Source organism: Ananas comosus, linkage group 21 (assembly GCF_001540865.1).
Source record: "Ananas comosus cultivar F153 linkage group 21, ASM154086v1, whole genome shotgun sequence".
Lineage (NCBI taxonomy): Eukaryota > Viridiplantae > Streptophyta > Magnoliopsida > Poales > Bromeliaceae > Ananas > Ananas comosus.
Genome location: NC_033641.1, coordinates 1,513,507 through 1,574,454, shown reverse-complemented (window position 1 = coordinate 1,574,454; position 60,948 = coordinate 1,513,507). Strand labels below are relative to the sequence as shown.

General features: G+C 36.1%; 5 protein-coding genes across 5 annotated transcripts; 2 read left to right on the top strand and 3 right to left on the bottom strand.

The window, feature by feature from the left end:
- Positions 2,605-7,113, bottom strand: LOC109726690 (70 kDa peptidyl-prolyl isomerase-like). The gene is given in 14 exon segments (XM_020256453.1): positions 2,605-3,107; positions 3,198-3,318; positions 3,410-3,537; positions 3,623-3,769; positions 3,868-3,990; positions 4,077-4,252; positions 4,343-4,432; positions 4,524-4,718; positions 4,809-4,889; positions 4,966-5,040; positions 5,135-5,395; positions 6,276-6,310; positions 6,312-6,351; positions 6,804-7,113. Coding segments are annotated over 14 exon segments (1,716 nt in total). The 5' UTR covers positions 6,994-7,113; the 3' UTR covers positions 2,605-3,053.
- On the bottom strand, positions 16,887-17,843 carry LOC109726676 (putative germin-like protein 2-1). The gene is made up of 2 exons (XM_020256430.1): positions 17,732-17,843; positions 16,887-17,422 (listed from the first exon to the last, which is right to left on the bottom strand). Exons 1-2 carry the CDS (start codon positions 17,841-17,843, stop codon positions 16,887-16,889), a joined length of 648 nt encoding a protein of 215 aa, XP_020112019.1.
- LOC109726671 (putative germin-like protein 2-1) lies at positions 27,108-27,995 on the top strand. The gene is made up of 2 exons (XM_020256424.1): positions 27,108-27,258; positions 27,353-27,995. The coding sequence occupies exons 1-2, from the start codon at positions 27,138-27,140 to the stop codon at positions 27,886-27,888; spliced, it is 657 nt and encodes a 218-aa protein (XP_020112013.1). The 5' UTR covers positions 27,108-27,137; the 3' UTR covers positions 27,889-27,995.
- On the top strand, positions 31,790-32,794 carry LOC109726668 (putative germin-like protein 2-1). Its single transcript, XM_020256421.1, has 2 exons — positions 31,790-31,901; positions 32,252-32,794. Exons 1-2 carry the CDS (start codon positions 31,790-31,792, stop codon positions 32,785-32,787), a joined length of 648 nt encoding a protein of 215 aa, XP_020112010.1. The 3' UTR covers positions 32,788-32,794.
- Positions 33,525-50,397, bottom strand: LOC109726406 (probable ubiquitin-like-specific protease 2B). The gene is made up of 16 exons (XM_020255977.1): positions 50,090-50,397; positions 48,088-48,359; positions 47,870-47,966; positions 47,717-47,796; positions 47,180-47,377; positions 47,019-47,094; positions 46,442-46,550; positions 41,902-41,970; positions 40,359-40,490; positions 38,795-38,995; positions 38,669-38,724; positions 38,495-38,588; positions 36,433-36,523; positions 36,024-36,143; positions 34,784-35,146; positions 33,525-34,351 (listed from the first exon to the last, which is right to left on the bottom strand). The coding sequence occupies exons 1-16, from the start codon at positions 50,244-50,246 to the stop codon at positions 33,755-33,757; spliced, it is 2,712 nt and encodes a 903-aa protein (XP_020111566.1). The 5' UTR covers positions 50,247-50,397; the 3' UTR covers positions 33,525-33,754.

Genomic DNA, 60,948 nt, shown 5'->3' with positions numbered 1-60,948 from the left:
TTCCTGCTAACCCCATTCGTTCTGAAATCTGAAACTCAGAACAGGCTCTGACAGAAAAAAAAAAAAGTATGGAGCACCTGTCCTCTGAGGATTGTAGCAGAAAGATATCATTAAGGTCAGGGGTTTTAATGATTGGGAAGTGCTTTGGTTTTTTTTTGTGACAAAAAAAACTTCAGTATAATTTTACAATATATCGACAAATTTATATAATACTATATTATTGGCTTAAATAGGATAATATCCTATTCTATCACATGGAGGTCAGATTAGACCCAGTAATGTTCGAAATAGCGAGAGTCCAGATTGGGTCGAGTCATGTTCAAAATAGCGTGAGATTGGTTGGATCGAATCACGATTGTAACCCATAGGTGCAGTATCTGTACACTTTAAGTGAATTAATTGTGTACTTCTAATAGCTCGGACTATTGGGATTAATGGTTAGCATCAATGATCCGACATATACGATCTGTTTGATTTAAAGGAGTCTATACATGTCTAATACTGTTGGAAAAAAGGAGTTTGGGTGAAGATGTATAAAGACATGCCTTATTCGTTTCCAATAAGACTATAAAATTTATATTTTAATCGACTTATTGTGATATGCGTAATATAATATTGCTTATCAAAGCAGATAATATAGTCTTAAATTGATTGCATGAATTATTCGATACTCTTCATATTACGTCCTCTTTTTTGTTTCAATTGGTCCATTTTGTACATAAAGAATCAATTCATTTTAATCGACTATTATAACTAAATTTTTATTAAATTTTTTAAATATCATCAAAAACACGACCGTCCGATACCGATAAAAGAAAAAAACCACGTACCCTCCTACTTTAAAAGTTAATTTTTATTTTTTTACTAAAGTAGTTGATTGTTAAACTCGCTCGTGCATTTCGATGAAAAAGGATATTAAAAAAAAAAAAGAAAAAAAAAAAGAGCTTCTAAACTTTTATCTTATCATGCAACGTTATTGTATTCCTACACATTTATAACATCCATATACAATGTATTGGATTTTATTTTCAATATCTCTTCGATTCCCAAGAAAAGTGGTGCTTGTTTCTTTTCACTGGGTAGGTCGAGTGGGATTTTAAAATTAAAAAAAGAGCAAAAATGTACGAAAGCCCCCTCAACTATCATTGGCTTTGAACTTGGCTCTTCAAATTTTGAACTTTTTATATAAAAACTTTAAATAACTTAGCCACCGTTTGGTTCGGAATTAAAAGAGAGAATAACCCCTTAACCACGAAGTTATTTCCAAACACCCAATTTGGAGGGTGGGGTTAGCTAATCTCACCCTAAATGGGTTCGCAGGATGAGTATGTCATATTACTGATGTCAGGTTATCTTGCATTTATATAAAATTACAAGTTTATCCTTTCGAACCCCCAAACCATTTCAATATGTTATTTTTAACATTTTAATTTAAAATTTTAAATTGTCAATTTTAAAATTTTAATTTTCAATATACAAAATTTAAATTTTAAATTTTAAATTAAAATATTAAATTTTATGTTTATATTTATATTTATATTAAAAAATATTTACATTTTAAATTAAAATATTAAAATATTAAAAAATAAAATTTAAATTCAAAATTTAAATTATTTAAAATAAATTTTAATAAAAAATTATTATTCGTAAGCAATAAAAAAATTTGCAAATATAACTAAGGATAATTTTAAAATAGATTACACTTTATATAACAATGTTATATACACTGCAATCCAGTATGATATTACTGTATTCAACCAAACGCGCTAATACAGTATTAATAATAATCTTATTAAAAAAAATTAAGATATTTAAATGTGCCGAAATAATTTGTAATGTTACGTAACGCAAACTAAACGGACCCTTAGTAGAAAGTTGCATTATTTTGTAAGATATTGCACTAATTATTCATGAACAAACGCTTTTGACAAGATTGTTGTGCGATCAAGAGATCACTACCGTATTCTTTTCCTGTCACATTGATTTGCTTGCGGGAATGCATTTGGTCTGTCATAGTATAATTTCGAATTATGTCCCTTCCAAATCTCCAAAAATAAACTTTGTTTTTCCACCATTTGATTGATTTATGATATTATGATTCATTACGGAATTTACTTACAAGTTAATTAGTGCTAAATTTGTCGAACTTCACATGCAATAATGCAAGAGCTACTTTAATTACACAGCATATTATACAAACTACACTAATTAGTGCTAAACTTTTGTAACTTCACATGTAAAAACTGCACTATATATTGATGGTATCACATTGTTAAATTGTAGTCCCACCCTTTATTTCAATTTTGTAGAAGAGTGTCGAAACTTATGGGCCTCATATTAGAACTTCTAAACAACTTCTGAGTTTGAGTCAGAAAACTTCGAAAGCTATTATTATTCACATACATTTTAACTTTTCTACTCTTATAAATCTATCTACAACTCTTCTATCTCTACTAAACCCAAAGCATTCAAGGACTACAAAAAAAAAGAAAACAAATAAATCTGCAAATATCATCTATTTGACCGAACAAACCAAGCTTCAAATATTTTAATTTTTATGGGCGGAACTTTAAATTTTGTTTTAAGTTTTCAAATGAAAGAGTATGAAAATCAAATAGGCGACAACTCAGATAAGCTCTATACAAACCTGGAGTGCAAAACACCTATTTGAATAGACTTAGTAGTAATAACTTCTTTTCGTATCTAAACGACTTATTTCACTTTCTTCAGCTAAAGAGCATGATTCTAGTTATCGATTTATGCAGTTCGTCGGCACATCGGAATAAAATTGAACATACAATAATATCAAACAGGGTTATGGCAAATTTTTACTGCAGTAGAGGAGAAATAGTCCCTAATAATATCAAGCACTAGTTACTACAAACAGCATTTTTTTTTTTTTTTTTTTTTTTTTTTTTTTTTTTTTTTTTTTTTGTGGGGGGTGCTCAGTTGTATTGCAGGTATATAAGCTATAGTCAGATATGCACTCTATAAGCACTCTATAACAGAATACGGTACTAGCAACATCAAATTTACTGGTGCTTACGACACGCTTACGCTGTGCTGTCTATGACCATAGGCTCTGCGACCTGCTTCCCGCTGTTCTTCTGCGACACATTAAAAGATATTCATGCTGATTAGAGAGAGAGAGAGAGATGAAAAAAAAGAAAACAGAAAAAAAAAAAAATGAGCCTTACATTGGCTTCCATGTGCTCTAATTTGCCCCATTTAGCAAAGATGTTGCCATAGAACTTGGCATCTCTCTTGTTGTACTCCTTGACCTTCTCCTTCAGAATCTTGTATTCTATCTTCACATCCCTGATCAACAAAAAGCACGACAGTCTAGTTAAAAACCAACAAATCTTAAAGCACAAGACATATATAACTTTACGACGGATCGAAGGCATACTTGTTATCCGGATCAATTTCTAGAGCCCTTTTGATGTCCATCTCCGCCAAATCCAGGTCGGCAAGTTGTATGTACGCTTGCGCCCTTCTGTATAGTGCCTTCACATTCGTACTCTCGATTTCCAATACCTGGAAAATTTAAATGTTTCACATAGTTATTCATCTCCCTGTCCTTCGAGAAAAAATTAAGTTAAATATAAATTCGGCACAATACCTTGGTACAAAGTTTCTCTGCTTCTTTGTACTGTTTGAGCTTCAGTTTGCAAGCGGCATTGTTGAGATTGCAGGTGACCTTTAATACCTTGGATTGCTTCTTCTCTTCTTCACTGAAGGAACTATCATACTCGACATATTTCGCAGCCTACTCGTGAAAAAACAGGCAATTTCAAAATCAGATTCCCATCACGATATTTTACAAATTCACAGATGTATTATACAAGATATTAAGGTCTTATTTACCTTCTCGTATCTCTTGGAGGCCTTGGCGTATTTACCCGCTTTGAACAATGCATTTCCTTCTTCTTTCTTTTTCCCAGCCGCTTCAATCTTCTCAGCGTTATTCATATCCCAGGATTCCTTCTCCTAAAGTTAGGAAATATTTGAGTTATCCATAAAAGCCAGGGCTAAAAACAACAACAGATGGATCGAATTGAATAACTTATACTGACCTTCTCAAAGGATACAAGCTCCACCTCGTAATAGACGGTAGAATTTGGCGGTACCACTGCGAGTTCTTGCTGCGATTCAGCTGATCCGAATGCATGCTCCGGTGGAATTGTCACCAAGGCAACTTCTCCTTTCTTCATCGTGACCACAGCTTGGTCCAATCCTTCAACAACTTGCTCTGTTCACCACAGAAAAGCCCTTCAATAAGAACCACATTGCAGAGAAAGCCAAGAAAAAGCAAATCTTCTTAATTTTATAAAATTGTTACCTTCGTCTGTCTTAAACTCGCATGGCTCCTCCCCGTCATGGCCCTTCTTAACAAAGACTGTTCCATCCTCGAGCTTTCCAATGAGTTTAACTGCATAAAATAGTATTATCAACAACTTCAGAAGAAGCTAAAATATGAAAATGTATAAAAGTTTAAGAAAAATAAAAAGATAGCTATCTACCCTGAACAACTGCGCCATCATTCGGATGCTCATAGCCTTCTCCTTCTTTAAGAATCTTCTTAAGAACTTTCTTATCATCACCGATCTGTGTAACGGACTTCCAGGAGACCAATTCAAGCTCAATATTGAGGGTGGCATTGGGAGGAACTGCGCCCTCGTCACCAGAAGCTGGCCTACCATTCTCACCGAAGGCGTCTGTTGACCAAAAGAAAGGGAATCAGCTCAGCCATTTCCATTTCAACTGCATGTACGCAAATCAATTCGGGCCAATTACGACAAACTCACATTGTGGTTTCACGGTGAGGAGAACCTTTTCGCCCTTCTTCATTGTTTTCACAGCCTTCGATAATGCGGGACAGAAGAAACCTAAGCAGAATAGACACCACATTAGTAGGCTAAATCTTTTAAATCCAAAATTAGGCGATAGACGAAGGATACCTACCATCTTTTACGGTGAACTCCACCCCATCAGATTTCGATATAACAGCTCCGTCCTCAAGTCGGGCCTCATATTTAACTGCATAGAAGAAAAAGGAAAGGTTATAATGGGTACTTCTATGATCAATGAGAAGTAAAGTTAAAAAAAAAAAAAGAAAGAAAGGATGTAATACCAAGAACTTCATCTAGGTCTTTAGGATTCTCCCACTTCTCTCCTTCAGTCAAAATCTTCTTAATGATGCCACCATCTTTGCATATATCTTTCACACTTACCCAGGAGAGTAACTCAACATCGAACTGCAGTGTGGCGTTGGGAGGAATTGTAGGAGGAGAGCCGGACTCCCCATAAGCTAACTCCGGAGGGATGGTGAAGATGGCGTTTTCGCCTTTCTTCATAGTCTTAATACCTTGGTCCCAACCCTTAATTACTTGGCCTGAAAATAGAAAGGAACATTTAGTTGAATGCAATGCTAATACAACCAGAAATAAGATGTAAGAAGATCTCAATTAGCTTGCGCTGAGTAACACCGGATTTCCCTGTACAACCTAGATTAATACCTTAATCCAAACAAAATGTATAAAAAAAAGAAGAAAAAAAGAAAATAATACACAAGTATATCTTATTATTGTATATACTTGATTTGTACCTGGCATCATATGCACATCAACGCATTACTTGAGGCAACTAGAAAGAATCCATTAGAAAAAACAAGTTTGGAGCAAGCATCGTGCGGAGTTTTATGAGACATGAATGCAAGTTTGCGTATCGATCTTGAATCTTTTCATGGACTCAAAAGTAGGTTCAAACATATAAATGTCTATATTAAAAAATAGTGAAATAAATAGCCTTTTTTGGCATAACAGTAATCTCTTTAATATGTTTTCACAATACACAAAATCAATTCTCCTATACATGGTTAAACTATGCACCAAATAGAGCATAAACCCATAATACCAAAAAAATAGTTTTCACATCATAATCATACAGATACACATCTCAGTTCGAACTCGTTGAGCTCAACTAATGCATATCGAACTTGTTTAACATGCCCCCATTGGATAAACAAATCAGGTTAGATAAACAGATTCAAAACAAAGAAAAAGAAAAAAGAAGTTAATAGGATGCAGTCCACTGCCAGCAAGTCACAGTTTGCTCGATTCAATGAATTAAAAACCATGGCACCAAAGACAAATCACTATAAATGTGTTGTTTATTGATGGTGAACAAATTGAAACAGCTTGATTTATGAATGTATCATAAGTTACATTACGGATTTTGATCCAGATCAATAGTTGCGCACTATCAAAGCTCACCTTGGCCAAGCTTAAACTTGAAGGGCGATCCACGAGTCGAACTTGGTCCCATCAAGCAGCGTCCCAGTGTAATGCACTGCAAAAGCAATCAACACTCAAAATTAAGCCAAAACCGCACTTATTGATCACAATAAGACACGCCCACATCTCCAAATTCTCTGAAAGATATTGAGACTATTTCTGATCTCCTCCTACCGAATCAATCATATCAGTAACATGATTTCAAATCTACTCCATTTGCAAAATACGCGATGAATATCCTCACTATTCTCATCATTTACACAGCTAACCTGATTCAGTAATCCCCACTATGAGATCGATCTTCTAATAACGTAATAACAGAGCTAGTCTGAGTTTTGATTCTCCAGTATTATTCGCATCATCTACCGAAGCGCTCGACACAATCTCATCAATACAAGACGCTACAAATTACACACAAATCCCAAATTCCTACACACTGTAGATCACACAATTCCATCCAAACCCTAGATCAGAAGCTACGAAACGGATCGAAACAACGACGCGTACCTTCGACTTCGTCGCCGACGTCGGGGGTGTCCCACCCCGTTCCCTCCTTGACGATCTTCTTCTTCAACCCCTGCTTCCCGATCTCCTTCTCCTCCCCGACCTTCATGACCGGGCTCACCTCGTCGCCGAAGTCCATGGCGTCCTCGTTCATCTCCTCCCCGGCCGCAGGGAACTCGAAGTCCTCGTCCATGGCTCCTCGAACACGAAGAAGACGAAGAACGCGTAGAAGCTTTGAGAGCGCAGAGAGAGAGAGAGAGAAAGGCAATGTGGGTTGTGGCGATTCCAATGGCGAGGGGAGGGAGAGGAGAGGGGGTTTATATAGTGTGGAGAGGTGGTGGGGTTCTAGAGAGTTCTCGGGGAGAGGAGAGAGAGTGAGAGAGGAAACGGAAATTTGGAAGCGTACAGATGCTTCCAGAGAGAGTATTAGTTAGAGCAGTGCAATTTTCATTTGGGTTAATTTCTTACACCTCTCTATAAATATAGAAAATTATAGGTGTATTTTTATAAAGCTTAACTTTTATATCTTGTCTCTGTAAAATTTCTAATATTTTCAAATAGGGATAATTGCCTATATACTCCTCATGTGTCTGAAAATATCCGATATAACCCTACTTTTTTTTACTTTCTAAAATGCCCTGTTCTACGGTTATTGCAAAATACCCCTGTAGTTATCTCATGTTAAGTTAACCTTAGTTAAACGTGAGTTAAATATCTATCACAGTTAAAAAAAATTAAAATGCCAATTTTGCCCTTAACTTAAGGGCAAATAAGAAAGGTTGGTTACGGTAGAGGAGTATATTGGAAAAGAAAAAAAGTTGAAATACTTTTTGTGCCCCTGACTTTAAGGGCAAATAAGAAAGACAATGATGGTAGAATGGTATATTTGAAAAGGGCAAAATAGTAATTTTACAGAGATAACAGTGTTACTTAACAGATTTTAACTCTAAGGGTATATTAGAAATAGGTTGGAACGTAGGAGGGGTATTTTCAATATTAGCCTTCTAAGAGGGATAAATCGAAAAGTCGGAAACTTTTCAAGGGTATATAAGAAATTGCCTGTGAGATCCCTGGTGTTTGACTGTGGAGGCTTGTCGATAGCTCTGGAGAGTGTCGGAACAAGTCCGAGTCGCGTTGGCGTCAAATAGACGTAAAACGGACTCCGTGCGACGCGAGGGCAGCTTATCGCGAAGAATTCTGCAAAACAGCAGCATTCTCTGCTTACTGTACCGATACAAGCAGAGTAGCTGTACCGGTACAACCAGCACGCAATGGCTCAACTGCTCTCGGGTTGGCTCTTGTACCGGTACAGGAGCCCGTGTACCGGTACAAGGGGGTAGGTGACAGGGTAATTAGGTAATTTTTCCACCTCGTTTGTATCTCCTACCAACTTTCTCTCTACAAAGGCTGCTGTGAGCTGAGAGAGAGAGAGTTTACTTGTGCTTCTCCTTTCCCTCTCACTCTCCCATCCGGTTGAAGGCAAGGAAGGAACTTAGTTGGAGTTTCGTCACCTACGTCGCGCTGCGGGATCGTTCGAGCACGTATTTGACGCCGGGGCATTGCGAGGAGACCGGGCGAGCGTGCGACTTCGCTGTTCGTGACGTCGCGCCGGTGCTAGTCGCTGTTGAGGTGAGTGTTCTGTTGGAATGGCTTCGAATACTTCGGGTATCATCAAAATTAAGCTTAATTGCTGTTTTGCTGTTTTTTTTCGCCGTCGACAGTTGGCGTTTCAGCTCGTACTTCGCATAGGAGCATCGGATTTCGACGAGGCTTGGTTCGTTGGATTCGGGACTGCGAGAGGAATCCATGAAGCCCTTACTTGTGAATTTTGGTGAAGGTTAGCTTGGTTGAATCCCTGTTGTACCTCACTGCTGCAATTTCTGGACTGAATTGGTGAGTTTTGTTACTTAGAGCTTGAGCTTAGGCGATTTCTGTACTCGGCGGGTTCCGGGTAATCCAGCAGGTTGCTCTACGCCAGTGGGAGTCCTTCGCTGCCAGAGATTAGCGTTTGAGGTGGGTTACATCGGTTTCTACTCCTAAGTTCATATTCGTCGGCATGTATAATTATCGACCTTTGGATACTTTATTCTAGCTCGAATTCATAGATTTAATGGTAGATTGCATATCTAAATTTGGAGCATGTGATAATAAATTGAACAGGTTATACATGTTGGACTTGGAAATTGAATTGGAAAAAAATCTGCGATTTGGACCCGTCACTTGATTAAACTGCCTGATTTAGCTCCAGGAGCCGTTAGTAAATTGTACTGTCGCGGTATCTTCGAGACGAGTACTCCGGGTAGTTTAGAGTATATCTACACTCGTGCTGTTTCGCCGAGGGGATTTTACAGGGTCGTTCAGACTGTTCCGGACTGTAGGGTGCCGTTGAGGTTGACGGTGGACCCGTATCGCTTTTTTGGCGTCTGATTGTGCCGAGGGCACGTTACTTGTTGGTTGTTAGACCAGTTTGAGTCGATTTCTTAACTTTGGCTTTTCACAGCCTGTTTGAGCTCGACAGAAATACGCTGCATACTCGGTTGGGTAGCGCCCACAAGTGCCACTCCGGAGTCAGGTTTTGTGCTTTCGCGTTGGTGTCGCTCATGCAAGTTGGACTTGCTCTCCACGGACCAGTTAGTGTGGATAGAGCCTGATAGTTGCAACGGGGCAGGGACGGGTGTATTCACAGTCACGGGGGACGGGTATGCTTACATTCCCGATTGGATTGGGTCAGATTTGACATTTCCTACAGTTGGTTAGCGTAGAGCATGATAGTGTAGTGATTGATAGCGGCAGAGTGTACTTCCTGTTTTTCCTACTATCCTTACTCCCTTCTGTAAACTTAGTGGATGACCGATGTTGTTTTGGGCGGTACCCACTGAGAACTACTTGTTTTTACAGTAGTTCTCACGCCCAGTTGTTACCTATGTTTTTGGAGAGCCACATGTTCCGGCTGCTGCACCATCCGCGGACCAGGATCAAGGCAAGGGCGTCGCGAGTTAGAGCCCTACCCGACGTGCTGAGCTAGAGGTGCCCCTACTGCAGGTAGATATTTTGTTTCGAGTTTATGTATATAGTTGACTTAACTCGCCAATGCGAGTAGCTCTGTATTTTGGTTTTGGACTATATATATGAAACTCAGTTTGTTTAGCTTCAGTTTTCTCTAGCAGCTCTCTACTACTGTTCGTAGTAGTGTTTGATTTACAGGTACAGCTGTCGCTTCGTATACAGAGAAAATTTCTTTGTATACGGCGGATTTGTCGGCGTGCCCGGGGAACGAGACAACCGGAGCGTGACATTGCCCCTTTCAAATATGTCTCTACCGTTAGAATCCGTTAAAAAACTTTAATTAATCATAGATTAAATGCTTAATTTTAGTTAATTTATAAGATAACTTGATATTTTTGCCCCTCTTATATTATATTGTTGTGGCTTTTGTAGGGACATATTTGTGATGGTAAAATTGACATTTCGCTTAAGATATAAATAATTTTATAACTGTAACAAACCAGATGAACAAATTTAAAAATATTAGAACTTTTGCAAAAACACAATACGAAGTTAAATTTTATAAGGACATATTTATAGGACATATTTATAGTTTACTATATTTGTAGAGACATAAATGCATTTAACCCTTTTCATTTTGACCCCTTAACTATACTTCTGATGAAATATGCCCCCCAACTACTCTGTTTTGGGTAAATTGTAACTTAACTAACTCCCCCTTCCCTCAACTATAAAGCAACTTAGTGCGTATTTGGTTCGCTCAATTTTCACCCAAAAATCAGAATCAGAATGTACGATTCTATTTCCAATATTTGCTATGCAGGAGTATCATTCCAATTCCGAATTCCGGGTGGAATGTGAATTCCCCAATCAACTTTTTTTTCCATTTCGACTTAAAGGAGGTCAGTTTAGAAATTGAATTTGAACGGAATAGATGTTTGCCCAGATTAAATTTAATTCTTTTAACATTATTTTTTAATTAAAATATAAATTTAAATTAAATTTTTAATTTGAACTTAAATTAAAAATTAAAATTCAATAAAATATTTTGAATCTAATTTAAAAATTTTAAATTTAAATTTAAATTTAATTTAAAATTTAAAATTTTATTTAAATTTTAAATTAAATTTAAATTAAATTTTATGGATTCAAATTGAAATTTAAATGTAATTTTAAGTTTGAATTTAAATAAATCAAATTTTAGTTTTATATTTTTGAATTATCCACTCAATTTCAAATTTAATTTTTTTAAAAGAATATATTTAAAATTTTGACATCCTTTCAAAATTTTGATGTAAATTTTTAATATTTAATTTTCAGTTTGAATTTAAATTATATAATTTTATGTTTTGAGCTGCAAAATTTTAAATTATTTTTATATTTAAATTTAAATTTTATTTTAATTATTATTTTTGATAACTAAAATTTTTTTTATATCTCGACCAAACAATAAAAACAGGAACCAACTATTCCCAATCCCATTGCTATTCTAAACCAAACATATTAGAGGATTTTACAATCCCATTTCCGATTCCGGTCTATTCCGATTTCGATTCTCATTTCAATTCCTATTTTGAACCAAACGTGCCGTAAGGCTCAAAATAGCCCCCTAAACTATTTTCTTTTTGGATAAACTGAACTGCTTGTCCCTAAAGTTTCATCTAAGCTTTGTATGGTCCTTAAACTTTTATAATTACCGAACGGGTTGAACTAGCAGATTCAACCGGTGCGACTTGCGACTAGGGCGGGCAAATGAGCGAGCCGGCTCGCGTTCGACTGGATATTTGGCTCGCTCGAGCTCGACTCGAAATTAAATGAGCCAAGCTTGAACAAAAAAAAAAAAACTCGAAATTCATTTCAAGCCAAACTTGAGTATTACTCGGCTCGTTCGAATTAGACTTGAAAAGCTCGAAAAGCTCAAATATATATATATATATATAGAGTAGGGCTACTATACTCTTATGAGTAGTGGACCCTTACTACTCATAAGTTGTTTTCGATGATGGAGCTTCCGAATCGACGATCCACTCGTTAAATTGATCTAGAGCATTTTAAACTTCTAGAAATTAAATTTCATAATTTTATCGACATCATTTACCTTATGATCAAAAGCTCACAAAATTGACAATTTTAACGGCCGGTATGGATACTGCTAGTTTAACGTGGAAAAGAATCGGAATAGGTTGAATTTTTGATAGAAATTCTATACACTACCTATGATAAGATCAATAACTCCGATCTTAAATTGAGGGATCCATCATCCATTTTAGGACGTCGTTCGATTTTGACCGTTCATTTTATGCCCGCTTGATGGACTTTATTATGATTTCGAAAAATTACGAAATTTATTTCTAGAAGTTTCAAATACTCTAGATCATATTTAACGGAGTGGATCGTCGATTCGGAAGCTCTATCATCGAAATAACTTATGAGTAGTAAGGGTCCACTACTCATAAGAGATAGTAGCCCTACTCTATATATATATACTATATATATATATTATATATATATAATATATAATATATATATGGTGCTATTATGCTATCGAAAGTATAGAGGATATGGTGCTTTCGATTTTTGATTCTTAGATCAACCCTTTAAATCATTTCTTTAAATTTAATACTATTATTTCTGTGTAGGAACCACTCAATCCTAGAGATATTATTTAATCCTAGAGGGACCGCAATCATCCCAACCATACAATTCTTAATCAAATGGTCAAAAATTCGAAAACATCAAATCCTTTATATTTTCGATAGTATAGTAGTCTACACTATATATATATATATATAAAGTTTTGCTAGAATACTATCAGTAGTAAACGAGCCGTTTTACTACCATTTGCTTCGATGATAGAGCTTCCAAATTGACGATCGGCTCCGTTAACGTGATCTATACCATTTGAAGTGTTTAGAAATCAAATTTCAAATCTTTTCGACATCATTTGCCTAATGATCAAAGGTTTCAAATTTTGTAATTTAATGGTCGATAAGAGGCCGTTTTCTCGTTTAACGGCGTAAAGATATCAAATCAATTTGAATTTTTTGTTAGAAAATTCTTTAAACTATAAAACAAGATCTATACTCTTGAATCTTGATTACAAGACTTCTATCATCATTTTTTAAAGAATATTTATTTTTCAGCCAATTCATTTTTCTGTTCACTTGATGGATAAAAGAACAATAATTGAAAGTGTGTTGAAATTTGATTTCTATGTAGTTTAAATGGTTTAGATCATATTTAACGGAGCTGATCGTCAATTTGGAGCTCTATCATCGAAAACAAATCAGTAGTAAAACGGCTCGTTTACTATCGATAGTATTCAGCTCAACCTCTCTCTCTCTCTCTTTCTATATATATAATATATATATATATATATAATAAATAATAATAAATTTAATATATATTTAATTATATATAGACTGAGTGAATAATCTAAGTTTAGTTAAAAATTGGGCCAATGTTGTTGGCCCATAAAAACAAACCCAATAGACAAATAAAGAGCAAAATTTTACTAAATTTATACATTTTTCTTTTTTTTTCTTCACATAACTCTAATTTTTAAATATGTTTCTCTCTTTCTCTTTTTCTGTCTTCTCACCCTAAGCGGCCAAAGTCTCAAGTTACCACAGTAACAGCATATGCTGCGTGCCTACCTTGCTATTAATTGTATGCTTGAGAAAATATACAGATATTTTTAAAGTAAAAAATTATTATTCATATAAAATTTAATTTTTGTTATATATGATCGATATTAATCCAATATTTATCTATATAATTTATTTATTTTTGACTGCATAAATGAAAATGAATAATATGGAGATTGAAGGCAGAAGAAAAGACATGTGAGCTGAAAAGATTAGATATTCAATTCATAAATTATTTTTTTATATTATAATACTATATTTTATATAATTATTTTGTACTTTGAACTATTAGACATTTTTGTATCAAATTATAGATAATGTTCTATACAAATTAAACTATTGATCGTATGATGTTGGGAATTTCAAGCGGCTCGTTTAGGGCTCGAGCTCGCTCGACTCGAAATTAGGCTCGCTCGAGCTTGGCTTGAATTAATTTCAATCCAAGCTTGAGCTTAAATTTAAGCTCGAAATTAATTTCAAGCCGAATTTGAGCCGAGGTAAGCTCGCTCGAGCTCGGCTCGTTTCCACCCCTAATTGCGACCCAGTATATAAAATAGCTCAATTCAATTCTTTGAATTGGATAAGTCAAACCATTTTGAACTGTTCAAACTGGTGGTTCAACTATTGATTTGGTGAACCGATTCGATTTTAATTAAACCGGCCGAGTTTTTTTGATCAAGTTATGTTAAAATTCAATGCCTTAAATTTAAATTAGATGTTTTTATTTCTATTAGAGTTATAAAACAAAAATATGAAAAGCTTATATCTACTTAATTTGATCTAGAAGTTAGTATTTTATAATTAAATATTATTCTATAATAATAGTATATGAATATTTTTTATATAATAAAATTAGAAATAATAATTAATATTTAGGAGGTCATGCTGACTTCACTGGTTCAATCAATGGTTAATATTTTCGGATCGCTGTTTGACGAAAAAAAAAAAAAAAAAATCATTAGGCCCAAGAGTCACAATCCAAGAATTAGCCTTTAACCCAACCAAATTTGTAATTGGGCTACGCCAACTAATCCAAAATTTACATTTTAATGACTTAATTGAAAAGTGGTTTATGATCACATCGAAGTTAAGCTTGCGACATATTTTCAAAAAAAAAAAAAAAAAAAGATTTGCAATTTTCTAAAACAAGAAATACTGGAAGTGCTTCAGAATGTTATCCGTATTTACACATATAAAGTGAGGGCATTTAGTACTGCCAACATTGTTAACAAATCATCGATTGATTCAATCGTAGCAGTAACAATTTTACGCCCCAAAAGCATTTTTTCAAAATTTTGATGTATTGAGCTTTTTAAATGAACCTTTTCTTAAAATTCAAAAGCTAGTGGTTTATAATCACACCGAAGATAATCCTGCGAAAATTTTTTCAGAAAAAGATGGAAACAATATTTGCAATTTTCTTAAATGAGTAAAACTAGTGATGCTTCAGAATGTTACCCTTATAAGTTGCTGATTTGTTAATATTTGATAAAGTGGAGGGCATTAATTAGCTCATGCACACAATCATGCGTCCCATTTTAGTATTGACAACGTTGTTAACACACACTACAACAAAAATGGTATATAACGACACTTTTAAATATCGGTACAGGTCAAAAAAAGTGCTACTGGCTAAATTACCGATACATTTAAAAAGTGTTGCTATATGTGGGGTCGCTAGGTATATAGTAACAGTTAAAGAGTGTCGCTATAACCTAAAAAGAGTGCTGCTAATTTAGCAACACTTATTTAAGTATCTAACAACCGCCGGAACTCGACCTTGTTGGCTGCGATGGCGGAGGAGGACGAGAGAGAAGAGCCCTTCGTCTAGAATTTCAGTGGAATGAGTGAGAGGAGAAGGGGAGATGGCAATCGATTTTTCTTTATTTTTTCTTTTCTGTTTGTAATCGGGCCAAATGGGCTGGGTTGGGTGGGTTGAGTAGAGTAACCTTTTATTTTTTGTTGGATTCGGCTTTATATTTAGACATTAGTAGATGTTTTTTTAAATTTTGGCATAAATGAGACACTTAGACAAAAGTGTCCCAAATTTGTGTCGCTATAACCTGATTTTGTTGCAGTGACATCAGCAATTCAATCATAATGGCAAAATTTTGGAGGCCAAAATATTTTCTAACATTTAGATATATTGAGCTTTTCAAATGGCCCTTTTCTTAAAATCCAAAAACTAGCGGTTTATAATCACTCCAAAGTTAAGCTTGCGAAAAAATTTTCAAAAAAATGAAAAAAAAAAAAGATTTGCAATTTTTCAAAATGAGTAATAGTAGAGGTGCTTCAGAATGTTACCATTATAAGTTGATTATGTGTTAACACCTATAAACCCTATATATGCGCAATTTAGTACTGCCAATGTTGTGTTTAAACACTTCAGAAAATTCAATCATAACGGCAAAACATTGGAGCGCAAAATATTTTCTAAAATTTCGATGTATTGAGCTTTTTAAATGGACCTTTTCTTAAAATTCAAAAGCCAGTGGTTGCTTTAGAAAAATTTTCAATTAAAGAAAAAAGATTTGTAATTTTTCAAAATGAGTGATACGGTAGTTGCTTTAGAATGTTACAGTCTTTTTTTTTAGAAAAAAGTAGCATGCTACCCAGTTCATTTATAAAGAAAATGAACTGGACTATAAGAGTGAGGCAACCAGACCTCGAAGAGGAGAAAATAACTAAAGTAAAATAATTTTTTTTTAAGAAAAGGTCAAGATGGCCGGTTAGCCTAGCTACCATAGACTTCTCAAATTAGGTATATCTAGCAACAGCCGTCTCAAGTCAAATCTCCGATTTTGGAATATCATTCCAACCATGGAGTCCACCATGTGGCCCCAATAGTCGTTAACTTGTTCGTTTGTTACTCCTTTTTTAGTGCTAAACACTTCCTAGAGACTAGTGATTGACGAGCGCTGATAAAGCTTGCGTTTATTTGGCGTCAGATATTCTATCCACTATCTCGAGTTCGTCGCAACACAACACACATTTCTATTTTCGCTACCAACCCCTTTACTGTAAGCTGTCTATCGTAAGCACCTTCTTCCTCAAAACTAGCAGAGCGTGTTAACTTTTAGTACGATGTGCAGCGTCCAAATACTTGTAGTTAATTTTCAAATCCTTAATGCCACCATCATGTAGAAAGTTGTACATGGATTTTACTGTGAATGTTTGAGAATTGAAGTCCATGTACATTTGAAAGAAAAAGTAATTGAAAATAATTAAGCATACTTCCAAAGTGAAAAATACATATGCTTTTCAACTTAAATGTTCTTTACTCAAAGCAAACAACCACACATACATTTTGATTTTAATGAAACTAAATAACAAACACATATATATCTCACTAAGAAGATATGTAGTAACCAAATGAAATGATCATAAGTAATCTCCACTCCACTACTCATTCTCAAGCCTTCGGCGCAGATATTTAGAACTGAGCTTGAATCCAATCTATAGTCTTTTTATCCGCCTGAAAGGCCTTAGCAAGAATATCATCAGAAATCGGCAGTTTTGACCCAAACACTGCATTTCCTATAGTAATCACTCCAGGGTTTTGGCTGCTCAGCGTTGCAATGGCCATGGCATTGCCGGTACCATTGTTGAATTGGAAGTGAATCAGACCTTTAGGGAACACAAAGACATCCCCCTTGTTAAGAACCTTAGAGTAGAGTCTGTTCTCAGGGTTTGATGTCACGAAACCAACGTAGAGTGAGCCCTCCAACACCGTTAATATCTCGGTTGCTCGGGGATGGGTGTGAGGAGGGTTGACACCATAGGGTGCAAAGTCTATGCGAGCCAGGGAAATGCCATTTGTGTTTAGCCCAGAAATTTGATTTACATTAACCGGTGTCACACTAGACCCAAATTTGTTCGAAGTGTTGCCCGACTTATCAAGGCCGGAGAAGAAGAAATCATCGGGTGTGGCAAGCTTTGCGTCCTTGCAAACAAATCCATTCACAAGAACTGCAAAGTACGCATAAAATTCAAACGCAGTATCTAAGCAAAATAGTCCCTCTCAGTTGGAAAACAAAAAAAAAAAAGCAATATGGGATAAACTTTAAATGAGTTTGTATATATAGTTCATAAATTATTAGCTAGAGGAGATAGACGGACAAACTGACAGATAGATAGATAGACAGATAGCCAGAGAGACAAATAGACAGACATAGAGCTTAGTGACAATCTGTTGTATATATTATACTAATAAGAGGGAGTACGAGCTTATTACTGAAAAAAAATGTTTATTCAAAAAGAGGGAGCAATATTGAGTACCTTGCAACGACTTATCCGCGACGCAGAAGTCTTGTAAAGCACTAGGATCAGAGGCAAATGCCTGAGAGATTGCTGAAGCAAGGATAGCAAAGAGAATAACATGAGTAGCCATGCCCTACTAGCTATATATATATATATCTTTCTCTAGCTTAGCACAAGAGAAAGTTCATGTGGGAGAAATTTGAGGAGCTTAAATTAAGTACTTATGGGTTGATGAGTTTCTATAGCCAAGCACTAGGTTAGTATGAGAAAAAATGAACTTGATAGGCTATGTATATATGATTTGATGGAAAGATGGAGTAGGGAGTACTAGTATATATAGTGCATGCATGTGCATTGAAGTGGTCAAGCTCTTCCTAATAAAGAAAATGCCCACAAGGCTTAGAGGGAACTAGTTAATGAGCCTTTAGTTAGTGTGAGCATAATATATAATATATAATATTATTAATGTTTGATGTGGCCATGATGCTTAGGGGTTGTTTGGATACATATATTCAGTTGTAATTGTACTACAGTTGTAAATACATGCATATCCAAATGCAGTGTTTTGTTTAATGCACTTGAGTCCAATTAGAACTGCATGAGAAGATTCTGGAATCCCAATTGCAATAGTTGGAGAGAATAATTTTAAATAAAATATAAGCTTATCTTTCTAATCATCACATTTCAAATATATATATATATATATATGCATTGGATCGAGGTAAGTCTACCACTGCATATAAATGTAAAGACATAAAAATTTAAAAATATATTTATATTTCTAAACTGCATGGAATGAAACAAATTATTTATACTAACAAGAATATTTCTTAGTAAATTCAACCAAATAAAATTAATGCATGTAGTTGTAACCGCCGAATTTTCAATTGTGTGCCTCTCTAATTATACTATATTTCTAATTATATCTGATCAAACGGTTCCTAAGTACTAGAAAAAATAATGTATATTTTGTCAGGGAACTAAAGCTCCTGATGTAGCATATGGAAGAAGCGTGTTGAAAGTTGAACGGTTCAAGATATTAATTCTTTAATATTCGTGCATTTATCGTATATATATATATTTGCATTAATCATGGGTGTCTGCAACCATGCACACCGTGCATGCATTAGAATAAGATGACAACAATATCTATCCAAAAGCATATATAAGGAAACAATCAAGGCTCTTGACCCCCATATAAATTAATGAAATGATTATAAAATAGGTAAACTGTTACATATATATATATATATAGAGAGAGAGAGAGAGAGAGAGAGAGAGAGAGAGAGTTGAGCTAGAATACTATCGGAAGCACGGAGCCTTCCGTGCTTCCAGCTTTTCGATGTTGCGACTTTCGAATCGTCGATCGGGCTCCGTTAAACTTGATCTAGAGTATTTGAGTACCTAGAAATAAATTTATTTATTTTTCGATATCATTTGCCTAGTGATCGAATGGGTCAAAATCAACAAATTTCAATGGCCGTAGTGAGCCGTTTGCAAGTTTTACGGGTGTAAAAATATTCAAATCACTGTGAAATTTTGATAGAAAATTCTTTATACTATATAAAACAAGATCAATATCTTTTATTAAAATTTTAATGTTATATTATTACATTTTGTAAGATTTTTATTTTCAGCCGTTGATTTTGAGCGCCTTCGTTCGCTAGGCAAATGATATCGTAAAATCATAAAATTTATTTTCTAGGTACTTCAAATACTCTAGATCAAGTTTAACGGAGTTGATCGACATTCGAAAGTCGGAACATCGAAAACGAGCTGGAACACGAAGGCCTCCGTATTCGATTAGCATAGTAGCCTCTCTCTCTCTCTCTCTCTCTATATATATATATATATATATATATATATATATATATATCGAATTCTGGAACCACGAGGTTTTCGAATCTTATTTTATTTTTGATTATTATTAGTATTAGTGGATTTGTATTTCTATTTATGTAAGGATTTAGGCACTATTATAAATATACTCTTTATTCTGTAAATTTGATGCGGTAGATGATCGAGAGGGAGAATAGGGTAAATTTTGGAATTAGGGTTTTGACAGTAGGGCTTATTCTTTAATCTTTAATACTAAGAATGATGTAAACATTCAATCCCCTTCTTCCATATGTTCCTTTCATGTGATTAATTTCCTTTTTATTATATTCTATTTATTTATGTGTATATATTATTATACTTGACCATTTCATAGATTTGCTTGGTTAATTTTAAACATATATATAACATTTCTTCTATATTCTTTGAATTAGTTTGCAGGCCATCACATTTCTCATTAACCTCCAAACATATAGTGGACTTAATTTCTCCTTCTATTTAAAGGCAAGGTAAAAATGTATGGAACCCCCTAAGCTATAGCCAATTTTGAAATTGGGGTCTAGTGTGACACTGGTTAATGTAAATCAAATTTCTAGGCTACACAAATGGTGTATCAACCCTCCTTACACCGACCCCGAGCAATCGAGGTATTAACAGTGTTGGAGGGCTCACTCTATGTTGGTTTCGTGAAATCAAACCCTGAGAACAAACTCTATTCTCACTACAACAAAATTAGATTGGGGCAAGTGCTTATATACTCTTGAAAAGTTTCCGACTTTTCGATTTACCCCTCTTAGAAGGCTAATATTGAAAATACCCTTTCTACGTTCCAACCTATTTCTAATATACCCCTAGAGTTAAAATCTGATAATAAACTCTGTTATCTCTGTGAAATTACTATTTTGCCCTTTCAAATATGTTTCCACCGTCACTGACTTTCTTATTTGCCCTTAAAGTCAGGGGCACAAAAAGCATTTTGACTTTTGGTCTTTTCCAATATACCCCTCTACCATCACCAACATTTCTTATTTGCCCTTAAGTTAAGGGCAAAATTGGCATTTTAATTTTTTTTAACTGTAGTATATATTTAACTCATGTTTAACCCAAGTTAACTTAACAGGAGATAACTGCGGAGGTATTTTGCAATAATGGTGGAACATATGAGGGGTATTTTAGAAAGAAAAAAAGTAGGGGTAAATCGGATATTTTCAAACGTATGAGGAGTATATAGACAATTATCCCAATTAGATTATATGAACACATTTTTGGGACACTTTTATGTAAGTATCCTATTTATGCCAAAACTTTTTTTAAAAAAATATGTTAAGGCCTAAATATAAAGCCCAATCCAATCAAAAACAAAAAGTTCTTCTACTGAAGCAACCACACCCAACCCACTCGGCCCAATTACAAATAAAAAAGGAAAAAAAATGATCACCATTTCCCCTTCTCCTCCTCCACCGCCGCAGCCGACGAGGTAGGGTTCCAACTGCTGGAGTTTGGCCGTGAGGATCTCATAGAGACCGTAGAAGGCTACAATCGCCACGTGTCCCTCCACCACAGGTCGTTGGAGAAGTGGGTGCCAAACATTAAGACGGGTCTACATATAGCGACCCCACATATAGCAACACTTTTGAAAAATGTTGGTAATTTAGCCAGCAGCACTTTTTTTTACCAATACCGATATTTAAAAATATTGCTATACACTGTTTTTGTTGTAGTGTGAGAATTCAATAGTTCAATTAAGTGGAGGCAAGCAAATATGTCAGAGGTGGTGTAATTGGTAAGTTTATTACCCATGCATGAGAATTCAATAGTTCAATTAAGTGGAGGCAAGCAAATATGTTAGAGGTGGTGTAATTGGTAAGTTTAGTACCCATGCACACTTAAAAATATAATTATTAGTGTAAGAAATTAAAGGCTATTTCAAAGTTTTTCTTTTGGAGGATATTAAATATAACTAGCAATATGTCCAACCAAATTTATCTGTTTATGAGAATTGATTAAATGTAGCTAGATATGGGTATAGGAAATTTAAAATAGGAAAATTGGAGCATATGCAATATTACAGTGAAAGATAGGGTTTACAAAGCACCCAAAACATTTATATATCTTTGTTTTGTGCCTTCAAGTGTCGTGACACGAGATGGTACCAAAAATTTGTTGGCACTGTATGACACAATGTGTGTGTTGATGTGTGTTGTGTTGGTGGGCTATTATATAAAGAAACTACAAAAGTATTTAAAACTAGAATAACCAAATGTATTAAATATAACTGAACTTGAGTACACAAGAACTTGGTAATACAACTTGATCCTCACAATTTCTTTTTTCTTTTTTTTTTTTTTGAGAAATAGGTAGCACGCTACCCGCTTCGTTTATTTCATTTAGAAATAAACTTAGCTAGAAATGTGAATCAACTAGGATTCGAATTTGGGTCTCGGGTACCAACTACCAAGCCCTTTGCCACTTGCTCTAGGGACGGTCGGTTTGATCCTCACAATTTCACAACAAGTAATATGCTATCTATTTATAGAGCACAAAACTATGCAACATATTACGAAAACAAGCATCCTTCTACTAAAGGACATAACCCTAAACAAGAAGACGCAATCTTAAACAAAAAGACACAACCTTACGAAGGGACAAAACCTTTCATCAAAAAAAGCAAATAATAAACTAAGAAACAAATTTATAATCTAACATTTCCCCTTAAGTTTGTTTATGCATAACTGTCGTTTTCTTAGACCAGATCTTTATAATTTTGGAGTCTTTTCTGTATCACTATTTTGTTTGAAATCAAATTTTTAATTTTGGAGGCCTACTCATTGATTGCGTTTTCCAGGAATTTGTTTCCTATATTCAGCATTTACTTTCTCCAAATTTTTTGCAAGTTTCTTTAAATAAATATTTCTTTGATAAAAAGAAACCATACCCTATAGTACTCATAAAAGCAAAATGTGCCACATCTTGTTCCGCTTCCTTCTTTAACTTTTTCATATCACCCATATAAGTTGAATTTTCGAATTCAACAAACGAATAAAATTCTGGAATGTGAATAGGTCTTTCTTGATAAGTGCGATATTGTGGTAGCGGCATTTTTATCTTCTGGCAATATTCTTAAAGTAAATTTTTGTAGGACATCCTCACTATCACTTTATTCTCCATATTTCTTTTTTCATCTTTGTTTAAAGATCAACTTGTTTAAAAGAAATCAACTCTCCATTCAATATATATTTATAGGCAGGAAGAGACTCCCAAAATCAAGTGACACACTCTTTCAAATTTAAAGTGTCCCAATTCAAGAGACATATTCTTTTAATTTAAAGTGTCTTTTTAAGCAAAAGACACGTCTTTTCAAACTTCAAGTGTCCTCTCTTTTGTACCGAGGAGACAAAAGTAACTATAAATTCGAAAATGGTAAAAAAAAAAAAATCAATTAAAAAAAAAACCAAATGTTGGTGGTCTATTATATAATGGAACGACAAAAGTATATATATGTAAAACTAGAATAACCAAATTTATTAAATATAACCGAACTTCAGTACACAAGAACTTTGTAATACAACTTGATCCACACAATTTCACAAAAAATAATATGATCTCTATTTATAGAGCACGAAATAACACCATATATCACGAAAATATGCATTCTTTCACTAAAGGACACAATTCTAAACAAAAAGACACAGCTTTAAATAAAGAGACACAATCTTACAAAGGGACAAAACTTTTCATAAGATATACAATCTTTCATCACAAAAATAAATAATAAACTAATAAACAAACTTATAATTAATCTAACATGCTGCTCATATATAAAGATACCTGTATGCATGGCAATGTACTATGACTTAATTAAAGCATTTATCTTTTTCATTTTCTTAATATATATCTCTGTGTGTGTGTTTCTTTATGAAATCATTCACTTCGTTAAGTAACTACTTACCAATTTTTGAACTAAAAATAAGTTTAATCAGTGCAATCGGAACAAAGCATAACTCTTTACCAATGAGCAATTAAATCTTTAGGTTAACTTGTATATATATATATATAGAGAGAGAGAGAGAGAGAGCAGGGCTGCTGTGCTCTCAGGAGCATGGAGGCCTCCGTGCTCCTGAGCCGTTTTCGATGATGAAATTTTCGAATCGACGATCGGCTCCGTTAGACTTGATCTAGCGCATTTGAAGTTTCTAGAAAATAATTTTTGCGATTTTTCGATATCATTTACCTAATGATCGAAAGGATTCAAAATTCATAATTTTTAACGGCTGAAAATAAAAATTCTATAAAAAGTGGTGATATAGCACTAAAATTTTCGATCAGAAATATAGATCTTGTTGTAGATAGCGGTCTCCCTAGGATTGAGTAGGCGGTTGATTGAATAGTATGACCTAACATGTGAAATGATAAAAGGAGTAGATTTAATGGTGAAAAACTTATAAGCACAAAATGCTTTGTGCTTTTAAAAGCACCATATCTGAACTCTCTCTCTCTCTCTCTATCTCTATATATATAGAGGAGAGAGATAGAGTAAGACTGGAATACTATTGGTACTAATTAAACAGCTCAGTTAACTACCGATTTATTTTCGATGACAAAGTTTCTAAACAAATAATCAGCACCGTTAAACATGATCTAGAATTTTAAACTATCTGGAAATCAAATTTCATATTTTTTTTTATATTGTTCCTTTGTCTATCAATTGGATATAAAATGGAGGGCTGAAAATGAATAACATTTAAAAATGATAATATAATTTTTGTATTTAAGATTTAATGTCTAGATTTTATTTTAAATAGTTTTAAAAAAGTAAATAAAAATTCAGCTAATTTGGATTCTTCTATATTGTTAAATGACCAATTGCATCTTATCAATCATTAAAATTACAAAATTTGTGGCCATTGAACGTTCGATTAGTAATGTGAAAAAATCATAAAATGTGATTTCTAGATAGTTTAAAAGGTCTAGATTATGTTCAACGGTGCCAATCGTTGATTTGGAAAACTCTATCATAAAAAAAAATCAGTAGCAAACTGAGCCATTTATTATCGATAGTATTTCAATCCTCTTTATATATGTATGTATAGAATTGAGCTCCTATACTTTTTTAAAAGTACCAAGTCATTGGTGTTTATATGTTTTAGACTCTTAAATTAAGAGATGTGCGGTTAGGATGATAGTGGTTTCCTAGAGTTGAGTGGGTTGTTAGTTGAATAGTATGATCTAACGGGTGGAGATAATCAAAAAATTAATCTAACGGCAAAAAACTTATAAGCACCAAGTGTTTGGTACTTTTAAATTAAGGCACTATAGCCTAACTATATATATATATATATATATATATATATATATATATATATATATATATATATATATATATATATATATATATATATATATATATATATAGAGTTGGACTGGACTACTATTAGTAGCAAAATTCCATTGCTGCTACCAGTTTTTTAGCCTTTGGATCAACTCTTTTCATTATTTCTAACCATTGGATTAAATACTATAAGCCAGTGGGGACCACTCAACTCTAACCGACTAATATCATCCTGACCCTACAATTTTTCATCCAAGGGTTAAAAACTTGATAGCAAAAAGAGCATTTTACAATTAATAGTATTCCAGCCTAATTTTATATATATATATATATATAGAAAATTTTAAATATAATTATAAAGTCTCTATGTAGGAGAGAATTACTAACTTTGAATGTTTCCATTACACTGGGTGTTGTTGAAATAAAAATATAGAACATGTAAAGGAATATTATAAAATTTTTAATAGTTAACAAATGATTAAGATAATTAATTGCAAAATATCAAACCGTCCTACCTTTTTGGTAATAAACCGTGTTGATTTGTTATAAAGAAATAATTAATTTGTATGTGTTAATTAATTAGCAATTGGAATTCAATTATGACAATACACCAATTCATTCCTCTTCTTCCAATTGTTCCTATAACATTTGCTGATGGAAAAATCTTTCTGATATTTTATTACAATATTCTGTAAAACAATTCGAAAGTTTAATTTAAGTTTCAGAAAAGATCTGAGGAAAAAAATAAATAATAATAAATGCTGTAAAGAAAAAGTTTAGAAAAGATCTGTGGATCGAGGCATGCAGAGCACTGTCCTATAAGCGAAATTGTCTCTTCACGTGCGAGGCTTTCCGGCAATTACTTCCAGCGATACAACGACCACGTTCCACCCTATTGGCACGCTTTTAAAGTGGCGCAAGACGAACCCGACAGGCTTAAGATCCAGCAAAAAAAACTTGGCGAAAATCGACGGAAAAGATTAATGGCGAGAAACCAGATCTCAATCTATATATATAGATATATAAAGCGCATGACGCTTTGGTTCTCAAACTTTATTTTACTATAATTTTTTGTTCGAGGTTTTTCAAAATTATTATAATCAAGTTCCATGATTTAACTTAGTTGACTTGATAATTGATGTGTTGCTGATGTAGCAGTGACAAGGTATTTTAATTATACCACAGATAAATCATAGTATTATTATATCATTGTCACATCGGAATGAGCACTAGTTAATTAAATCCTGAGAGTTTGAGCTATACTTTACAACAAAATAAAGTTTGCGGGCCAAAAGTATAATTTAATATTTCATATTAAACAGATTAACTAAATGATGATGACCACCTCAAAGTAGGATTTAATGATATATATATAATATATATATATATATATATATATATATTAATATATAATATAATATTATAAAGTGAGCTACTAGGCATCGGAAGTACGAGCCTTCCGTGCTTCCAGCTCGTTTCGATGTTGCGATTTTCGAATCGTCGATGGTCCGTAAACTTATCTAGAATATTTGAAGTACCTAAAAATAAATTTATGATTTTACGATATCATTTGGCACGTGAACGAAGGGCTCAAAATCAACGGCCTAGAAAATGAAAATCTTACAAAATGTAATAATATGACATTAAAATTTTAAATCAAAGATATTGATCTTGTTTTATATAGTATAAAGAATTTTCTATCAAAATTTCACGTGATTTGGATATTTCTACACCGTTAAACTTGCAAACGGCTCACTACGGCCATTGAAATTTGTTGATTTTGAGCCCATTCGATCACTAGGCAAATAATATCGAAAAATAATAAAATTTATTTTCTAGGTATTCCAAATACTCTAGATCAAGTTTAACGGAGCCGATCGACGATTCGAAAGTTGCAACATCGAAAACGATTTGGAAGCACGGAAGGCTCCGTGCTTCCGATAGCATAGTAGCCCCACTCTATATATATATATATATATATATATATATATATATATATATGCAAAGGACTTGGTCTACATTTTATTTAAAATACATTACCATGGGAGCTCAAAACCTTGCTGACCTTCTCCCAATCAGAAATGCTTAGACTATTTCAAGGTGCAAACACTTGCTTCATTCACAGCAATCTCTCTCTATAAATATATCATTCTCCTTCAACTCATTTCTCCAATCTAATTAACAACCCAACAACAATATTTCAATTAAGTTCCAACTCTACCTAATATTTCCCCATATTTCATTGTGCTCAATTGATCAATGAAAAACATGGCTCCCCACATCCTTTTCCTTGCTCTTCTAGCTCTAGCAACATCTCAGGCAATTGCCTCCGATCCTAGCTCTCTCCAAGACTTCTGCGTCGCAGATAAAATGTCGCAAAGTAAGTTCAAATGCATGTCATCATCAAAATGTCTTAGAAAAGTTTTGAAGATTCTTAGTTAATCGCTGATCGATTTTGATTTCTATACTTGCAGTTTTCGCGAATGGGCTTGTGTGCAAGGACCCGAGGCTCGTCACGACCGATGATTTCTTCTTTTCTGGTCTCGACAAGCCCGGCAACACCTCGAACAAAGTCGGATCTAGTGTCACGCCAGTGAATGTCGCGCAAATTCCAGGCTTGAACTTCATGGGCATCTCCCTCGCTCGCGTAGACTTTGCTCCCTATGGCCTCAACCCTCCTCACATCCATCCGAGGGGCACCGAGATACTGACCGTATTGGAGGGCTCACTCTATGTTGGTTTCGTAACGTCGAACCCCGAGAACAAGCTCTTTGCGAAGGTGCTTAGCAAAGGCGATGTTTTCGTGTTCCCCCAAGGCCTGATCCACTTTCAGTTCAACTACGGTACAAACAATGCCGTCGCTATCGCAGCATTGAGCAGCCAGAATCCTGGAGTGATCACCGTTGGAAATGCGGTCTTTAAGTCGAATCCGCCCATCTCTGATGATATTCTTGCTAAGGCCTTTCAAGTGGATAAGAAGATCATCGATTTGATTCAAGCTCAGCTCTAGATATAAAATTAAGAGAAACAATTAATGATTCTTTCATTCCTTGACTATCTGGTGTTTCTTTCTCTGTTGACCAAAGCTTGTACCTGCTACTCTTTGTTCAAGCAATATGCATGTGTGATTGTTATTACTTTGATATAACAATAATAAAATTCATTTATTATTTCTTATATATTTCCTACTGTTGAAGTAAAGAACATGAAATTTGTGCAACTGAATTATGTGAGATGAATAAAGCAATTAGTAATCTGTTAAGCCTGTAGAAAACTCTCAAAAACACACAACATAATATATCATGTATGTTGCTAAACTCTGAGCCAACAACTACATAACTAACCACCACTCTGAAGTGAATCTGACGCGTACCGTGACGAACTATCACATCTGGAGTCTGAAAATCCCAGTAAAAATCAAAGTCTTCATTTGGCTGTTACTACGAAAGAGATTACTCACTGCGGACAAATTGCTCCACCGAGGTGTACTTGTAGATCAACACTACATCTTCTGCATTGTACTTACGAAAAGCTGCGATCACTTATTCAATAATTGTGTTTTCGTATGATTCCCCCTCCTCAGCGCGGAAGGCTTCGTCGTATTTGACGGCATCACGGATGACGTCCGGAGTCTTTGGGAAGGAACTTCCACCAACCCTATAGATTCATTGAGAACACGAGGTCTGACCCTTCTCGCAGCAATTTGGTGTGTTGTTTGGGGGCATAGAAACAACTCCATCTTCTGGGGAATTCCACCCGATGCTACCAGATCTCTAGGACGGGTTAATCTTTTGATCAGCAATTGGACCTCTCTGCACTGATGCATCACCAGCTTTACTTTATTTTCTTTTCTCCCTTCTCGCCTAGCTCGTTCTTTTCCATTCCTTTGTTTCCCTCTTTTTGTTGTTTTTTCAGAGGCCCTAGCTGCTTCCAACTTGTATGCTCAGTTTATTTTGCTTAATGAATGAAGCATGTAGCTTGCTGTCTTTTTCTCAAAAAAAAAAAAAAATCTGATGCGGTCAATTTAGCGCTAGAATTTATGAAAAATTTACCGAATCAAGTTGGACTGAAAATTTAGTTGAGCTCGTTAATTTTTACCATCAGTTTGAAAATTTTTTAAAACGGCCATAACTTTTCACTTGGGTGTCCAACCCTAATTCGGAAACTATTTTTCGAGATCTACATGTTAAACAGTTTTGTCATTCCAACCGAATTTGGGATCTAAATTTAATTGTTTAGGTACATGAATCTGCACTTTTTGGTTATGTTTAAAAAAGTTTTTATATTGTTTCTATTTTGAGTTAGATTATTTAGTCAATTATGATTATTCCTAATCGGTTTAGATTTAGGAATATTTTAGAATCGGTTGTTTTCTCTCCTAGTAGAAATGTTATGGTATTTTGAGGATTACAACATATAGTAGGATTTTTTTTTTTTAGTACTTTTGAAAAGTTTCATAGACCATGTCTATATATATATATAAAAGGCACTAGAGTTTAATTATGAAGTTGTAGGCATTTTAGATTTTTTTTTTTTTTAGGGTTAATTTCATACATGTCCATATAAAGATATCAAACAGCAAATATATTCCTACAAAACATAAGTTATCAGATTTATATCTTCAAAAAAATTTTATTTGCAAAAATAAGCTTTCAAAAATTCTAGTTCGTTTATATATGTTCCTATCGTTTGATTCATCATTAATTTTTTAATGGTGAATGTATAAAATGACTATTTTATATTTATAAATTTGTCACTGCAATAAAGTATCTCTCTCTCTCTCTCTCTCTCTCTCGTCGCGGCACATGCGGTATACCTCATTTTTACCGCTATCGAGGGTCTGGCCTTCGACTCACGACCGCCGTAAGTTTCGCAGATTCAACATCGAAATACAAATTATATAGATGGAATAAAAAAGTCATTTTATTCCTTAGTTAACTGCGGTTAGCTATCGCTTTTTTAATTCACGGTTATCTAAATTTGGTAGTTATTCACAAACGGAAGTACTTTTGGAGGGATAAATCTGATAACTTAAATTTTGTAGAAATATATTTGCTATTTTAATATCTTTACAAGGCGCCATATGCAATTATTTTTGTTTTTATCCCTTTCTTTTTATTCTTTTGCTTTTTCATTTTAATCACGTAGCTTTTACAGAATCGCTTGTTCATATGGTGCATTCGATATATAGAAGCACAAGATCTCAAGGATCATAAATTAAGAAAAGCTTATTAATATTAAAGCGATTAAAATAATTGCAAAATATCAAACCGTCCTACCATTTCATTTTGCACCAAATTAAGCGCGTAGACTTGTTATAAAGAAATAGAGAATTGGTGTGTGTACAACAAGGATAGAAGAATACAGTAATCCTCTTCTTAATTTCCTCCAAATGTCTCACTGATATGTGCTTTCCTTTTTTATTTATATGATATATATGTTGAAGTATTAATAAAATTTTATACCAATGTAGAACGCAGTTGAAGATCACACTCATTATAGGCAGAAACTAATCATCGATGAATGTTTTTTTTGTACATATCGTGTTCTGAATCATAAAGGCCTATTGTCAATAATAAATAGCCAACAAATGTATTAATTGAGAAAGTGGTTTTTCTCTCTTTTGTGAAACATGGATATTTCACGAGTTTCTCGACTTTCGGAGTATTTTTCCTGCTTTAATTAAGCAGATAAATGGCTTATATATTTAGGGCTTGTTTGGTTTAATTATTTTAGATTATGGAGTCGGGATGAGATTTATTGATTCCGATAGTTGTTGTTTGGTTTACAGGAGTCGGATTTCGATTCTCATTTTGCTTTAGAATGGGAATGGCCTAATCCATGTGTAGTTCAATCCAGCTCTCAATTCCAAATTGGCGCATTCCAAAGTAAACTATTCAAAATCCTCTCTGACAAACACCTATCTTTCCTCTCCCTTCATCACTTTCCTCTCTTTTATCAAAACTTTGTTTCAAAATTTTAGATCTCACCGACCGTCCCTAGAGTAAGTGACAAAGGGCTTGGTGGTTGGTACTTGGTACCCGAGACCTAAGTTCGAATCCTAGTTGATTCACATTTTCAGCTAAGTTTATTTCTAAATGAAATAAACGAAGCGGATAGCGTGCTACCTATCTCTCAAAAAAAAAAAGAAAAAAAAAAGAAAAAAAAAAGAAGATCTCTATTCCCATTTCTATATCAATAATGAAAGAAATATTTTTAAGTGATTCATCGTTTCATTTTCCATTCCAATACAATCTAATTTCATTTTTCACTACTATTCCAATCATGAACTAAACATAGCCTTATTGGAGTCGCAAACACCTTCAATATAACATGCGATATTTGGTCTTTATTCACTAGTTATTAGTTATTTCAATGTACCTAGAAAAATGAGAGAAACATAATCTCAACCCATACAATTAGATAACCATCTAATGGAGCCTGATCAGGGACGAACCCGATTCAGCCCGAATGCCTGACAACCAAATCGGAAGTAAACAATAAGTTAATAATGATGACAACTTCAAAAAATTATTAGTTAATCTTCACAAAAAAGGACTTTGTCTACACTAATTAAAAAAAAAAAAAGAAAAAAAAAGAAAACTTTGGATCATTACACATATCCACACCTTGTTGACTTTCTCCTTTTAGTAGAAATGTTTGACCATTTCAACACATGAACACAATAATATATTCTCTCTCTATAAATACCAGTGTCCTTGAACTCACCCCTCCACCAAAGAGCAAATTAAGCAATCAAGTTCCAACTTTAACTTTGCATAATATTAATGCCTTGTTCCCTGCTAAGAGATACTCATCCACACCCATCAAATCCCATAGCAATATTTAACTTCTAATTCCCATAGTAATTCATTGTTGCTCAATTAATTAGATAAAGAAATAAGAAAAGCATGGCTCCTCATATCCTTCTCCTTGCTCTTCTAGCTGTAGCAGCTTCTCAGGCAATTGCTTCTGATCCTAGCTCTCTCCAAGACTTCTGCGTTGCGGACAAAATGTCGCAAGGTACGAATATTCTCTCTCTCTCTCTACCTCTCACTAAGAGTTTATATGTAAATAGTCCCGCATCAGATAATTAATAAAAGAGTAAACAATGATCTATACTACTAGGTCCAGAATTTAGCTAGTAAGTTTAAACTTTTAGATTGAATGAGTTTCATTAGATATGTCACGTCTTTATATTCATGCGTGCCAGGTTGGGCCTGAAAGTCCCTAACATCATTCTCTTTCTCTCCCCAACAATGTTTTCTTCAAAATGTATGCGCTTTTATAATGTTTTGAAGATTCAAATGAATTGTTTGCAAGTTCAGTCCTACTTTGTTCATTACTGATCATTTTAGTTTGTGTGCTTGCAGTTTTTGTGAATGGGTTTGTGTGTAAGGACCCGAAGCTCGCCACGCCTGACGATTTCTTCTTTTCCGGTCTCGACAAGCCCGGCAACACCTCGAACAAAGTCGGCTCTAGTGTCACGCCGGTGAATGTCGTGCAAATTCCAGGCTTGAACTTCATGGGCATCTCCCTCGCTCGCGTCGACTTTGCTCCCTATGGCCTCAACCCTCCTCACATCCATCCGAGGGGTACCGAGATACTAGCCGTGTTGGAGGGCTCACTCTACGTTGGTTTCGTAACGTCGAACCCTGAGAACAAGCTCTTTGCGAAGGTGCTTAGCAAAGGCGATGTTTTCGTGTTCCCCCAAGGCCTGATCCACTTTCAGTTCAACTACGGTACAAACAATGCCGTCGCTATCGCAGCATTGAGCAGCCAGAATCCTGGAGTGATCACTATTGGAAATGCAGTCTTTCAGTCGAATCCGCCCATCTCTGATGATATTCTTGCTAAGGCCTTTCAGGTGGATAAGAAGATCATCGATTTGATTCAAGCTCAGTTCTAGATTCGGATTTATGGATACAAACAATATATTATTTCATTCATTAACTATATGTTGTTTTTCATTGTAACCACAAAAATAGTTTTTTTTTTTTTTTTTTTTTTTTTTTTTTTTTTTTTTTGAAGCAAATACATGTGATTTTTTATTGTATACTTTCCATGCTATTGAAGTGAATAAAATGAAAGAAAGAAAAAGAAAATTGCACTTACTAGTCCTGAAGCTCTTAGCCTTAGTTTCATTAATTTTGGCCCTTGAAATTTTAGCTTCTACATTTGAGACCCTAAATTTATGTAGAACCTAAATTTTTAGAGTCATGCTTGGTTCACTTATTTTAGACTATAGAATTCAAAATGAAAATCATTGATTCGGGTAATTATTATTTATTTTATAGAAATCAATTTCAATTTCTATTCCACTCTGGAATGGAAATGAAATGCCTGGAAACACCAACTCTTATTAGAGCGTTGTTTATAATTCATCCCAAGACCAATAAAGCTGCCATGAATGAGACAGTTTTAGTTTTTACAAGCTAAATATTTTATGAACTAAAAACATTCAATGGTGTAGATTCATCTCACACATGCATGTACATTAAGGGTGGGCACCAAATCAAAAAACCCGCGAAAACAAATTGGTTTCGGTGGTAAATGGTTCGGTTTTGATTTCAAATAGCATCAAATTAAAAAAAATTTGGTTTGATTTTTGAATCAAAAGATTAAAAAACCAGCGCAAATTGAACCAAAAAAAAAACCCAAAAGTTTTACATTTTTCTATGCATTCAGAGACTAGTTTTAGTAAAGTATTCAAAAGTAGAAAATAAAAGCAAGAAATTGGAGGAATCCATTTTCAGAACACCAACTCTCCTACAAGCACTTTACAAGCATTTCACATTCAACAAGGACATTTACATAGTACAGTAATAACCTCAATATTTCACCGACAAAATCGCGAAAGTGAGCATTGCGCGGTTTCACAAAGCGGAATCCCTCGTGAAGCTCCGAGTTCGCCTTCGGCATCCTTCAGGGAACACCACCTTGCGTCGCTTGCTGGGCTGCTGCTCAAACCTCGTTCCAGTCACCTGAACCTCGTCTTTATCTGAAGAATTCTCGTCGTCCGCAATAATGATATCGCGGGACGGCTCCCGCACATCGCTGCCACTCTCTTCCTTTCTAGCCTCGATTTTCGAGCATTCGTCGGCATCGCTCGTTCCAGCCTCCGTCGCACGAGATAACTCGTTCGTCAGAATGCTAATTTCCTTATCGTTGATCGCTTGTGTGGCTTCGCCAACCGCATCCTGCACATCAGTTGTATGGTTCTCCCCAGAAACTTCACAGCAGGCATTGTTCTTCTCCTCCGACGAGATCGTCGGGCTATCTGGAACATAACCTAAGTTTTCTTCGAGAGGTTCGGTTTTCCCTTCGACTTCTGCGTCAATAACCATATTGCCGACATTCGAAGACTCAGGTAAGGAGTGTAAATCCTTCGGTGAGTGTGAGGTTGTACAAAGCTGGACCTCTTCTCTTTCTAGGGTTTTGGATGCTAACGATGTGTCCCCTTCCACATGCTCCTAAGTGACAAAGAAAAGTGGTGAAGAGATAAGAGTCGAGAACATAATTGAAAAGTTTCTTGGGAACTGTACAATCGAAAAACGAATTGAAAAGATTAAGTGCGTCCGAATCCTTAAAAAGTTTGGTCACGAACCCCAAACCTCGTCATCAGATTTCTTATGGTCTTAAGAAGGGAAACAAACTGAGTCCTTTAGTCTGGGATTTAGATACGGTTAAAAAGTAGGGCATGTCTGATGCTCACAAGGAAGGGTTAGGTGTCGACTTTGTTTACGACGGAGAGAAATGGAAGTACTGGATTATTAGACTTAACAGTATTATCTTTATTCCTTAGTTTCAAAATTTTGAAGTGTGGGGACTTCAATTGGTTACCTACCTAAAAAAAAAAAAAAATTTCTTGGGTAAAATATATTAGATGGAGAAAAGGATAATACCTCTAACATGCAAGCCGCAGACGAGAGCGTTTGACAAGTTGAATCGGATTTAAGAACAACTTGCTGAATCGCTCCCGATTTCTCATCAGATTCAGGAACATCAACAGAAAATGTAGTGGAAATTTTTGTTTGAGTTTCTCTTTCGGTAGCTATATCAGTGCTCGGGCAGCAGTGCGAAGAAAGAAACTCCACTACTGGTTCTTGCTTGGTATCGTCACATTCGGGATAAGCTCTCGAAGGATCCCCATCTGCATCGGTGATTGGAATAGATCTCTGAGCCGGGTCGAGAAGATCGTAAATAAGTTTTCTGATGAGGGATCGCTTAAAGGAAGCATCAGCAGGTGGAAACCAATCGGCGCTAAGCTGGCAAAGTATACACGTAAAATACATTTAACAAAAAATACAAAGAGGTATGTAAATTTTCATTTGCAAATGAAGACAACATAAGTGAAAACTATTTGTTCTATGGCCCTTGAGATGTTGGGGATTTCAAATACAGTTATTCCACAGTATGAAGTCTCAGAATTTGCACTCGAGTAATTGTATCCATTTTGTGTACCTATAGTATATTTAGATGAATTAAGGGCGTGAGAAAACCCCATAAGATTCTTAAAACGAAGTTAATCTCAAGTCATCAAATTCTATGCCATCGCCTTACCCTCCTTTATCAGGTGAAGTCATTGGGATTGAAAACTCTTCTCAAAGAATAGTCATAGGAGGAGATTAATGCCTGCAGCAGGCGCACCAGATCACACACTTCGTATTGCCCAGTGAGATAACATCTATCACAGTGAATGCCTCTTTCTACTAAAGCAAATGGGATGGATAGCATATGGTTCCACACTAGCAATCAATCCTACTGACCGCTACATTAATTTTATTTTTTTTAAACCCCTCATCAACTAAAAGAAAGTTAGCATGAGTCTCAGAAACATTCTTGTGGTTGTGTGTCGATCTTGTTACTTAAAATAGATGCTTCTAGGTCTTTTGAAGAAGCAAAAAGAGTTATTACATTACTATCAACAAAAATTAAATCATCATTCATTACTTTCCAAAACAGCAACGTAATAATTGGTTATGGGCACTACAACAATTATAAAAGAATACAAGAAGAGTGCATTGGTAGGAGCCAAGTTTTAGAAAAATGCAGTTATCTCTACTGGACATTATTCGCTGCTAAATTCACATTATGCTTTCTACGGACAACAAAAATGGTGATTAAAGAAACGTGTCAACTTACAAAGCTGGAGAACTTGGTGATTCTGAAAGGGTTGAAATTAGTAGGAGCTTCCTCCAAAAACAACTCCACGTAATGTAGTAAGAAGAGGCCACAGTCAAATGAATTCTCCTGTTGAGGCAACTAAAATAGAAAGGCAAGACAAGAGCAAGCTGTCACTCATGCAAAATTTAAAAGCTCAGATAACTCATTTGCGGCAATTAAGCAGTTTTCGAACAACCAGGTGTTCTCTGTATTGATAAATATTATTCTAACGCATACCAGTTGAAAATCAAGGAAAGAAACAAAAAAAAATCTGAATCAATATGCAAAATCATATAGTCAGTATTTTCATAACTACAATCACAAGAACGACAAACTGTCAAACAAACTGGTTCTCCAAAGTACAACATAAGGGGAAAAAAATACAAACCTCAAGTGAGACAAATCTCAAGTTCAAAAATTTTTCTGAATAATCTATAGGTGAATCGGGGTGTCTTTCCTTCCACTCCTCCCATAAATAACTGTTAGTCCCCAAAGGAAAACATAAAGCCAATATTCAATAACTATTCAGGAAAGTACCAAGCAAAAACCAATTATATATCAAGTAAAAAAGAGCAAATATCCATGCTAGGAGATAAGGAAATGTATAGAATATGTGTCCTCAAGAAAACTTTTGAGTTAAAAGTCGTGCAGAAAACATAAAATATTGTACAAAGTATGCACAAAAAGACAAATGTTTAGAAAAGTTGACAGTTGTTTATGGCATCAAGTTTAATAAAAGCTTCCTGGTTGCTGTGAACGATATGTGGAGGTTAATTAACTGACTAATTTGTACAAATTCTAGAACTTGTGAGTAATTCTCTGATAAAATCATTGTATAAATTTCTGTAGCAAAACTACTCCATGACAGATCAGATGCCCACTAAAGGCTTTAGCTGTTCCAATTGCTGGAACAAGGGAACAATGAAATGGACTGCATAATTGTTTCAGCACCATCGATTGACATCAAGCAATCACTACCCAATACAAAACCAAGCCGGAAAGAGGATTAAAAGTAGCTGGGTGAAGTTGGTCAGTAAATATATCTACCACGAGGAACTGCTTTGGCTCCTCAAACAGCCAGAAACAAACCCCAAAAACTTTCTTAAGTGGTAAAAGTGTTCAAAAAAGATGTAGTTCCAGATTTATGATGTAAAATATTTGAGGACTCTATATATATATATAGTCCAACTACTATACTCTTATGAGTACGATCGCCCTCGTACTCATAAGTCGTTTTTGATGATAGAGCTTCCGAATCGACGATCCATACCGTTAAACATTATCTAGAGTATTTAAAACTTTTAGAAATCAAATTTCATAATTTTTGACATCATTTACCTTACGATCAAAAGCTCACAATTTTTAACGGCCGGTATAGGATAGTTGTTAGTTTAACGGTGTAAAAGAATTGGAATAGGTTGAATTTTTTGATAGAAAATTCTATTCATTACCTAGATAAAGATCAATAACTCCGATCTTAAATTGAAGGGTCCGATCATCCATTTTTAGGACGTCGTTCGATTTCGACCGTTCATTTTATGCCCGTTTGATGGACTTTATTATGATTTCAAAAAATTACGAAATTTATTTTCTAGAAGTTTCAAATACTCTAGATCATATTTAACGGAGTGGATCGTTGATTCGGAAGCCCCATCATCGAAAACAACTTATGAGTACGAAGGGCCCGAAAACAACTTATGAGTACGAAGGGCCCAATACTCATAAGAGTATAGTAGCCCTACTCTATATATATATATATATATATATATAGAGCTAGGCTGGTATACTATCGGTAGCACGGAGGCCTCCGTGCTACCAAGTTGTTTTCAATGATGCGGCTTCTAAATCGACGATCGGCTCCGTTAGACTTGATCTACACTATTAAAAGTATTTGGAAACTAACTTTAGACTTGATTGGCTTCGTTAGACTTGATCGACGATGTGGTGTGTTTGTGAGTTTAACAGTGTAAAACAATCCAAATCCGATGAAAATTTTATAGAAAATTCTTTTCACTATTTAGAGTAAGATCAGTATATCTGATCTTGAATTTAAATGTTTTATCATCATTTTTTATGAAATTTTTATTTTCAGCCGTTCAATTTTAGACTACTTGTTTGATAGGTAAATGATATCAAAAAGTTATGAAATTTAGTTTCTAAATACTTTTAATAGTGTAGATCAAGTCTAACGGAGCCGATCGTCGATTTGGAAGCCGCATCATCGAAAACAACTTGATAGCACGAAGGCCTCCGTGCTACCGATAGTATAGCAGCCAAACTATATATATATATATATATATATATATATATATATATAGAGAGAGAGAGAGAGAGAGAGAGAGAGAGAGAGAGAGAGAGGCATAATTTGCATATAATTGCACAACAATATTCTTCTTACAAAAATTTACAAGAGTAAAAAGGAACATCTGTCCTCAAAGAACAAGAAGTACCTCTGCAATATGTTCTTGAGACCACTATGATTGCCCTTCAAAGAATCCATGTGCAAGATACATGGCACTTTAGAACACTCCCTTAAGTCATCAGCTGAAATAACACAACACAGCATCAGCACAATAACAGGATGCAAAAAAAAAAAAAAAACAAGCACAAGCCAAAGCCCTTACCTTCAAAGGTTGCTACTTCACCAGGATGACATATAACAAGCAAACTCCAATGAAGACTGTTCAAGCTCATGGATTAATATTACAGTAAAAAATCAAACTTGTTGAAGGGCACAAGAATACTCTTACTTGAAGTTGACTGGAATAAAGATGTAATCCTTCTCAAAAATATTCACTTTCCGAGTCCATTTACGGACACGAAGAAAAGCAGCTCTGCCTTCTGAAACTTTGCCGGGATCCTTGTCCAGATCTGCCAGCTTACGGAAGAAAAAGCTATTAAAAAAGTGGAACCTTTGCTTCTCGTTAGGTGGAATTTTGTTCTTCAAGTATCTGCAATCAAGCAAATAACCATTATCCCTACACTAAAGATATGGCAAAGATAGTCATATAGAGAATGAATGAAAGCCACCAAATAAAGAACAATCACATGCTTTGGGGTTTGATTTATCATTTTATCTTACTTCAGTAAAAAAGAATGATTCAAGGCAAGGTATTAGAAAGTTTGTTCAAAAGGATAGATACGAAGTTAAGTGTTGACACCTTGAGAATAAATTGATAGAATCAAAATAAAGGCACTTATGTGATGCAATCAACTAATCAAACAACAAAACCTCAGAAAACCAGTTAATCAACCAGCTGGCGGTCTTGAGTTCACAAGGCTAACTACTACTTTGTCCCTTTTCAACTAGATCAAATTGAACTCAAAAAGTCCAATAAGTTACGCGATTTTAATGTTGATATTAAAGCAGGAAGGTTCAGCAGGTTTTCCTCCAAAAGAATCAAAATCAGATACTTCTGAGGGATGCTTCAGGGAAGAAAAATGTCTGAGTTGTTGCTTTCCATATTAAACACTTATAACCTTAGTGTCCTAAATATTTCCTGCTCGTTGTACTGCATGGAAAAGTGGAAAAAATTGGAAATGAAAAACCCTCTTCCATCTTCTCCTCCTAGGAAGAGTGTAACAAACAGTTGAGAGGATGACTCCACAAGCATCATAATTGGGAAAACTTAGCACATCGGATTATACATAAGTTTTCTCCCCAGAAAAAGGACGAATTACATGCGTTCAAATATAGCGGCCAATAAACATGTCAAAATGAACCCTTCAGTGTGCTTAAGCATGGCATAAAGCACTAAAAACTAATGCAAAGCACAATCCTTCATCCATGGCTTATCGATCCATATAATCAAAGAGGTTTCCATTTTTACACCAAAAATAGAAAGGTATAAAAAACGAATATAACCAAATATTTCACTCAAGATTTCACTACTTGTGGTGATTGGTCTATAACCATGCCAACTGCCACAGCAATCTTGGATAAAATTAATGTCTTCATATCACATATTTCTAGCAGTTAATAAAGAAATATAGCAACTATATCTCATTGCAACATTCCAAATGTGACCTCTCTATGTAAACTACAAATAAAAAGAGAAAAAAAAAATCTCATATAAATGGCGGTAAAGAAAAAAAGGACGCTGATTGAATAGAAAGGACAAAGGATGACTGCTTGCAGATCTGATACTTACATGATTCAAGCATCAAAATTAGATGGATAAGAAGACATCAATAGCAGATTAAACACAGTATAGACCCCATTTTACCCTAACAAAGAAAACTTAAAAAGGAATCTCCATTGAGGAAAAAAAGTGATAAACTGAAAAATTATGTATAAAAATTTGCTCAACTTACTTGATGAAAAAGTCTATAATAGTGTCATTGATAAATGTTTCAGGTAGTAGCAAGTCAATATCTCTTTTACTGATAGATACAGCATCAGGATCTCCTTTTGGGTAAATAACATCTTCAATGGGCTCTGCAATTCTGAAACCAAAATAGTTCTACGTGTCATAATATCTACAATTGGCATGACTAGGATAAGAACAGATACTATCACCTCACCATGAAAAGTAGTCAGCTGCAAAATAATATCGGAGTACAAGTTACTAGAAGGAAGTGGAATATAATTGTTGCACAGTTATTTAGAATAGGAAAATATTTTTGTTTATTAAGATGTCAGTTGATACCAATGAAGAACAATCTCTATCGCAAGAAGACAGGTTAAGTTGCACTTAAGCTATCACATGACAGAGCACCCATTTTCTGACTGAGAGCTCTATCATCCTTGGTTAGATTGCTACTTTAAATTATCCTTAACCTAATTAAAGTCGAAGTAATTAGCAGTTTATTTCAAATTGCTAGCAGGTTTGCAGCACCGCATAATGAAAATACATGTTGGATATGCTAGATGATGTAGTATGATATTTAATTCTCTCCATCAATACATCTGATGACGTCCTAAGTGACATACAAGATGGAGGTTAAGTGGAAATTTCTATAGCGTGAGACAGCTGCGTAATGCCTGAAAAATTGGATAATTTCTCCTTGCTTGAATAAAGAACAATTCCATCACGAGAACCAAGAAACAAGAAATATGTTCCAAGGAATTTCATAATTGATTTTCCCCGATTTTCCCCAAGTAGAACAGTTATACAGTGCAGGTTGAGGTTGATGAAGTTTTAAGTGAAGTAAAGCAACAGGGATTTTAGGAGATGAACTTTAGATCATATTAAAAAGAAAGATGTGAATGTGAGTAAAATGTGAACTCATTTTAATCTAAATAAGCTTCCGCCGTGCACTGAGAACCCCATGACTTTCTTGCTGGAGATAATTGCAGGCTAGCCTATTAGCTTCTGGTCAAGGGTGGAAACAGCTGGATGTTCAAATCTAAAACCCATTCAAACAGGTTAATACAAGAAGCAATTAAAGGTAAAAAGGCAAAGACGCAATTGCTGCGTATGTAACCTTGGAAGCACAATGTGATATGTGTAGCTAAGTCGACAAAAGATGCATAGTCAAGTCAAACTAACATCGACTCAGTCCACATAGAATTCCAATTTAGTTCTGGATACAATCGCGTTTCAAGATGTACCCTCTTTTATGGAGCTAGAGGAGTATAGATGGGAATATATATGGAAAGGAAGTGCTAAGAGAACTAATAGAAAGAAGAATAGAAGTGAGAAGCAGATGCAAGGAAGACAATGCAGAGGGGACAGAAAGGGAGGGAGGGAGGGAGAGAGAGAGAGAGAGGGAGGAAAGAGATAAAAGAGGGCGATATGAGGTCCATATTTAACATTGACAAAAATGATAGCTACAGAAACATACAGAAGAGTTGCATACATTAAGAAGCTCAAGACAGTAAATAAGTTTTAGAAAAAAGGACAGTTGCACTCACCCAGTAAAATATTCTTTTGCAAAGACCAAATTAGGCTCCAGAGTGTCCTCTTCCCCAATCCAACCATCACTGGACATTTTTAAAAGAGACATTACTAAAAGTCGGGCACAGTTATCTTTTGAAAAAGAAAAGTGAAGGAACAAAATAGTGACAGTGCGTCTTCTTACACAGTGTGCAAAACTTTCAAAAATCAAAATGAAAGAAGTCAGATTGTATAATAAGTAATTGACGTAAGAAAAATTATCAATCAACCAATTTACAATCGCTAATACATATAGCCAAATAACCTCAATAAGGAGTTAAGCCACCATCCTCTAATTCACTAGATCCAATAGAATGTTACTCCTAACAATCAATACAGGGAAATTGAAATGCAATATCTGGTCAAATAACATCATCAGAAAAGAATCTAGTCATTGTCATCGGATAATATTGACTTGTGGCCCAAACAAAAGTAAGTGAATTCAGCATTGTCCTTCTGTTAGGTGCATTTCACAAAACTCAGGAATTGATCACCTCTTGTTTCATTATGCTCCAAGCCAAATCCAACATCGCACACCAAACTTCCAAAAATGTACTTAAAAGTTTCCCGTAATTTACTCATCTTAAGTACATGACTTGTACATCTACAGGCTTAATGCCTTAATGTTCCATTGTATATTAAAAGCGCGCACACATATGTTCAGCATACCACAAAATCAGTGCACACCCTAACATGCAAAAAGGTGTGGGTAAGGAGAAAAACCTTAGATGACCCTGCAGTAGCCCATTCTTAACCATCAGAAATATCACCAGCAGATAACTGGCATAAATTAGACTGATTCCTCTGTCCAATAATATCTGCAACTTTTGCTTCACATTCTAGATGTAACCGATCGTTTCATCTTTCACTTCATAGCAACATAGCAAAGCAACCACATAGTTTTTCCCAACCATCTTTTTCCCCAACCATCTTTTTCCCCACTATTTACGTTTAAAGCTTTAAAGAGCAGTCATACGGTAAAATTTCCAGCTAGGCGTCACGGACACTGACACGGGACACGGAACACGACTCGGACACCGCGACTCAGCAACTTTCAAAAAATTAGAACACGGACATAGCATGAACACCGCTAATAAAATATAATATTATTAATATAATAATATATTCTTATTATATATAAAATATTAATTTTGGTAAAATATTGTTATATTTCTCATACAAATAAAAGTTAATAAAATTTTCATTGATAGTTCATATATTGTAAGAAAAAAAATTCTCCACCATACATAATTTATTTATATTGTCAAAAAAAATTATATGCATTCATCAAAAAGCTAAAATATTTATTATCGTACATTACATATGCATAGAAAAAGTAAAATAAATATAGGTATATATTTTTTTTCGTTGTATGCACTATGGATCGGCATTAAACGGACGTCCAAGGAGTGTCCACATTGGACACGTGTCCGACACGGACACGTGAGGCTCATAGAAGCATCCGTGATATGTAGGTTTCCAGCCTTTTGTATGGCACTTCATCACCCAAAACCCTTAGCGAGCTGCACAAGGCAGTTGATTTCTAATATTTTTGCCTCCAAACCCAATTTTCCCAACCTTTTCCTTTAGATGACTATGAATTTTTCAATTTAATAATTCCGCCCTTAGTCATTCACAATATTCCACCAGTTTCACGTTTAGCCCTCAATGAGCAACAGGTTCAAACTTGTTTTCCTGACGAAATATTTAATGGTTTCTATTTATAGTATTTAATAACAGCTAGTTTGCAGCAGGCCTGTCTAAATTTCTTCTGAGCTAGTCAGCACTTATGCCTAACTTACCATCTATTGGTATCAGGCCAATCAGAGTTTAGGCAACATTTTCATCCAGCATCTTAGTAGCAAACTATTTACCATCTTTACATATGAGCTCCACAAAATTTCAGGCCAGATTTAGATTCAGCATGTTAGTAGCACTGATTGACCTCAAGAAGTATGCATATCAGAATGCATCTGCTGATGTTTTAATGCCCACAATCACAATATTATCAAGAAAGAAAAAAAGAGTATAGTATCTTTTCTTTAGATTCAACACATGAATGCTGAAATTACAGTGGCTTCATTTTTCTTAACTTAAAATCTGATTGATTCTTTTTTGCAAAGGAGGGAGCTGAATGATTCTACAGGTACTGACACACGTAAGCTACCAAATGCCATGGAACTGATACATGCTTAACTTGTATTATAGTAGCCATCAAGTAATTATACAGGCAACATTTCAAGCATGACATTCAAAGAGTGTTAAGCACTTTGTTAATTCATTAAATATGCAAATATGGCATATTCTAGTTTATAACTTTTCTTCATAGTAAGCCATATTAGGGTTCAATGCCTTGTTGGCCATTCTTCTGATTTTTCTATTAGCTGCAGCCACTTATTTTAGAGCATTTGAAGTCTAAAGTTTCTATTGCAGTGGGGAGCTGCAATGTAACTCCAAGCCCCAAAAGCAAAAGCTGCATTTGCAAACTTCTGATTTTACTTGAGTAGAGCAGCTGTTAGAAGGACTCACATCCAAAATCGCTTCATCAAACAGCACTAAACCCCATGGAGGGGCCAACCACCAACCAACCCCTAAATGGTTTGATATTCCATACCTCTATTTTACTCTAAAAATACATCCAGAAAGTCTAAGCATATTCAATGCTCCTCCAGAAGGCTTTTTTCTAGACTAGTCGAATAATTACAAATTACAATACAGTAAAGCATTTAGACCAAGGATTCAAGTGCCGCCCCGTGCCGCCCCCAAGAACAGGGGGGGTCTCGGACCCCCCCCTGGGTGCCGCGTGCCGCTGCATTCTTTTTTTTTTTTTTGGCTTTTTCCTTTTTCTTTTGTTCTCTGGGGTATCGAGCCCCCCTCCCAGGCCACCTATAGTCTTTTTTTTTCACTTTATTGTCTTTTTTTCAACTTTTTTTTTTTTTTTGGCGGATGCATTTTTTTTAACTTCTTATTTATCAATATAGGAGCAAATTTTTAATTGACATGCCTATCGGCCCGAGCCCTCCGCTTCCACCACAGACATCTAATTTTTTTTTGCAAAATATTTTATCAACAATTGTCGCACCGCGAAGCTTTCGGTGAATCAAGGGAACAAAATTCGATCTCCTAAACAAATTTTGATCATATATTTTTAAAAAGAACAAAAGAACAAAATATGGATATAATATCTGGAATATATGACTTTCTCACAATACCAGCAATACTTATATTAATATTGTCAAATAAATCTTGTATCCGCAGATGACAATACGCCATATGATCAAACGTGACGATCTATGTCAAATTAAACAGTCATCTCTATATAAAGATGAAAATTTAAATAATTATTGTACTTGTGAATTTTATTATTGTATTTTAATTTCTATTCTACATCAGGTATAGTTGTATTTTATTTACAAAAAGCTTACATGCATATTAATTGATGAGTGTAGTAAGGTATATATAATAAATATTCATAATTATTTATTTAAATCTTTCAAAATAATATTATAAGAGTTTATTAGAACAAAAAAAAATGAAATAAGTCCGTGCCAAAGCGTGCCAGTAGGAGGTCACGCGTATCTATCGACACGCAAGCGTGCCTGTGCCGTACCGTGCCAGGGACATAACGGCACGCCCCCGTGCCACGGCACTTTAAACCTTGATTTAGACCAGTCGAATAATTACAAATTACAATATAGTAAAGCATTTAATAAAGTTATTTAAATAATTCAGACAATTCCTTAGAAAACAGGGGCTTATCTAAAGTTCTTGATCACATGCAGCTTTATAGTCGTTCTAGTATTCTACTCTACTTATATTTTCCCCTCTATAAAACCACACACTCACTCCTAATAGAAGGGAGAAGATACCGTGCTTTGTAAGCAACTAATCAGGTAGACCTTTTACTATGTTTTCATGTTAACGCAACCTACTTCTTATTAAAAAGCTAATACAGAAATCTATCAATTAACTGGCATAGTCCAGCCTTTCCTACACCTTGCTCAAGCACTCGGTTTTATTTGCCTTGACATCTATTTTACATTTTGTCAAAGTATATACTAAAATTATGCAACCTTAAGAGGGAAGCTATAATCTGAGAAATGTATTTCCGCACGACAAAAATTATAATAAGGATACAATAACCAGTTACAAAATACAATAATTCAGCATTATATAGGAAGTGTTCCGCTATCAGGCTCTGCTGATCACAGAGACACAACATTGATGGGTTAGAATAAATGACAATAGAAGTAACAAATTCCCTTGAATCCTTTCAAGTTATCTAATGGACGGGCTAGAGTAAATCAAATTAGGAGACAAAAATACAGTAAACAATTTCAGAAATCTTTCTTGGCTTGAAGTTACACAACATAGGCAGCAATATAGCCGAGAGAAAAGCCATGAATTATAATGACAGAAAGAAAGATGCAACAAAGCACTTGTGTGTAGCAAAGAAAGTCGAATCACTCAAACAAATTTAGTACAAATAAGAAGACAGAGCACATTATGAGAGCTTACCAAGAGAAAGAACTCCATACATCTTGGTATCTTTGTGCAAGATTTTTTATCTTCTGCTCTTTCTCCAACCATCGCACATCATTCACAGAAAACCTTACTATAATACAATCTAATAGTGTAAAAGAAAGGAACCATATCAGCTCAAATTGACGATAAAGGTTGCATATAGAACTTGGATATAATTCAAGATATCCAAAATGTTCCTTGAATGTGAACTGAAGAGAGAGACACATGATAGGAAAGCACATAAGGAGCAACAAAGAAAATGACGTGACAATTTTACTAACCACTAAGTAATAAGAACAGACATACCAACGCTTATTTTTGCCAAGGCTAATGTTTGAATGTCTATGTTGGATAGGTCATGCAATATGACTCAGTTATCGCCACCTCTATATAGTGAAACTAAATTAATTATCAACTGAATAATTAGCAAGAAATGAGCTGTCGATTAACAGAGAAAAAATATCAATTCAATGTGCAGAAAAGCATGCATAGGCCATGAAGCTTATCAGACAAACAAAAGAGAAAAAAGAAAAGGAACCCTCAAAATACAAAGTATGAACCAGAAAATTACCAAATTCCTTGTACTCTTCCTTAGGTTCAGCCACCGCATTAGCTCGAACACGAAATTTTACCAACGCAGCATCAACCTACATAAGACAAAACATCACAAATACATTCCACAACCATATAAGATGTAGTGAAATTTTAATTTTTAATTCAGGTGCAGCTCACACTTTCAGTCCACTGACTATCAATGCGAATGATGTCAGAAATTCTCCATTCTGTAACTATCACTTTATCATCTACATCTGTATCTGAACCCTCAATGGTAACACAATCAGCAGAGAATGTTAACCTAGGTTCCACCAACAACGAGGTCCCACATGTCACATAATCAGGATGGACTGTAACTGTTGTGTCATCTTCCACCTACAATATAAAATAGAAAAAAAGGAAATCTCACAATAATTTCAAATAACAAGCATAAACATATTGAGTTCCAAAGAAGTGAAACATAAAATTCAGCAAGTATCACAATAAAAAAAAATACAACAGCAACAAGACTCCAATGCAAGAATTTTCAGCACAATCTGGCATAGCCAACATGTGCCGCCCATGCCACTAAGCCTGTGCCAACCGTGCTGTGCCAAGGTATGCTAGCGTGCTGTGTTATGCCAGTGACATGCATGCCCTATTCCAAGGGCACAGCAATCTTTACTCCAATGATTATTGAGACACACTGATATGGCAAGGGAATTTCACTTTTACATTGATACTGGCATGGGGATTTCTTTCACTTTCATCGAATGCAGCATAAAACTCTTCTGACACCGGCTGCTTCACATAACCTGAAGTTACATAGAAAGCTCCAGTTAGCAAGACATTAGGCAAAGCAAGTATAACAACTAGGGCAAATATGACCTTCATTCTCTGAAACATCAGAATCATTGGGAGATAAAGATTGAGTTTCAGATGTCCAGCCATCTCTGTCATCTGGAATCCTATCAAGCACTTCTCTCTAGCGGTAACCATAAGCTCATGAGAATACTAACAGAAAAGCATTACCACAAAAGAAAATTCCCCACAGAAGAGAAAGTAAAAGAATTCAAATTCATTGGATTGAAGATCTAAGAACACACCTCATTGCCCGACGATGATGTTATCAGACTGGAAGCTTGAGCAATAGTAGAAAACTTTCCAGCTTCAATCTCATCTGAGTATTCTTGGCCATGTTCAACACATCTTGATGTGGTAGTGATCACTTCATTAAAGTCATCAGTTCTCTCATCGGAAGAAACCTCATCAGTTTCTGATGAATCTACTGCAAATGACTCTGGCAAGCTATCTCCATCATGCAAGTCTATGCATGAGACACCAGAACTGTCTGTTTGTTTTTTATAATCTGACGCAACTGCAAGAAAAAGGCATCTACCGACTTTAGATAAGATTTGAAACGAAGCCAAATACTCTTAATTTTCAGTGACCTTCTAAAATTTGTACAAAAGGTAATGAAGGTGATTCATGAATGACACACATACTCTCAAATTGTAACAAAATCAAAGCAATTCACCTGATTTCCACATACAACCGCCATATAACCAATTCGCATGCCAATTCAACACACACCAGTACAAAAGTTAAACATCCCTGTGCCCCAACTTCTCCAAAAAGCCATTTTTGAATTACAACTACTAAATAAGCCAATCAAGAGCTCGAGTCAGCGTTTATGAGAAAACTTAAATGCCTGGATGAACGTGCACTTATTACCACCTATCTTAGGCTAACAGGATTACAAATGCACCACCTCCTCCATAATGAAAACCTACATTTTGCTTCCAAATTGTACAATTCGAAGTAATTGGCATAATTCCCATGCACAAAAGCTACAAAAATCAAACATCTCAGTGCTGCAACTTTTCCGAAAATCCTTTTTTGAACTACAGCTAACAAACAAGCCAATCAAGAGCTCAAATTAGGTTTTTTGGGGCTTTCATGCTTGGGAGTTACTACTAACTTTCTTAAGCTAATAGGATTACAAAAAGTATCACTTCCTCTGATAAGAAACTCGACATTTTCCTCGAAATTCTTACACATTCGGATCAATTCAAATAATTTCCACATACAACAGCATGTATAACCGATTCGCATGGTAAGTCACAAAAGTTTAAACATCCCAGTGCCCCAACTTCCTCAAAAAGTCATTTTTGAACAGCTACTAAACAAGCCAATCAAGAGTTCAAATTAGGTGTTAGGGCTTTAACCAATTTCCATGCCACTTAATGAACTCCACCACAAAATGCAAAAATCTCTCAGTGCCCCAACTTTTCCAAAAAGCCTTTTTTGAACTACATCTACCGAATAAGCCGATCAACAAGTAGTAGTTAGGATTTGGGGCCTTACATGCTGGGAGGAAGGTGTACTAATTACTCCCGATTTAAAGCTAATAAAAATGACAAAAGAGTCTCACTTCCTCCAACAATGATACCCCACATTTTCCTCCCAGATTGTAACAAAATCAAAGAAATTCACCAAATTTCCCATGCACGACAGCACGTATAACCAATTTGCATGCCAATTCAACGCATATCACTACAAAAAAGAAAAAGAGCCAATTTGAACTACAGCACTAAATAACCTGATCGAGAGTTCAAGCAAGTGTGTTGGGGGAAGCATTTACTCACTCAGAAGAAGGTGTACTTATAACTACCTATCTTAAGCTAGTAAAAAACACAGGAAGTATCACTTGCTCCAGAAATAAAATCCCACATGTTCCACCCAAATAGTCGAGAATTTGAAGCAATTCACCTAATTTCCACACAAAACAGCTTCTGCAACCAATTTACATGCTAATTCAACGCATAGCACTACAAGAAAAACAGCCGCGATACCTTCCTCCAACAATAAAACCCCACATTTTCCTCCCAAATTGTTACAAATTCGACGAAATTCACTTAATTTCCACACAGAACAGCTTCTATAACCAATTTGCGTGCCAATTCAATGCATACCAGTACGAAAAAAAAAAAACAAAAAAACAAAAAAAAAACAACAACAACAACAACAACATATTTTTTAAACTACGGCGACAAAATAACCGGATCGAGGAGCTCAAATTAGGGTTTAGGGGGGCAGGGCACTTACACGCTCGGAGGAAGCTGTACTTGTTTAGGGTTTCGTCGATCTTAGGGTCCAACTCCGGCCGGAGCTTGGCGGTGTACTTCCCCGACGCCGCCTCCACGGCCTCCTCCTCGTCGTCGAAGTCGAACACCGATAGATTCTTCCGCGACGATCCCTTCATCGCCTCAAAGATCGAGTCGAATCCGATCCAAGTTCGCGGCGAGCGCCCTGATCCAATCCTCCAAACCCTAGAATCGCGCGCTAGGAGTGGAACGATCGCACAGAGCGAGAGAGAAAGGAGGGGAAGGGACACGGGGAATTACTCCGAACGACTCGCTATATAGTCAAGGACTAGATTTAAATTATAAATAGTCACAGGTGGATTTGCGTAAAAGTGAGTTGTTCGAGCCCTTACAAAAGTGTAAGGTTTGTGTAGTACAAGTACAACTAATAAGTGCATGTTTGGTTTCGCTTCTGAAAAATAATTTTAGATGGAAAAATAATTTTTAGCTTAAAAGAGCATTTAGCAATTTTCTTTTAAAAGTCATATTTTTATTTTTCGAATCAGTTTTTTAAAGTCATATTTTTTTATTTTTCGAATCAGTTTTGTAATTTTCGAGGTTCGAAATTAGAAACAACTAAAACCTACTTCTTGAAATCTGATTCTGATTTTTGGACTCAAACTTCAATTTTTTATTTAAATTTTAAATTTGTATTTGAGTTTTTAACTTTTAAATTTTAAACTTTAAAATTTTAAATTTAGATATAAAATTTCAAAGGCCAATTTGCATAAAAAAATACATTAGTTTTGAGCTTTTGCAAAAGTAAACCGTCTTTTTAGATTTTGCATATTCGGACCGGATTTTCAGAAAACTAACTAAAATATCCTTATTTCCTTTTTTCTCTCGTTCATTTTCTCTTTCTCTTTGAAGAGGGCGGTGGAAGCGGATACGGAGGCGGAGGCGAAGGCGAAGGCGAAGGCGGCCCGTTTCGCCTCTATCTTGCGCGCCCTCGCCGTCGCCCTTGCCCTCGCCCTCGCCCTCGTCCTCGCGCTCGCCCGCGCACCCTCCCTCCCTCCGTCTTTCTCATCTCCGACCCCGCCGAGGCCGTGCCTCAACCCCTTTTTTTTTTTCCTCTCCGACCCTCCTCTACCGCCTCCTCAACTCTTTACAACAGTAAAGAAACCAGCGTCACGTTCTCTTCCTCTCCTTTTTTTCTCTTATTCTTTTTTTTCTCTTCAACCCTCATCTACTACCGCCGCGACCCTCTATAACGATAACGAGGACAGCACCGCATCCTCTTCCTTTACCTTTAGGAACAGGCACCAACGCTGGTGCCGGAGAAGGAGGACTCGGAGTGAGTGCGATTGAGAGTGGAGCCGAGAAAAAAATAGGCCTTTTTGCATAAAAATCCACTTATTTTGGGCTTTTGCAAAATCGGGCCACCTTTTTCGTTTTTGCAGATTCGGTCCACTTTTTCAGCAAACTGACCAAAATACCCTTATTACTTTTTCTCTTTCCTCTTTCTCTCTCCTCTTCGTTCTCTCGTTCTTTTTTTTTCCGCCGGAAAAAAAAAGCGAAGGCCAGGCGGAGCAATTTTTTCTTCTCTTTTTCTTTTTCTTCTTCTTCTTCCTTCTGTTGGAGCACCTTTTTTTTTCCCTCTTCTTCTTCTTCTTCTTCTTCTTCCTGTAAGAGCACGGGGCGCGCCACGGCGACTTCCGGCCTCGCCAAGCGGCGTCCAACCGGCAGCGTTCTACAGGAAGGGGTCGGCACCGGCGACCACGAGCGCCGCGGCAAGGGTAGGGGCTCGCTGGAGGCGGGCGGCGAGGTGGAGCGGGGTGTCGCAGCCGGGGACGTCGCGCCGGTCGAGGGCGGCGGTCACGCACGCCGCCCGAGGCTCCGCTCGGGCAACGTCGGCCGCCGTCACGATCTCCGACGGCTGCTTCTTCTTCTTCGTAATGGTGTAATGGTGCACGNGGGTGTCGCAGCCGGGGACGTCGCGCCGGTCGAGGGCGGCGGTCACGCACGCCGCCCGAGGCTCCGCTCGGGCAACGTCGGCCGCCGTCACGATCTCCGACGGCTGCTTCTTCTTCTTCGTAATGGTGTAATGGTGCACGCGGGCCGGTGGACGCAGCGGCGGCGGGCGGGCACGCGGGCGCGCTGCAGCTGCTTCTTCTTCATCGTAATGGTGTAATGATGCACCATTACACCATTAATGGTGTAATTACACCATTAACGGTGCACGCGGCCCGCGGAGCGGAGCCGCGGGTGGAGCTCCGCCGCGCGTCGAAGCGCGCCAGCAGCGCGGCGTGGCGCCGGCGCTGCCGCGCGGAGTGGGCAGCGAAGTCGTGGCCGCACAATGCCTCGGGCACCGTTAATGGTGTAAATAAATATATAAATAAATCCCCGCACCCCTCCAACACCAAATTAAATTCAAAACAAAAGAAAATCAAACAAAGGAAAAAGAAATATATATCATCAGCTAATGGATCCTCCTCCAATTCAACCACACCCTCAATCCCACAATGCCTCGGACTCCGCGCCACGGCCGCCGCCGCCGATGTCCGTCTGGAGACCGCCACAACCAAGGCGGCCGCGGCCCCCCGCGCCGAGGGTCTACTGCGTGCACTCGAGCGACTTCCGCAGGCTCGTGCAACGGCTCACGGGCGCTCCCTCACTGTCGACAACACTACCGCCGCCGCCGCCGCCGCCGCCGCCACCGCTGACTATTAATGGTGGCTATGATCAAAGTGGATCATCATCTAATGACTCAAATTGGTGGCCACACAATAATACCATGTTGGGCCGAGGAACAATGGGATCAATTGAATCAGTGGAGCATGGGATTTATTATTATCATCATAGTTATGATGATGATGATGATCATGGTAACAAAAACATATGACAGTGCAGGGCACTGCATGTAATTACACCATTACACCATTACGACGAAGAAGAAGTCGCCGCAGCGCGCCCGCGTGCCCGCCCGCCGCCGCTGCATGCACCGGCCCGCGTGCACCATTACACCATTACGAAGAAGAAGAAGCAGCCATCGGAGATCGCGACGGCAGCGACGCCGCCCTAGCGGAGCCCCGGGCGGCGCGCGTGACCGCCTGCCTCGACCGGCGCGACGTCCCCGGCTGCGACACCCCGCTCCACCTTGCCGCTCGCCTCCCGCGCGCCCCCACCCTCGCCGCGGCGCTCGCGGTCGCCGGTGCCGACCCCTCCCTGCAGAACGCCGCCGGGTGGACGCCGCTTGGCGAGGTCGGAAGTCGCTGTGGCGCGTCCCATGCTCTTACAGGAAGAAGAAGAAGAAGAAGAAGAAGAGGGAAAGAAAAAAAAAAGGTGCTTCAGCAGGAGGAAGAAGAAGAAGAAAAAGAAAAAGAGAAGAGAAAATTGCTCCGCCTGGCCTTCGCTTTTTTTTTTCCGGCGGAAAAAAAAAAGAACGAGAGAACGAAGAGGAGAGAGAAAGAGGAAAGAGAAAAAGTAATAAGGGTATTTTGGTCAGTTTGCTAAAAAAGCGGACCGAATCTGCAAAAACGAAAAAGGTGGCCCGATTTTGCAAAAGCCCAAAATAAGTGTATTTTTTATGCAAAAAGGCCAAAAAAATATGCAGAAAATAATAAAAAAAGAATAAATAAATATACAAAATAGTTATTTTTACAAGAAAAATGAAGAACCAGAGAGAAAAAAAGAAGATGATGAATTTGCACTGTTTCAAAGAAATGTTGTACTATTTTAGGAGAATGTTGCACTTGTTTAGAAGCAATTTACACTCTTTGAGAGAAATAATATACTTTTTTAGATGAAAGTTGCACTCTTTGAACAAAAGTTACGCTCTTTTAACGAAAATTGCACTATTTGGATAAAAATTATACTATTTTTTCTCCTCCTCTTCTCTTTCTTGCCAAATAGTGCAATTTTCAGCCAAATACTACAATTTTCGTTCAAAGAGTGCAACTTTCATTTAAAGAGTGTAATTTTCATCCAAAAAAATATATTTTTTCTCTCAAAGAGGGTAAATTTTCTCAAAATTAGTGGAACGTTTTTCTGAAATAGTGCAAATTTATCATCTTCTTCTTTTTCTTTCTGGTTCTTTATTTTTTTTTGTAAAAATAAGTATTTTTTATAGTTAACTCTTTATTTTTTTATTTTTTTATTTCTACATTTTTTTCTTAGCTTCGCTCTCACCCGCACTTGTTCTGAGTCTTTCTTCTCCGGCACCAGCGTCGGTGCTTGCGCCGGCGAAGGCGGAGGAAGAGAATGCGGCGCTGTCCTCGTTACCGTCATGGAGATTACGGAGATGGTAGATGGGGTTGAAGAGAGAAAAAAAATAAGAGAAAAAAAAAAAGAAAAAGAGGACATGACGCTGCCCTCTTTACTGTTGTAAAGTGCCGGCGAGGCGATGAAGGAGGATCAAGAGGAAAAGAAAAAGAGGGTCGAGGCTCGATCTGGGTGTGGTCGGAGGTGAGGAAAGCGGAGGGAGGGAAGGTGCGAGGGTGAGAGCGAGGGCGAGGGCGAGGGCGCGTAGGACAAAGGCGAGGTGGGCTGCCTCCGCTTCCACTTCCACCGCCCTCTTCGGAGAGAAAGAAAAAAAGATCGCGGGGAAAAAAAAGAGGAAAGAGAAAAAGGAATAAGGATATTTTGGTCAGTTTTATAAAAATCCGGTCCGAATCTGCAAAATCCAAAAAGGCGGCCTACTTTTGCAAAAGCTGAAAACTAATGGATTTTTATGCAAATTGGCCAATTTCAAATCTCAAATTTTAAATTTTAAAATCCATATTTTTAAATCTAAATTTTAAATTTTAGAATTTAAAATTTAAATTTTAAAAATTTAAATTTAAAATTATAAGTTTTGATTTTCAAATTACAAATTTTAAAAATTCAAAATTTAAATTTTTAAATTTTTAATTTTTAAAAATAAAATTTAGTAAAAAAATTATTATTTGTCAACATAAAAAATTTTGCCAAACAACTTTACAAAATCACTTCAGAAAAATTAATTTTCATCTAAATTCAGCCAAACGCTCTATAGTTTTTAACCAAAATCACTTTTTCGAACTAAAATCAATTATGCAGAAATCACTTTTTCAAATCTAGGTTCAAGTGGCCCTAACATACAAAAAATAGAGAAATGTTATTGCACATCTTATATCCATTTTATTCAAAAATTATTATTATTTATTTATCATATAATTTTTTTTAATTTCTATAAAAGTTATTTGGATTTCGGCCTAGTTTTGTTGTTGAGAGTTTCGGTAGTATAACTCCTTAATTCCGGTACTTCATACACTAGGGGCACTTCTTCGGGCAAAAATTATATGGACATAGTGTCCAAATTAACATTCTTGGAGACGCTCCGGATGGGCGCCACGTGGCTCGCAGGCGTCCATCTCACCGTCCCTTTTTTTCTTAAAAAAATGTGATTTGTTTTACAGAGAGAAAGAAGTAGAGGAAGGGAAAGGGATGGTGGGATGGGCGCCTACGAGCCACGTGGCACCCATCCAGAGCATCCCCAAAAAATGCTAATTTGGACACTGTGTCCATACAATTTTTGCCCTACTTCTTCTTCATTTTCGCTCTAAAACTTTCGGTTTCGTTTCGATTTATGTCGAACCATCTCTAATCCATCCAATTTCTCCTCTAGTCTCCTCTAAATAGTATCACATAGTATATTCTTCGATGCTTCGCCAATTCGATTGTTTGGTACGTTACACTAAAATTCAATATATTATAATTTTTTAATGTGGAATCATTTAGGTTACGACATAGTTTGTTGGACAGGAAATATGGTTTTTTCTTCTTTTCTTTTTTTAGGAGGTGTTTGGCTCTTTGAAAAAAAAAATTCCTAAAAAATAGTTTTTTTTTTAACCGGAAAAGTATTTTCCATCTATTTGGTTCATAAAAGTAGCTTTTCTTGAACTTCTTATTTTTAAATTTTTTAAAAAATAGTATTTTCATTTTTGGGATTTATTGTCTAGAAAACAAAAACTGCTAGAAAGGGTGTTTTCCACATAGAACTTTTTTTTCTAGAAAGGTATTCTGTGCTTTTTCTGAGGATGCAAACAACATTTTAGGAAATCTTGTTTTACCTAAGTTTTGTTATTTTATCTGTGTTTAATTTTCTCATGTTAGCATTTAATTAATTATCTGTAATTTTACCATAGAGAAGGTTTTATTAGCCCAAGTAGGGATGTCAACTGGTCGAATTCGGAATAGATTTTCAAAAACCCAAACCCGAACCCAACTGCAAACCCAAAACCCGAATCCGAACCCGACAGATTTTAAAAATATCCAAACCCGAACCTGAACAAAAATCGAAAACCCAAACCCGAACCCGAAACAATTATTTCTCTTTTCAATATTTCAAAACATATTACATTAAATCTAAAATTTTAAAATACATATTCAAATATAACATCAATTTTTTACATACATATTATATATAATATAAAATAAATTTGGATTCAGGTCGGGTATAGTCAAAATTCATATCCGAATCCATACCCGTTGGTTTTTTATTTTTGATATCCATATCCAAAACTATATCCGTTTAGCATCGAATAAATTCATTCTGTTTGGATTCTAATTCGGATAAAATTTCGAATATTTGTATTCATTGACATCCCTAAGCTCAACACTGAAATGGGAGATAATATGCAACAATTTGACATAGAGAGTACATTTCTCTAATGCCAAATTGTAATCACAAAATTTCATCTAAAAGCATAAGCTGAAAGATGAGTAAGTGCCATGGAGAAATTTCAAAATTTCTTTTAGAGATAGTTGAAGATATTTAATGAGGAGGAAAGGAGTATTAGTAATGGCATTAGTAATGCCAGTTGTAATAATTTGATATCTCTAGTTAGCAGCAATTTGGATGTCGATAAGTTTCAAATGTCATTCTTCCTTATTTCTAAACTATCACGCCCAGAGATGGCCAATTGGGCCTGCTCCGGTCACAGGCCTATCGAACGAGCAAGACCTTCCCTATCCGAACGAAGTGGAACCGTAACTCAACTTATACATTCATACATGGCTTGTACACAGGGAATATCATAGCATAACTATTACTAAATTTAAACATTCAACTTTAAACCATTAAAGTCTACACTACTCGCAACATTTCATAAAATAAAACTTCATTCAAAGCTTACATGATTTAATTTCAAAATGTTAGATTTGTCTAAAATAGGGTACATCTAGACCTTGCTAGGTCCAGTACTCTACAATTGCTGTGGTCACATGCCTCGCAGGCGGTGCTAGAATATGAAAAATAATATACTATAGGGAATAGGGACTACTGGAAGTTTTTATTTGGTGCAACTACTGAGAATAATTCTCTACACTTACTCGGCCCAAAGGAGGCATTAGTAGATATATATATTAATAACAATAATTAAATCTATTGCAGGAATGCAATAATTGCATTTACAGCTACAATATCTCAATGCTCATGATACTACTGTGCCACTAATTAGAGGTTTACCAAATTACCTCATGTCACTAATCATCCAGTTGATTAGTTACATTCCTCACTAAACCACTTGGGGAGCAAAAGGAGATCGCTCTACTCTCCATTAGTAAGCACTTGGAGTAAAAAGAGATCGCCCCTCCAAGTACCATATGCGGAGTTGATGGTGATTGACACTCCGGCGCAAAATAGGAGTTGATGGTGATGGGCCCTCCCTAAGCAAACGAGGGAGTCGAGGGTGATCAGCACTCCTATAGACATTTTCAATAGGTCACGACATACACACCATGATACCCTAAGTTCAATGACGTCTAGAGTTATAGCACATGTCCATTATTCACCAACTTGTTCTCCAATTCATATTTAACCTGGAGTTCATATATCTTTATATCTCATCTTAAGTTTCGACCTAAGTTTATATGCCATACATATTAATCTATGTTCTAGGTTCATATTACCATCACATGCATTAATTCATTTCCCCATTTTCATGCAAAAAAGTTAAAATCCTAGTTTTTCTATAGCATGCAACTAAGCCATATTTAGATCAATAATTTATAATCTAGCATACTAGTAGAATTAAGAAGACATTGGAAAAAGAAAGATCACCTTTTTTCGGTAATATTCTCCACCTTTGCTAGCATCTCTACGAAGGGATGATTTGATCTCTTGAAATCAAAAAATGGTCCTATTATAGTTAGAACCCCAAAAATTTTATTTGAAAATTCTAAAATACCAACTCATCTCTTCTCCTCAAGAGAGCAAAAAGTAGGTGAGAGTATTGTCTTCAACATCCTAAGCTTCCTCTTGAAGTTCTAGACTTTTTTCATGCTCCAAATGAGCTCAAACCCCAAGCTCAACAATAGAAGAAATGATTCTCCATTTCGTCTAGAGACAGAGAGAGGAGAGAGTGAAAAAATAGGGTAATTGTTGTTGGATTAGGGCAAAGGTGAAATGCCCATTATAACGCCCCAATAGTACCACATCGGATGAGATACTGATTCCGATCAGTTTATATGAGGCCTACACGCCAGTAATAATAATTGGGCTTAAGCATTTTTGGCCGGTTGTTTGGGCCTAACGAGTTATTATTGCTAGCGGGTCGGGTCGTTGCAATTGGTATCAAAGCCGAATACCAACCGGAAGTGTGAGAGCTAAGTACTATGTTCGACAAAGTGCTACACCAATGGGTTTGGTGGGAGCCACCTCTTGAACCCGTAAAAGCCACATCTGGAATCTCACATTGCCTGGTAATTCTGATCCTGTTCTGTCTATCTGTGATCTAGTTAGGACCCGACGAGGACGTCAGGGTTTAAACATGGGGAGTTTGTAACGCCCCAATAGTCTCACATCAGATAAGATACTGATTCCGATCAGTTTATATGAGGCCTACACTCTAGTAATAATAATTGGGCTTAAGCATTTTGGGCTGGTTGTTTGGGCCTAACGAGTTATTATTGCTAACGGGTCGGGTTGTTGCACCCATTATATAGGTTTGTAACAATAGCAACTAAACCCCTCAAAGATCCTTATTTGCATCAGATCAAAAACACTATCTGCACAGGGTTTCGGGTGCCCGCACAATTTTTTCGCTGTCCAAATTCAAGAAGGTGTACAGTGCCTATTTTACATACATGCACCCATTTGAGAGGTTGGGTGCCCTGTCTACCCGCTTTCACATTCAGGTGGGGATGAGTTCTTTTTGGGGGTCCGAAAGGTGTTTCTTGTGTAGTGGGAGGTGCTCTCAGGTTAAGCATCTGAAACACGTTCCAACCCCCAGGAGGGACCATCTGAAATATTTTTGAAGTGACTAGAGGGTATTTCGGGTGTTCGATTTGCAATGTCGAAGCATGTAACGACCCAGCTCACTAGCAATAATAACTCGTTAGCCCCAAACCACAAGCCCAAAAACCTTAAACTCAGTTTGTATTACAACTTTATTTCTATCTGATATGGGACTATTGAGGTGTCACCTTAGTTAGTTACTTCGCGATTAATACGCGAATTATTCGCGTATTATTTAACATCCGAATTAAGCGCCGTTTTTCGTATTTTTCCGAAAAATACGAAAAAAAACGCGATCTTTTCATCAAAAATGATTATTTGCGAATTATTCGCGATTCGCGAATAATTCGCACAAAAAATCAGCGACAACGACTCACGGCCGAGGGTCGCGTTGTCGCCGATCTCGTCGTCGCCGCTCTCGTCACCGCCGCTCTCGTCGTCGCCGCTCTCATCACCGCCGCTCGCGTCGTCGTCATCCTCCGCCGCCCTCGCCGGCGCCGGGAGCAAGGGCCGCGGCGCCGGATCGCATCTCCTCGCCCGAGGTCGTCTGCAGAAAAAGAAGATGAACAGTAAAAAATCGGGGCTTTTGGGAGAAATTGATGCGCGCGGTCCACGAGGCTATTTCAGCCTCGTGGACCGCATGAGGGAGAGGTCCACAGTGGACCTCCCTCTCGTGTGTGTGTGTGTAACTATGTATAAAATTTTATTTATAAATATATATTCATTTATTATATATATTATTTTATTTTTATATAAAAATATTTATACAATATTTTGTTTATAAATTTGTAATTATTTATTAATATTTTTAAATATATAAATTTTATGTATTATTAATAAAGGTTTATTATTAATATATGAATATATTTAATCTATATACAAAAATTATAATAATAATATATATAGTATATTAATTATTATATATTTCTTATATAGTCGAATTTTTTATTCCGAATTTTTAATTGGTGAACGTATAATATCCGTATAAATCACGTATCCGAATAATTACCGAATCCGTTTTTTAGCCGTATTTTTTAACGAATTTAAAAATTAAAAGACGAATTTTATCCGAATTATACCCGTACCGAATTTTTGCTGAATCCGAATTAACTAACTATGGGTGTCACAGACTCCCCCTGTTTAAGTCCTAATGTCCTCGTCAATCCAATCACACACAGAACCTAAGATAACCAGGTGATGTGAGACTTGTTTGCTAACCTTGTTATTCTGACCTTGGGTTAGCCTGTCACCTTATCATTCTGACCTTGGCTTAGCCGGTCATTCTGATCCTGGCTCAACCAAGATTTATCTCACACTTTTGGCTAGTGATTAGCTCTCATACAAAATGTAACAACCCAACTCACTAGTAATAAGAACTCGTTGAGCCCAAACCACCGACCCAAAATATTTAACCCCAGTTATTATTACTAATATCTTAGTCTCTCATATTGATATAGGACTATTGAGGTGCCACAGACTCCTCCCATTTAGGCCCTAACGTCCTCGTCAGCCCAATCACAAACAGAGCCTAAGATCACTAAGTGATGTCAGACTTGTCTTATTAGCCTTGTCATTTCGATCTTGACTTAACCTGACACCTTATTATTTAGATTCTGGCTTAGTCT

Coding starts and splice junctions, on each gene's coding strand:
- LOC109726406 (XM_020255977.1), bottom strand. CDS start 50,246: ATGAAGGGATCGTCGCGGAAGAATCTATCGGTGTTCGACTTCGACGAC. Junction 38,996..40,358: donor ATTATAGACTTTTTCATCAA/GTAAGTTGAGCA, acceptor GCTTGATTGCAG/ATACTTGAAGAACAAAATTC. Junction 36,144..36,432: donor TGAGATTTGTCTCACTTGAG/GTTTGTATTTTT, acceptor TTTCTATTTTAG/TTGCCTCAACAGGAGAATTC.
- LOC109726671 (XM_020256424.1), top strand. CDS start 27,138: ATGAAAAACATGGCTCCCCACATCCTTTTCCTTGCTCTTCTAGCTCTA. Junction 27,259..27,352: donor CGCAGATAAAATGTCGCAAA/GTAAGTTCAAAT, acceptor CTATACTTGCAG/TTTTCGCGAATGGGCTTGTG.
- LOC109726676 (XM_020256430.1), bottom strand. CDS start 17,843: ATGGCTACTCATGTTATTCTCTTTGCTATCCTTGCTTCAGCAATCTCT. Junction 17,423..17,731: donor CGCGGATAAGTCGTTGCAAG/GTACTCAATATT, acceptor CGTACTTTGCAG/TTCTTGTGAATGGATTTGTT.
- LOC109726668 (XM_020256421.1), top strand. CDS start 31,790: ATGGCTCCTCATATCCTTCTCCTTGCTCTTCTAGCTGTAGCAGCTTCT. Junction 31,902..32,251: donor TGCGGACAAAATGTCGCAAG/GTACGAATATTC, acceptor GTGTGCTTGCAG/TTTTTGTGAATGGGTTTGTG.